This window comes from Ambystoma mexicanum, chromosome 7q (assembly GCF_040938575.1).
Source record: "Ambystoma mexicanum isolate Mex_15411 chromosome 7q, UKY_AmexF1_1, whole genome shotgun sequence".
In the NCBI taxonomy this organism is placed as follows: Eukaryota; Metazoa; Chordata; class Amphibia; order Caudata; family Ambystomatidae; genus Ambystoma; species Ambystoma mexicanum.
This window is the reverse complement of record NC_090941.1, coordinates 82019788-82091876: the sequence shown is the minus strand read 5'-3', so window position 1 is coordinate 82091876 and position 72089 is coordinate 82019788.

The window sequence follows — 72089 nt, the reverse complement described above, 5'->3', positions numbered from 1 at the left end:
GTTGGCCAGGTACTTTGATTTATCTTTCAGATTCACTGATACATTGAGCACCATAGACATGAATTTTGAATAATGTACTTATTTTACAGACTTCTGCTTGACTGTGTTATTCCTTGCTACAATCCCATCGGCTCATTTCACCTGTAGGTATGGTATTGAGTCCTATGTGGAGCTTTCACAGGGAATAATTTCAGAAATTATCAATATGAAGCACCTTTTGCCAAAACTGCTACACACTGTCTGTTCGTATTCAGCATATGTTAGTTGATGTTGCCACAATCTGCTCAATCCTAAATTTTGATACAGAGTGAGTCGCCCACCCTACCCTTCATTATTTGTCTGATATCAGGTATTTTGCTATAGGGCTTATACTTCTTGGGTAAAAAGTATATAGTTGGGGCTCTAGATTGAATGATAATCCAAACGTATTTCCCCTCATCTCTTTGAAAGCAGGAGTGTTAATCAACAAATGGCATAGGAAAGCACTTCAAAGTGATCTGTTTTGTTGTGTCACTGGGCAACTTCTGGTAGCTCCCCAGGAACCCAGATACCTACAAGCGTAAGTGGCCTCTTTGTTTTCAGGAACTGTATTGCACCCTTTATCAACTTCATTTATGATGAATGTTGGATCAATGGATAATTGAAGTAAGGTTCTCGTTCTATTCTATTAACTTTTGCACATAACTGGTTTTAAGTGCCAGGTTAAACTCAACACTTTTTGTATACATCATCTGTAACTGCTTGGAAGAAAGTATGCATGCAGCAGTCTGCTAAAAGACTAGGAACATATTTAGATCAATGCCTAAACTGCATAGGCCATGGCAATGATGTGTCCAGCTTCAAACATGCTGTTTATTGGTTTTGAGATAATCCCACACATTCATAGTAATAGTAACAACTATCAACTAATCTTCCTAAAATTGTGTATGCTATGTGTGGATATATGTCCCCTATCGATTAGATGATGGACATTTTTCTTAACAATGTGTAAGTCTGTAGATATATGTCTGAAGGATTACAAGGCTTGGAAGGGGCAAAGGAGAGTCCCCATTTCAAGACCTCAGTTCTAACATTTCAAGCTTCTGCTTAGATAGATGCAGGACAATCATTTTATGATGCATATTTCTGTAAATCCAGTTGCCCGCTGTTTCTGACTTTGTTTGGATGTTGTAAGCATCATATGCGTCTGCATCGATGCTTTTGTTCACCTCTTCTTCCTCTTGATCTATACCTTTTACCTTGGTATGGCTGCAAGAGGGTGTTGAAATGTGGTATGCTTTTTGGCCTTGTTTTTATTTACTTTCATGAACTTTCTGACATGATCTAGAAAAAACTCCTTTTGTAAGGCAATCCTTAATCATTACTCAATATGGTGTTATTGAAGTTACTGGTGCCTTCACTATTTTCAATTTCAATACTTACATGGGATATGACGTGTGCACTTTTATAAGTTGAGGAATGATTAGCAAGTGCATCATATTTTGGGTTGCAGATGTACATCCGTTTCTCCCAGAGTTTAGGATAATCTTCAACCCAAAAGTGATGAATTTTGCTGATTTCAATTGTTAATTTTAAGCACTATCTTTTAGTTTTAGAGGTATCAGCTTAGAGGAAATCACTTTGTTTCCTCAAAGAAATCTTCTGAAAATAGTTTAATTTATCATAGAATCTGTTTCCCCTTCAAGCCTGAAAATAATGTCTAACAGGTCTAGGTTTTAAGGTACATGGCAGTATAAGGGATTGTATCACAGCTTTATCAAGATCATACATTTGTATGGCATTAACAATCTAAATGGTAAGACCTGAATGAGATTAGCACAGACCTACATTTAACAGTTTTGCATCCTGACTGAACTTACCTTCCATGTCTCCATGGTTGCTAGAAAGAGTATCGATGTTTAGGGTAGTATCTCAGTAACACAGTAATGCGTAGGGTAGAAATAACGCAGGGTATTATCATCCCCAGCATGCCTCAAATTCCTGCTGCCTTCCACTAACATGATCTGCAAGGTCATGACAGGATTGGTGCGCAAGACAGCCCAGATGACCGGATCATTGAGCTGCAAAATACGAAAACCTAGGGAGGACTTGCCAGTATGACTTGGCAAAGTGAGCTTGGCAAAGGGAAAGCCTTTTCAAAGCTTACTTTCCACTCCAAATTGATACCATTACTGCAGCCAAGGTGGTGGCTGTAAGTAATATTATTGCACACATGTACTAATAAACTAAGTGAACACATACTCTTTTTGGTCACTAAACTGTGCTTCAGCTGACCCACTCCTGGGTCATTCCAACCCTCCCTACTATACTTTTACTCCTCTCACCTCATTATGCTTCTATTCATTCCAATGTCCTCTCTCTCCCTCGCTAATGATGCCTCTGGCTAGCCCATGTTCTTTGCAGCAGTCCTTCTGTTCCAACCACTCGTGCCCACCATCCTAATTGTTTGTTCTCCATGCAAGCAGCACCTTAGCCACACATATTTCTCACAGACATCCCACTGTAACCTAATCTCCCTTCCTGGGCTTGCAACAGCTACCCTTACCCACATCTTCACTCCCTATCCCACCTGCTGACCTCACCCTGTGCCACTGGAATGCAAAATCCCTCTGCAACAAAACAACTTTCCTCACTGACCACATCGACTCCCTTCACCTCAGACTCTTGGTGATGGGAGTCACTGAAACCTGGATCTCCTCCATGAACCAGTGCCTCTAACTGCACTACCTGCTGATTTGGCCAACTTCTCTCACTCTTGCTCACTAAAAAAGACTTTGGTGTTGGCCACATAATCAACAAGGGCTCACCATTTGCCCCTCTCTTGGCTTGTTTGCGTCATCAATGCAAAACATTAGGTACATTCATGATCATTGACTTAAATTAGTCGAATGTTCTTAAGGCTAAGCCAGTGATCAGAAGAACCTGCTATATATTGATACATTGAGTGGTATTCAGCACAGAAGTGATGGCTGTGTTTGTATTCATACTGTATTTTACAGATAACTGTTTGGAGTACTGGCAAGAGCAAATGTGTTTTGCTACAACGGTGAGGTTAACAGAATGCGTGCTTGTCTGAGTTACCTCTTACCTATCAAACAAACACCAATGAGTACAGCTAGGGAAATTCATATCACTGCAACATACAGTATTATGGAGAGTTTTGCATGGCTCCGCCCTATCACCAGTGAATTTTAATCTTTACTTGGAGACAGTAGAAGCTCCTATCAAAGACCTTGGTATCTTGCTACAGAAATATTCTGATGACGTGCAGTATTACATAAAAGTAGTTATTTGGAAGATAGTGCATGGCTAAATGCTCCCTTGGAATCATTCTGTCAACAGTGACATGATATAACATGTCAAAAGTGTGTCAACCATGCCAAAAGTTGACTTTGTTCTCCTATGCAACCTAGTCAAATAACTACTTACACAATATGCAAATGTCCTCATAAAAGTAGAGAAACGTGGGATAACATGGGCGTGGGGAGGGAGGCACAGTGCAAATGTACAAACACGCCCCATGAAGTGAAAACAAACCCGTGTTTACAAATTCACTCATGCATCTGTGCAAACCAAAAAGGATATCAATTTCACCCCCACCCGGGACCAGCTACAAAGTGAGACTGTGCCGTGCAATCCCAGGTTTAAAAACCACCAATTGTAGAGAAACCTTGTGACCATGCACATTCCTGCTTTGCTCGCATACCTTCTGCTTTATGGAAGGAGGATGAGAAGGAGAAGGAGGAGGAGGGCCAGAATCTACCATACACTGACAACAATATTCGGCATGCCTGATGAGGACGTTTATGGCACATGGCGCTCCCCCATGCCATCCTTGAATTGGTCAGGGAGTGGGAGAATGGCCTAGTGTCCCCAACCATGTGCTCACAGCCAATACCACCCTTGGTGAAAGTCCTAACTGCCCTTCACTTCCTGGGGACTGGCACATTCCAACAGACCACAGATATTGTCGGGGGTATTTCACAGTCTACGCAATCAAAACTTCCTCAAACAGGCCCTAAGCTGCTTCATAGCACATGTTCACAGCCACATAGACATGTCATGCAACGTGCAGACAAGACAAAGAGTGGCTCAAGTTTTATATGCAGTTTCCCAGTTTCCACAGGAACTTGTGGCAATTGATTGCACACATGTCGCACTACATCCCCCCCCCGAGACACAGAAATCGGAACAGAATAAATTGCCTTTCGCTGAACATGCAGGCCATCTGTGATGAAAAGGGTCACATGATGCAGTCTTGGAGGATAGTTCAGCCGCAACGTGCTCGCCTTGGAAGCAAGACGACACGGAGCAACACAGGTTTGATCCCCGGGTCCGCGCTTAGAAACCTCTGGGTATTAAGCTAGTTATATATAACCTATCATATCATATCATATCATATCATGTGAACCCAAACTACGCTGCATGCACCCACGATAGCTACATATTACGCCATTCCCCCATCCACCAGACACCGGCATCGGGAACGTTCGGCAACAAGTGGCTCATTGGTGAGTATCAGCCAGCACACACACCAAAACACACTGATCGGGGGTCACATCCAATACAAACCACTCTAAAATAACAAACCATAACACAATTTGATTATGCTCATTTACAGGGGACAGTGCTTACCCGCTTACATCTTTCCTGATGACGCCTATCCGAAATCCCACGACACCAGCGGAGGCCCGCTACAATGCCGCCCACATTGCCATCAGAGGCATAGTCAAGTGTACATTTGGAGTACTGAAATCATGGTTCCGCTGCCTGGACCATTCATGTGGGATACTGTTGTATGCACCAGCTTTGTCATATAAAATCATAATGTTATGTTGCATCTTGTATAATATAGCAACATGTCGTGGCATACCTATAGAGGTGCATGAGGGGTTGCAGCCGCAGCCACAGGCAGTAGCCATACCATTAGCAGTCCGAAGGGTGAGGGGCCAGCACATATAAAATCAGCTTGTCCAGACATACTTCACATGAATAACATCCAGAGTGAGAGTCACACCATAGCCACATCCCTTATGGACTTCGAAGATGAAACATGTCAAGTACAGTTGGGCCATAAATAACAACCTCAGAATGGCAGAACAGGATTGACATATGGTGTGTGCCTCATACTCAGAAAATCACATATATCCTCCAAACACATCCTTTACATAGAAAACTGAAAACATGGGCACTGTCCTTAGTATTAATCCTTGCATTCCCCAAGTCACTCACCCAAACATACAAATACAGATAACATGGTCACTTGGCTACACAAATCAACTACTAAGGTAACATGGACAGGACCCATTGAACAATGTCAAACAAAGAGCATGGCATACCATCCCATATTGAGCCGCATCCATAGGTGAAAAAAACGTGCTCAATCATGGAAATCGTACAACTTCCATGTCCGTAGACTGTGATAATCACCCACATATCACCAGATTGACAACTTCATGCACAACCCTACTTGTGCCACATCAGGACACTACTGGAAATCATAGGTCAACAAACATGCAAATGCTTGACTGTGTACTCCCTTACAATGTGTCACTGCTGTTGTGATGTGTATTCCTCACCACCTCCACCTAACACTGTGCCTCCTCATTTGTGTCAGGAGTGTCAGTGTCCAGCAGAGGGAATGGGGAATTGGATAGAAGGAGAGGGATGTGGGTGCATTCACAGGGTGCTGACTGTGCCTAGTGACCTGAAATGACAATGGATACATGTCCAATAGAGTGCAAGGACCCTGTCACAAATACTCCACATATAATGTACATCATGGGTCAACATAATGTTTACCTGAATGTTCGGTCATGTGCCTCTGTAAATCAGCACGTCAGTTATCCTCATTGAACATGTCAGTATGAACATGCCGCCTGGAGTATGTCTATCAAACAAAGAAAAGGAGTCCACCTTAGACAGCAAAAACAAAATATAAAAAATAAATTTATCACTGTGCACATAGTCAGTGGGCGGCATGAGGAAGGGGCGTGGTAAGGTCAGAAGCAACATAAGAATGATGTGCAGGTAAATCCAAAATAGCATCACTTATGTAAAGTCTTGCTAAGACCCACCCTGTGGATCATCCTGGGATGGGGGGCCTGGTCACGCAAAGCCAATGCCTATTCCTTTTGTGTGGCTGCCACACGCGACACCTCAGCATGCAACAGTCCGCCAATAGCAACCAGGTCCTGATGACTCTCTTTGCATGTCTCCTTTATGTCCGCCTGCATGACAACCCTTGTTGCATCCATCTGGATTTTGAGAGTGTCCCTCAGGGAGGACATCTCCAGTCAGGGATGCTCCCTTGAGGCCTTCATTTGCTCATTCAGGAGTACACACAAGTCTGGCATCTCCTGCCTGCGCTGGTCCCTTGAGGCTTTCATCTCCTCATGCAGGCACAGCCTTTTTTGTGTCAGAAGTGGATGAGTGTTTCTTGACTTCCTCAGTGTGGCTTGACACATTCAGATGTCCAGACGTGCAGGCATATGTTTAATTTAGTGGGGCTGTTCCTCTAGCGTGTTGGTGGCCACTCACGGAGCTTGTAGGGAGTGCCTGTTGGGAGTGATTGTGTCCCGCTCCAGTTCCAGCTCCGGTGTGTGCACTTTGTTGATCCTCGTTGAGGTGCCGAGGTGCCAAGTCGCTGGGTGTGCATAACGCACCGCTAGTGCAGCAGGTGCGGCTCATGTGCCTAGTTCAACTGGAGAAACTGGTGACGTGGCTACGGAGTTGGCAGGCTTGCCCAGAGCGATGAATACATACACAAAGAGGGAACCTAATCCGTAGGTAATTTATCTCTTGAACACCAAGAGATGTATATTCTGTAACCTGGCTATCTACAGAACATCTACACAAATTCCTATTGTTTTCTTATTGTTTTTTGGTGGACTTTGCTCAGCTCATTGTGAGTGTGTGTGCGACCAGCATTTTTCTACATTTCACCAGCGTGTCGGAAGTGGATGTCATGAAGATAAATTCACTGTGCAGCTTGACAACATAAGGGAAGTTTTTATTTTCTGGTGCAAGGTCTTTGGCACAACAGACAGGCAGAGTGTGTCCTGTGGGCGTGGGGGTCATAGGGGTAGGTTTATACTGCCTCTGTTAGTTTTCATCATTGGTTGTCCTTGGTAGCCCCATACCCCCTATTACTGGTTACTTCACAAATTCAATGCAAGCTAAGCTGGAAGGATGGGCAAAGCGAGTACTGCTGCATCCAGGAAGGTTTTATTATCCGACAGAAGCAAAAAAGTGCACCAGGCAGACTAGTAATGTTGTAAATCTGAAAGCAAATGTAATGACTCTTTAAAGCAGTCTATAATCAAGGGGGCTTGATGAAGCAAGTCAATTATCAGATTGCGTCAAACCCCTCAGTTATCTTCTGCTATGCCGGGTATGAGCAGCCCTGGGAGATTAACTATTGAAATGTCTCCTATATCTAAGTCCCTGGGCTAGCTGACTGTGTCCAGCATTCAAGCATCTCCACTTTGATCTCTGGCCCCATGTGCTGAAAGAGTCTTGCATTGTGTAGGAAAGTGCAGGGAGTGTTCTTTCAGTGAGATTGTTCCGTCAAATCATTCAAATGTCTCAATATCTTCAGCACCCCCTTTGCAACCCTCTTTGCAACTCAGTTCCTAGTGGTCGGGTAGAGCCACTCTTGATTCCACATTGAGGCTACATTGATCAACATTACGAGAACTGCATGTGCAGGCAATCTAGTGTCTTTGTTAATAATAGTGTACCCTGAGGTAGGCCAGATTATGAAGATTGGCTGATTCCAGCCGAGGGACAGGCACTGGCTATGGACAACAGTTTGCCATTAATTGCAGACAGTATTATAGCACTGAGCGGCTCAGTCTGTTGTGCTCCAGATAATGGTACAGCCGAGATATTTTTTCCACCGATCCCTATTATTTCTAGTGCCATTGTGGATTGTTTCTCGGAAATGACGATGGGGGTCTCTGGCAATCCTGCTGCATCTCCAATCCCTCAGCCTGTGCTATAGGCCCAGCCTCTATTGCAAACTTAGCAGTCTGGCGATAGTATGTGAGGGACAGTATTGGCACACTCGGACCATCAGAATATGTGTACGGATAATTCTGAAGCCCAGTTTATGCCAGCACCACAGGAGACGCATGACGAGCTGATGGACTCTCCAAGCGATAGTGGCCCAGAAAGAATCCTGCGCAATTCTAGTTTTTTGATTGTGTGAATCATCTAGCAAATGCTTGCCACGAGATGAATCCATCTTTATGATCACAGACCGAGCAAAGGTCAAAATTCATGGGGCCTCATTACACGGAAGGCGGTAATCCAGGGTGCTATTAGCACCCTGGACCATGCCGGTATATTACCGGCACCGCCTTGGCGGAAAGGGGATTTACCGCCCCATTCCAAGGTTGGAGGGGCGGTAAATCCCCCTTCCGCCATTGCCCTTCCCCATTCCCATTTCTGCCCCATAGGGCTCTATGGGAATGGGGAAGGCGCTAATTACGGCACCGCAATTTTGCGGTGCCGTAATTAGCTCCGAGGTCCCTTAGCGGGTTGGTACTTAACGCCTGCAAGAAGCAGGCGTTAATTCCTCCAACCCGCAAAGGGACCTCGTAGTACGGCGGTAAGGGTTAACGGTCACCGTTGCCATTAACGGTGACCGTTAACCCTTACCGCCGTCCGTGTAATGAGGCCCATGGTCTATACGGACAAATATCTAGACATAATTGGATCATTGACTAACATGACGGAGGATTTCCAAAAGCGGCCTGTCGCCAAGTCATTGCCCGTGTTTGATTCTAGCGTGTGGGGATATTCCCACAACTAGCTTAAGGAAAAATGAATGAGCTGCCCTCCCATCACTGTGTCTATGTTCTGGTCAAACTACCGCCTCTGAGGGTTCATATTTGGGATCAACCAGCATAAGAGAATGTCCCCCTTGCAACCACCTGTGACTCACAGTTGTCAGCAGTATCTGGGACAGAACTGGACCCGGAGAATACACATGTCAGGACACACTCAGCGATTCCCCCAGCACGTTTTGAAATCTGGCTGCTTACATCTAACCGCTGACCCCTTGATGGGTTGGAGAGAGAATAACTTAATAATTTTTTTCAAGGGTCTAACACAAGGAAACAAGAACTCCTATAGGACAATGCTGATCAAAGCTCTGACTGAAGTTCTTCGAGTAAATGATATTTCTTTTAAACAGTTTCCCCACGTTCACATTCTCTCTGATTGCATGTACTGTAAGGGCTGTAATGTCCATTTATCTTTTGCACACCCTTATCTCCGACCATGTGTATTAAACTGTCGAGAGGTCCTGGCGGACAAAGGTACTGCAATGGCCTGGCAAAACCTGATGCTGGCTCGCCTTTTGCAAGATCAGGCACTCCTGCCTATTCCAGCCTTGCGGAGGGTTTTATTATAGACCTCACTATGGAAGAATTGGAGCTCAACACTGGCTCGCCCACTGTTTTTCAGCTGCCAATATTTGAGTCAGACTAAGGGGTCAGTATACAGTTTTTGACAAACATACCATGCGATTGGGGTCTCTTTAGTAGGGGTCCAACTAGTTCATAGACTTAGCAGCCTTGGCAGTTCCAATAATATTGAGCCCAGAACTAGTATAAGTAGTCTGAACGACAAATTCTGTTGTAAACGATGTCGTAGGGGGGGAGATATGCCTAATTCTCAATTATCTGCAGTTCGACTGCCAAGCTTGAATGTGGCAGGGGTGAATAATATACTAGAAGACTCTGACTGGCCACATTGGCTAAGAAATGTTGATGTATTATGTTTTCAAGAGGCATGGTTCTTTGATGACTCTTTGTTGGTGAAATACTTTCCGGGCTATTGGATAAGAATTGGTCCAGCTACTCGAGAGGGTGCTGTTAGGCTATGCAAGGGCTTTGGTACGATGCGCCGGGGCGTAGGGCCCCATTCATATTCCCACACATTCAGATCAAATTCTGTTGACATCTATTAAACAAGGCAACTAGGTGGACCCCATGCTCCTTATAGGGAATATCTACCTCCACCTGAAGGAGCATTCAAACAATATCACATCTCCTAACGGATGGCTGGCAGATTTTTTACTATGTGAATGTGAGTCAATCATGGCCATGGTAGGCAACTTTAACGCTAAACTGTCAAATCTGGGGATTGCTACTGAGTGGGGGGATCCCCAGGAGGAAAAGAAATCTGGCGCTTGGTGACTCACGTGGCATTCTACTAGACTGTTTTTTAAATTCTACTGCTTTGGTCAAATTAAATGGGAGGTCTGCGGGTGATTATCCCCCTAAGTTTACTTTTAGTTGTGCCGGCAGTAACTCTCTAATCAACTATTGTCTGGTTGACTGTTATTATTTTTTAGAGGGTGGAACATTTTGAGGAATGTCCCTGCCCGGAAAGTGATTACGACCTCTTGGGTGGAATATGGAGTCATCACTCGCTTTTCTAAAGTCCATCATCTCTATAGGTGACAATTTGTCCTCAGACCACCATTCTAGAAAATTGTCAAATGAAAAGATGGTGGAAATTCTGGATAACACACAGCTCGGACGAGAGAATTTTTTGTCACTTGTACCTGCAGAGGGTCCTGTGGCTAATGGAGAAATTGGTGACTTTTATCTCCGAAAGGTGCAGGTATTCTGTCAATCCCATGTTAGCTGATAAATCAGGGAGGCAGTTAGGGTTATGTAACGATGCTCCATGGGTTGACATGGAGTGTCGTAGACCTAAGTTTGCTATGTGGTTAGCATCTAAAACAAAAAAATAGCACAATGGGGATCAGGTACATGGCTAAGTGCAATTATAAAAAACTCCTGAGCTAAAGAGAAAACAGTTTTACGAATCTCAGTGGGATAGACTGGCAGTAACTATACGAGATAGAGATGCAAAGGGTTTTGGGAATCTGGTGTCACGTGGATTCTGGGATGATATAAAGGATACGGTTTGTTCTATATCAGACCATGAATGGAACCAGCACTTTAGGGCCATCATGTTTGAAGATGGTATAATATCTGTTCTGCTGGCAAATGGGGACACAGGCCTTATTTCCCACCGGACGAAGTTGTGCGTGCTCTCACCGGGACCAAGACCAGCAAGGCACCAGATTCGGATGGTATTAGACCAGAAGTATATAACTGGTTACCAGAATGGTGGTCAGCGGTCCTATTAGCACTGTTTAACTCAATCGCTCAGTCAATGACTATTACCCATTCTTGGTCTTTGGGTATAATTAAACCTATCTTTAAAAAGGGCTTGAGGCTGGATCCTCACTGCAACCACCCCATATCATCACTAGACTGCATTTTCAAAAATCCATATTAACTGTCTGCTGGTCAGGTTAGAGACCTGGGCCGAGGAAAATAACATACTTCCTATTTATCAGCTCAGATTTAGAAAGGGATTCTTGACATCTGACCATGTTTTTGTGTTTTCAACCATTTTAGATAATTATGTAAAGATTAGTTGTAGATGCAGGTTTTTTTGATGTAGCTAAAGCATTTGACTCCATTGATCACTCTGTTCTCTGGAATAAACACATGAGATTGGGGGTGCATGTCTCTCTATTGCAATTGATCGTCCATTTGTCCTCTTACACAAGCACCTCTGTGAGAGCTAATCCCAATGGAGGCCCTAAAAGTGTGTTCTCCACTAATAAAGGTGTGCGCTAGGGCTGTCCAATGGCCCTGCTTTTGTTTATTATCTTTTTATCATATTGTATATCTGTCTCATATCTGCCAGGCCTTTTTCCTCCCTCTTTGAATGGGGTAATGTAATATACTCTTCTTTATGCAGAGGAAGCTATTTTATTTTTAAAAAAAATGTATTGGCATTTGTATAAATACAACCATGCATTTCAATATTTCGCTTTCTGTTCATGTCATGCATTTACACCAATGTTTTAATAAAAACAAATAACAACAAACAACTTCCTACACGTGCCATATGTTGTGTTGTAATGTCTGTTGGGGCAAGCACCACAGTGCCTGGGGCTCAACTCTTTCTCCCACTCTTCAGGTCTCACGGTTGGCCATTGTCAGTTGGGTGCAGTCAAGTGACTGTCCGGACACGAAGCGAGTGTCTCTTACTCTGATTGTCTCGCTCAGGGGGGTTTGTCGTCAGATGGGTGGAACATGTCCCACACCAGCGCCTTCCATGCAACCCACTTATCATTGCCGTCAGGCTCTGACCTGTTAACCCCTTTCCATCCACACCTTTGTTTCTGCCTCTGCCCACCTCTCGAATTCCCTGCGCCATTTTCCGTATTGTGGCCCCCCAACAGTTTTCCAGGACATGGTGATGGGTCTCTTGGCCAATAGGCATGCAATATTCATAAACCTAACCACGTGCTTGCATTTGCTGATTCTGGGGTAGGCCTCCGAGCGCAGATGAAGCTATACTAATAGATATGACCCCAAAGGAGATTGCCAGTTGTCTTTAATATGCATCAGATTATTTTAAAGACAAAGATCTAAAATTAAATTTGAAGAAAACTAAGATTGTTGTTTTCAGTTCAAAGAAAGAAAACAATTATAACTGGTGTAAAGACAATGTGAAACTAACTCTGGCTGATTCATATTGCTACTTGCGAGTCATGTTTACAAGCAATTACCTGTGTTCTCCAAATTTAGCATCAGTAGAAAATAGTTTAAGGACAAGGCTGGGAGGGATCAGGAGATTTTATCAAAAATTCAGTGGGTTCTGATTCAACAAATGTATGAAAGCGCTGGAGGCTAAAATGTATTCCACCATATTGCATGGCAGTGAGATCTGGGGAAGTGCGAGCTGCACTTCTTTGGATCGGGTCTTGCACATTTGCCTGAGAATGTTGCTGAGCGTGCCGTCCAGCACCCTGGGAGCTCCCCTTGCGTTGGAGTCCGGGGTTCCAAATATTGGTGTTTTTTTATCTGATGTAAATGGTGAAAACTGAAAATAAGTTTTTTATTTTTTTATTTATGAGATTTTTATACATTTTTACAAGAAACAAAAATGTCTTTCAAATTTCTAGTGGAGTATAAAGCAGCAAAAAAAAAAGAAAATTAGTTGATTGAGGAAGTCTAGTTCTAAATAGTTCTAAATGACTCTCTAATCAGTTGTCGCTTGCTTGCCGCCAATTAAGACCTAGGAGGTCTAGGCACTAATAGGCAAAGATGTTGAATTTGTTATGTCAATCGAGGACAAAATCTGTTCAAGGATTTTGCCTGCAGCTATGGCCCATGATATTTTATCCCCCCCGATTAGACGAGACCACCAAAGTTCCTCTTTGCAGTCCCCAAATGATGAGCCATGTATGAAGATCTGAAACTGCTGGTACCCGGGCACGTCAATAGCAGGTGTCGTATTGTTTCGGTCTCGAGAGGGAACCCCCAAAATTTGCAATTGTTTATTTGCGACAGCCCTCTGATTTTTAAAATTTCATTCGTTGGAAGGACGTTCAGACAAGCCCTTAAAAGGACATTTTGCAGGCTCCAGTTGGGATGCTTTTTTAAGAAAGGCTGGATTTCGTTCAATTTTCTTGCTACTATTGGAAGATGCATTGTGAGTTTGTATTTGAGTGCTTTATCCAAAGTCAAAATACAATCTGCTTAGTCCAGCCTCTTTTTTTGTTTTTGTTGGATTTTGGATCATTCCATGGGTGTACTGCCAATTGTGGCAAGTTTTTCCTTGCAGTCTGTTTCCCACTGGTTGAGCATTTTACAAAGTACTTTTATCATTTGTGTTTTTATCATTGAAAATATTGGGGAGCTGGTTGGATCGATGATTTTTCTGTACAGCAAAATGCTGTTTCGGTCCACTATTGCTTCAAGAGAAGATAGGTTCAATTCTCGTCTGATCAGGAGAAGTGGTGTAGATTCTGGAAGTTTTAATAATGTTTTCCAGAAGAAGCTTTCCAAAACACTCCAAATGGTTTTCGGAAGATATGGCATGGCCTCTGCACCATATGTGATGGATGGTATCACTTCATTTCTATAAAAGTTAATTGTTGGTTGGAGCGAGTAGCGTCCGTATTTTCTATGTACTGCTTTAGCTTGTGATGTTAAATGTCTCATTTTTTTGTGGAGAACGTTTTGCATCACTCTTTCTGTTTTGGTACTGTCCAGTGTTACTCCTAAGTATTTAAACTGAGAAACGTTTTCTTTTGCTCCCTTCGAGATACCATTTCAAGTGCTCTCTTTTCTTAGTATTATTTTCTAAGATTATAATCTTGATTTTTGATTTGTTAATCTCAAAATCGTTAGAAGATGTATATTTTGAGAGCGAATCGAGCTGGTGCTGTAGTCCAATGGGTGTATAATCAAGCTGGATCAAATCATCAGCGTAAAGCAATCGTGGTACCTTTTCCTGGCCAATTGATGGTGGAAAAGATCGAGTTGTGGCATTGGCAAGTTTGTAATCCCCCAGGTAGGTCACAGAAAGTGCTGGAGCGAGTGGGCACCCTTGCTTTACCCCTCTAGCAGTTGGTATTCCTGATGAAAGTAGGCCCTGTTTGTTCAGCCACACTTGGACGCTGGTGTTAGTATAAAGGGCTTTTACTGGACCTAGGATTTTTGGGCAAGCATTTCCAATCTGATAGCTTCTGCCACAGTTTGGCTCGATTTACTATATCAAATGCTTGGGTAAAGTATATGAAAGCCAAACAAACTCAAGGGCCTCCTTCGAATGTCTTTGCTTTCAGGATAATTAGAATCATGATGTTCACACTTGTGCCTGCCATTTTCTTAAATCCTGATTGTAGTGGATCTGCACAGGGAGCTTTGTTTGCCCACTCGTGAAATTTCTTTAGTAGTGTAATCGCATAGAGTTTTCCAACCATGTCTAATAAGGCAATTGGATGGAAATTTCGGGTGTCATCCTTGCAGCCTTTTTTAAAAATCGGGACTATTACTGATGTGGTCCAAGATGTTGGAATTTTTCTGCTTTTGTCACATCTCTTAAATATGAGGCTTATAAGGCCACTCCATTCTTCGGTTGATGTTTTTAGATCCATATTTGTTATTCCGTCGGGCCCCGGTGCTCTCGAATTTTTTAATTTACATATTGTTGCTCGAATTGTCTCATTGTCGTGGAGGTCAACCCAGGGTGAATTAAGCTCTGTGCCCTTTTCTTCAAATAACGATGGTGGTGCTTTGTAGAGGTCAGGGTAGAAATGTACGCAATTTTGTTCAGGAATTCCGTTTGTTAAGGCATCGTCGGAGGTTCTGTCCATTGTTCTAATTAATGTCCAGAAATCACGAGAATTTCGCTTGTTAATGCATTTCAACATATCCTCCGAGACGCGCTGGTATAGTGATGACCGGTAAGATTTTAACCAAGACTTGTATTTCTTTTGCGTATCCAAAGGCTAACTCTCTGCTTGTCTTGTTATTATGACGAGATGCTAGTCTTTTCGCTTTGCTAACTTCATTACGTTTCGTTACAAGAAGCGGGTGAAAGATATGGCTGTGTTGCTTCTTGTCTTGCCCCTTCCTGTTGTTTGCTTGTTAACAGGCTCTATAAGGTTCTAAAAGTGGCCTGTAGTCCACTTGTGCCAGATTTGTTGTTACACCTCTCGTTTCCTTTGCCCCTTTATATGTTTTTGTTAATTCTTTGACATTTCTTGCAAGTCTTTGTTAAATGGGTTGAAGACCATTTGATGTTTAACAGATTGTGGTCACTTTGCGATGTTTTTATGACTTTAGCTGGCATCAAGTTTGGCAGAAAAGACTTCGATAGAAAGATGTAATCAATTGTTGATTTAGAAGTCCCTCTTTCCCATGTTGGAATATCATTTGTTTTATTGATTGTGGTTGCTTTATCAAAGAGTTGTCTTGAGCTCATTAGTTTGGTCCATGCTTTACCTCGTGCTACTGTATGCGTGTCATCACTTGTTGCTTTTCACCATGTATTGTTGAGCTACAATTTATGCTTAGATCGCCACAGATTAGCAAGTGGATCCCTTGGAAGTCCAAATAGGCTGAATCGATTATAGTTGCTATCGTCTCTATTAGTGCCTTGGTGTAGGAGTCTTGCGGGTTCCAGTAGATGTTAATAATCAATATTGGTATCACCGTTGGGTTTGTTGTGGCCTTGTTTAACCATGAAAGCAGAACCACCAAAAGCAGTGAAGTCGCAGATATTACCCTATTTATCTGTAGACCACTTCCTGAGCGTATTGCTGTCAGCATGCCAGAGGAAGGGCAGCCCTTTTCTCCTTTGTGAGCCGGAAAAAAGGCTATCTCAAAGCCATCAAGGGTAAGCGCCCAAGTCGATCTCACCTGGGATTGTTAAGTGCTCTTAAAACCTTGGGTGTTCCAGCAACCTAAGGACGGTGTTGCTGGAATCTGTTGAGGTGTGTGACTAAGTTGCTTGGTGGTTTGCTATTTCTGAAGCCTCTCTGATAAGACCTTAGGGAGCCAGGACCATGAATAAAGTTTTGAAGCTGGTTTGATGGAGCTATTGACGGCTGTCTGAGTGATGGTTCTTTTTACAGCTGGTCGAGGCACCGGTCTGCATATCATTTTGCCGGAGTCAGTGATGGGCTAGAGGTCCTACGGCTGGTTAGAGGCCTTACTTCCAGAGACCCGGGTTATTTATCGAATTTGAGTTCAGTGTGCAGCCCAAATATGTTATTGCCTCTTTCTTTGGGGCGATGTCGCGGGCTGCGGGTCGTGTATGTTCATGTCGGACACGGTGATCTGTATGCTGGATTTATCTATCTATCATGCAGGCATTGCCTTAAGGCAGACAGTTCCCCCTGCAACAGTTGGAATTCCGTACACATCATGGCATTAGATGTGATGATATTGTCTGCCAGACGCTGCATGTCCCTGTGGTTCTCCTGCATGACCTCGCCCTGTTGCACAATTTCCTGTAACACCTCATCCCAGTTAAAGCGGAAAGCAGGCATACATCCCCCACGTGTGCGTGGCTGATGAAATCAGGATGATGCAGTGCGTCCCTGTCTGAGTATGTGCTCTGGCATGGGCTGCGGGCCTACATGCATCCCACCATTACATACTTCTGCTGGCTCCAGGATGGGTGTGGGCAACATTGCAGGTGCTATGTTGTCAGAAGAAGCATGGCCCGTCATTGGCAGGGGCATGGTCTCCTGTCCCCCATCAGTCTCTGCTTCCTCTAAAATCCCAAGGAGAAACATGGGATCGGGACTGATGATTGGTGGTTGTTTCACCATCTGCCTCAATATGGTTGCCACATCTTAATCATCATGCCCATCCGATGATGCCTGTGCAGGCATGCTGAGGATGGTCTGCAACAGCAGCAGGTTGTCACCATGCATAGCAGCCCGACCACTGCCGGTGCCGTGACAACTCCTCTGCCACCTGCTCACCCTCTGCTGGGTCATCACCTACAAAAAGGCAGACAACAAAAGTCAGGGGGTCATCTGGATGTACATGTATGCATCACATGAAATGCATGCAGAACAAATGGACTATCTACATGTGCATCATACTGACAAATTGGCAATATAGTCCTGTTCTACATCCATGCCAACCCTAGCAGGAGCATCATGGCACCCCAGACACCCCGAATCGGACATACATGATGGCAGTGTAAACCTGATGAGTGAGGGAAGAGGTATCCATGTAACCCGGACATGTCACAAAAGTCATCAGGATGTACATGTGGCACACTGACAATGGCCTGCATATTTCAGCGTCACATATTCTGGTGATGCAAGTGCAATGTCCCATTCAAGCAGACAACATCAGTTTGCTCAAAAAGTCCTAAAAGTCATGTCATTGCCAGCAGGATTGGATGCGCATGCTACATTGTGCATGTATGTGATGGCGTCAGTATTCCCACATGTGACCAGCATCATGTAGCTACACTGACAGAGGAAGTAACAAATGGATGTTGCTGCTGCAGAAGCAAAAGGCAGGGCAACATATCACAAGTGTGGTATTTATTGGCAATGCAAAATGTCATAATCAATGGGACATACAAATAGGTAAATGATGCAGGTAGGAGTAGGAAATGGAGTCACAGGGGCATTGTTGCAAATGCAAGGTCTGTGGGCCAAAGTGGCAAGAGACCGGCCATGTTGATTTCAAACCCTGTAAACCGCCCAATCCAAAGGCAAGCCTCCTTGTTTGGATGTGGCCATGTTCAGTCAGTGCCCCGTAAAATCCCCCTGCCACCCCCGTGGGGACAGGCAATGCCAAGGTGACAGACAGCCTCCGTGAAAGGTCACAGTCAATGGTGTATCAAGGGCCAAATGCACACATTAATCACCGGCATGTCTGGCCAAGAACTCACACAATGTCACCTCTGTGCACTTTCATGGACAACTGAGCATGGACACTACAAATGCACCTGCAACACGAGAAGGAATGACTATGCTGTCTGATACCAGCATAAGGGCTGCAGTGGATGTCACCCCATACATTTCACTGGCATTGCACCCCTTCCTGGGTCACTGTCTGACTGGATCAGCAAATGATTCACACATGATTGACCCATTGCTAGTGGAGGAGCCTTGTGAGGGCATCCAACATTGTGAGTACACACTACACAGGCATGACCTTGATACTGTGTGCAGTGAAATGCAATAAGTGGACATATTCACATGTAGCCAAGGCCATTTACAAATACACCTGTACGGTGCAGTGAATGACCATTATGCATCCAACAGCCACACTGTATATCATGTGGACAGAGTTCACATGCATGTACAGCTTGAATGGAAATGCCCTGATGTGAATCCCCCCTGGGCAACATCAATACACTCATCCTTTGCCTTGCACAGTGGTGTCGTGATCACATGTACCAGTCACACATGTCACTCACCTGCTGCATGTCCACATGTGTCATAGCCTCCCACGCCAACAACCTGTTCACTCATGCCAGTTCCGCTGCCACTGGGCCAGTGTCAGGGTGCTGCCAGCCCATTGGTATAGTTCTGATTGGTGCTCATCCACATAGTCTATGAGGATTTGCAACTCCTCCTCAGTGAATTTCTTCTTCCGGCTCTGCCCCTTCTCAGGGACAGGTGGCTGTCCCTGGGTCATGGGAGTTCCAGTGGCCCCTTCACTAACAGCACTGCTGCCTGTCTGTTCCAGTGGTGCATCCCCAGCCTGTGATGCTGCTGCTGTCTTCCTGGCACATTTTGGTGATGGTCCCCTCTTCTTCCTAGGGCTCCCAACCCTGCCAGTGTCCCTCCCATCCATGATAGGGGCGGTACAGATGAATGACAGCAAATCTTGCTGGTTTGCACTTGCCCCGCATATGCTGAAGTACTGCCCATCACGCCGAAACCCAATGTGTTCCACATCCTCCACTCATTAGGATTATGCAGCCTAATTATGCGCCCCCTATTCATAGTAAACCACGCATGCAGAGTTTGCTTGGCACGACACGCGTAACTCATATGATGCAGGCCTTTCTTGATTTACCAGCTGGTGCTGCCAAATTCCTCTGCCTGTTTCCCGCATCCTGTTCCAGATCCAGCTTGGCTTGCCCTCACACTCCTGCTATCCCTCCAATATGCAGCCCTGGGACTATTTGCTAAACACTGCCACTACCTCATCGGGACACCATTACTTAATTGCTGCTCCTCATACAGGTAAGTGATGAAATTACAAAAGGTAGACTATTGGTTCTCTGGCTGCATCTACGAAGGTGAGAGTGGGAAGTCTGCACAGATGGGGCCGGGGGAACTGCTGTGGGACGCACAGAACGTGGCAGGTCGCTGTTCATGTGGCATGGTTACTGGTGCTTTGCGTACTAGTTCACTTTCAATTGTACCATCATGAATATGTAAGCCTCGACTGCAGTTGTGAGATTTGTGTTTGCAAGGTGCTTAAGGTGTTAAGGCTGCAGAACCATGTGCAGCTCGTTGTGTGTTTGTGTGTGTGTGTTTGTGTGTCTGTCCATGCCTGGGTGTGACTTCTGACATTGGCAGTGCCCGATTTTACATGCCAAGCTGAATCAATATTTGGTCAGAGATGAAGCGAAACATCCCGGGAGCATTCATGTGCCTTTGAAAAGTAGACACTCTCTATAGGGATCAAACGGAGTGGTGGTAGAGCATACCAGTGATGGATTTTACACTTCCATCTCTGTTACAGGTACATTGCAGACCCAGTTCCAGCCCACCAGCATCATCTGCACCATGTCTGACACCTCCACCAGCACCTTGCGAGGATGAGGGCTGTAAACTTCTTAGGCGCCTAAGTTGCCATCCTTGGAGAACAGGTGCTGTTGCACTTCAATGCACTCTTCCATTCAGAAAAGCAGTTTGGGGCTGTTGGATGTAGGAGGATCTGGCAGGAGATTGCTGCTGCCATCAGTGTTGAGAGGGTGGCAATCCATATCCTGTAAAACATAAAAAAATCACTGGGATGATATGAGGATCCATAGCCAGAAGAAGGCGAGGGCAGCCATCGAGGCAGGACCCATCGTAGAGGTACACTCTGGCGGGCACAATCAAATTACACCTCTAACTTTCTTGATCCTGCAGAGGGTGAACCCAGCGCTTCACACCTAGGTCCTTGAACTGCAGGCCCAGATTCAGGCTACAGGTGAGTACACACAGTCAGTACGATGGGGCTGTATGGGTATGCCATCTGAAGAGGATGCATTTTTTTGGAGGACGCTGGTTGATGGACACAGCAATGTAGTCTAAGGTAATTTGGAAAGCCATTTTGTTCTGGTGCTATTGGCATTGCTTCTATATGCTGTGTCCATGGTGCCTACACGGTTCCAAACTGTGTAGGTCCTAGTGGTGGGAGGGCCTGAAGAGGATGTGCAAAGGGAGTCCTTGTATTCCGCTATGGCCTCAGGTGTCAAGGTGTTCCCCCCTTCTCACCTGAGTCCGATCCTTGCTGGATTTCTTGGTCGATGCCTTCTTGCGGACAGATCGGTTCTTGAATAAGGCTGCATGAGTCTCTTCCGACTCCAGCATGCGTTCAAAGTTCCGGGATGCAATGATCCAGGAATCCAGGAATTTAAGAAAATGCACTACTCAGCACATGGGTCCAGGAAGTAAGAAAGAAAGGAAAGGGACTAGGAATGGAGTTAGTAGGGACAGAATCAGGGAAACAATACCGCGAGCTATGGAGCACACGTCTGGTCGCTACTTCGCAATAGCAATGAGAAGCATGGAGCCGCGGGCGGTGTGGTCTAATAAAAGAACACGCTACGTCCAACGTGTAGAGAGAGAAAGGTGTTTCACGCTGGACGGCCGTGTTGGGAGCACCAGGGAGTGCAAGCCCCGTTGAGACAAGGACCAGGAAGTCCAAAAGGGGCGCGTTCTGTAGGTCATGACATCAGGGAGTTGCACTATGGTGTTAATGATGTTGGGTCGTCAGTTACAGATCAAGGGATGTTTACCCTTCTGGATAACTACCCAGTTGTCTTGTGAGTGATGGACATATGTGGTCCAATTCAGAGGTGAGGGCGTAGGCCGCCATCTGCGTTGTAGGATGTGTGTTTACCTTTGGGGTAATCGAGGGGTGGGGTGACACTTCTGGTGCCGAGGCCTTGTCTGTTGGTGACTGATGTGATACATGAGAGGGGGTTTTGAGCCCTGGATGGGCATTGATTGAGATGGTTGATGGATAGCTGACTCGCCTGTAGGCAGTGGGAGACTATGGAGGAAAGTAGGGAGTTTGCCAGGTCCAGTGTTCTCCTAGCCATCTTCCATGGTGGAAAGCAAGAGGAGGGTCCTTGGTCAAGTGAAGTGAAGAGTGAGGTGTGTTGCTGCTGATAGTGTAATGATGATGGCTGTGTGTGCCAATATCCTGGTCCTCATGTATGCCCCATGCATGTGCCCACTTGCCCCTGGTAACTATTGTGCCCATGGAGTGGTGTCTGCTCATTCTATGCAAATCCACGCATGCAATTGATGGCAATGTATTCATGTATTACGAGCTTATGTGTATTTGTATACAAGATGATTCATTGAAGTTGTGATGGGATGAGGTTGTGGCATTTGTATGCGAGATGGCGGCATGCTTCTTTGCCATTCTTCAGACCTGCATGTGTGTACACACATATGCTTAACTGCCTCTCCTCTATCCCTTTCCATTCAGTGTCACATGCAGATGAAGAGACCAGCGCTGAGGAAGAGCAATTTACCAGACGAAGGCCAACCAGGAAGCTACGGAAACCATGACCACGACTGCCATAGTACATTGCATCTGAGAGACAGGTGCCTGGTGAGGGGAAATCATTGGCAGTGCTGGTGATGAGGTGCAGGACATTGCCATGCTCATGGAGGGTGAGTCCTCAGGGGCAGAGGGTCAGGGACATTCCTCCATCCCCACAGACAATTTGGTCAGCACTGAGATTCCATCTGGGGTGTCAGGGTTAGGTGCAGTGGAGGGGGACAGTGCCATTGTGGACCTGTCCATGGAGTTTAGTGGGGTACATTGTTGCATGTGCAGGCTGAAGACATGGGCCTGGACCTGGGACAGGAGGTTGTGCTGGACACAGTGGTCGCCTTAGCTCTTCTCCCTGTCCCAGACTCATCGTTTACAGGGCTACACACCTTCAGAGATGCCACAACACAGACAAGCCCCGCAGTGAGTGCAGATGAGGCCATACGTGATGCAGTGTTACCCCTTGTCGGACCGTGGGCAGAAGATGTCTGCCCTTAAGGCCCTTGGCACAATCCATGGCAAGCTCGTGAGCAATCACGGACAGTTGTGACACATCATGTCCCTAATGGCAAGTGCGCAGCTAACACCACTGCCACCCACCTCATCCCGAGCAACTGGGCCCCAGGCACCCACTGGTGTGGCCTCCATGCAGACAGCACCTCAGTCTCCTCTGCCCTAGTCACCCCATCAGCAAGTCTGCTGCTTCCTTCTTGCTCAGTGGGAGTGGAAGTTGCCACGGAGGCCATTCGGGTCGGCCCACAGTCTGGAATAGCATTTACACAGAAACAAGCAGTGCCGGTGGACATGGCACTGGAGGTGAGTAGTGGAACAGTACTCTCCTCCATGAGCCGTTCATCTTGCCGGAGGGAGTCCCAGAGCCAGAGGAGGGCTGCCAGGCAGCTGGAGCTATTGCGACAGCAGAGGCAGGCACAACAGAGACACATGGCATGTAGTGTGCAGCAGGCATTCAATGTAAGGCAGGAGAGGCAGATGGCAAGGCACAGGATACATGTAGCCACAACATGACAACTACAACTCACAAGGCAGCAGCAGGAACAGAGGCTGCGGGCAATGGAGGAGGCAGCTGCCAGGGTCAGGACTGCAGCACTTGCAAGGATGGAGGAGTTGCATGCTGCCATTCTGGGCAACAGCATGAAGGCTGCACAGCAAATAGAACTCGCCACTAGGGAGGCTCTGCAGGCCCTGGAGTGCAGCAGTGACTTTAAATATTTGTTTTATTATAGATTCATTTCATTTTTTGAAGGATGATTCCTGTGATTTTGTTTGTTGCTAATGTTTTCATGGTTCAAGTTCTGTTTGCATTATGATACATTTGTGTCTTTGGTCTAATCAGATTCATGTGATTATTTTGTATTTCCTGTGTAATTCACTTTCACCCACGCTCATGTCTGTGTGCATTCATTTTTTGGTGTGCATGTTTTGATGGTTTCATGCGGCACACTCATGTGATATGCTTGTCGGGATTCATGCGTCCTCACTCAGCATATAATTGTTTGCAGTTGACAAAATCCTGGTTAGCATTTGTCCATACATCTGTTCACTGGGCAGGTATGATTCTGTATTACATGTACACATTTCCACCATGTACCATGTGTGCTGTATGCAGGTGTCAGCTCACAGCCATGCATTTATGGATCGGCATTTGTAAATGTATTCTTTGTGACCATCTCAGTCCATACATGTAGTCAATGCATGTCCATAGGATTGGTACATGTATTTGTGTTGTGTGTGGACTGTCATGTGCATCTCTGGCTGTATGCATGTAAGGGCGCTGGCGTGTTATTATGGTTCATCATTGTGATAGTCAAGGTTGTTCTACATTACATTCCTTGCAAAAATTGTCATGTTGCCATGTATGTTGGCTGTACAGATCTGTGATTACCCATGTAGGATAATGATGACTGTACCTTGCAGTATCCATGGATGTTGCACTGTACACATCTGTGATCCTGAGATGTGGTTGGTGTATATGGCCCCACTACTCATACAGGGTTGTGATTGTGTCATGGATGTAGGTGTGCTTTTATGGGTGACTTGACTATTGAAAAGGCTTTATCTATGTCTTGTGTGTGTCAAATGTGTGTTGGGTGTGGTGATGTTGCCAGTGATGTTGTTTGATCCTCTGTGATTTTGGAAATTCCAGTGATGGTCACTGTCATGATCAGTATATGTAATGTGAATGTCTGTGCTGCCTGATTTGGCCTTTTGTGCAGAGTTGGGTTAATTTCATACACCGTGACTGCAAATGCATGTGTTACACACCAACCATCACTCCGACATCTGTAGGGCAGATGAGTGTGTGCCTAAGGGTGCTTTTAGCTGTACATGTGCGTCAGGTGAATGCATGGCAACAGCAACACGGGTAACTCCAATTAATGTAGTCATTGATTTCTCCATGGCATACATCATGGGATACACATCTGTGTAGGATTAGAATTTGAACAACCAGTGTACAAGTGTGAGTGGGGATGTGATGGCCCACTCAACCCTCACACTTCTAGGGATGGTGACACGGCACATTCATGTGGATGAACTGGTACACTCAGGTGGTATTCCTCCGCCACATTTTGGTGTGATGGGCCATGCAAAGTCAATTTCCTCTGGGGGGGGTGCAATGGTGAACCAGTAGTTATACAGACCATACAGTGTCACTGTTGGTAATGAAGGGAGTGCCCAATCTGGGTTTTGTCAACTATTGTGGTCACTCATTTTGCACAGATCACCCAGAGGTTGTAGTTTGAATGATGTGTGCACAATGGCCCTCCACAAAATACATTAGGGTGTTGTGGCTACACACTGGAGGTGGTGACACTTCTAGTGGAATTGGATGGGGTATTGGGCTGAGTTGTGACATGTGGAGTTGGAGATTTTGGGAACAGGACTGAGTTCTTGTGTGGTGCACATGCAGGAGGCCCTGGCCTGGTGTAGCCCTGTCCAGGGCTCAGGTCCCACCCAGGAGGATAGCTCAGGGCAACGTGCTCGCTTGGTAGCAAAGAAGACACAGAGCACCACAGGTTTGATCCCCGGGTCCGTGCTTAGAAACCTTTGGGTATTAAGCGTGTTATAAATAACCCACCATATCATAACATAACTGACTTCTCTACGCCCATGCATCTCGCTGCTTTGTTGGGACTCACATTTCACTCTGGCCATTTGGTTCGGAATGGTGGGTGCCCAGTGGTCAGGACTAATGACCGGGTGTGTCATGGTCGACCTGACAGTGCCCAGCTTGCTCTTCCCCTTGGATCCCTGGCAGGGGCAAGGTTCTACATAGCCAACAGCTTCCCGTCTCCCTTCAGCATCACTCTGGCCTCAGGTTAATTGGGCGACACCTGCACTGGGAGCCCACAGGCCAGCTGTGGAGTGGTTGGCTTGCTGCCTTCCTGTTGCACACATATAGGTGCAGGGGGGCATCCACCAGCTGCACCACACAACCACTACCAGAGGTGTGCAGTTCTCATCCACCATTGTGCCCCCACAGATTGGGTACTAATGGAGACAGACAAGAGACACATGGGGGTCAACCATATGCCCTGTTTTTTTATTCCAGGGGAATGCATGGGTGCAGGGTTGTGAGAATTTGGGGTGCACCTTGTGTGTGCTAGTCCTTCGAGGGGGATGCGTGGGTGTGGGGTTATGTGTGTTGTGTGGTGATTGGTGGTTGTACGGAGAGTAGGATTGGTGGGTGTAGGTACACTTTGCATGTGGGGAACTCAGATTGGTGGGTGTACAGGGTGTAGGAATGTTGGATGTAGGCTCACTTGCATGTGGCAGGCTTAGATTGGTGGGTGTACATAGAGTAGGAATAGTGGGAGTAGGTGCACTTTGCATGCAGGGGCTCAGAATGGTGGGTGTACAGGGAGTAGAACAAGTGGGTGTAGGGTGCACTTTGCATGTGGGGGGATCAGATTGGTGGGTGTACATGGGGTCTGAATAGTGGGTGTAGGCACATTTTGCATGTGGGGGCTCAGATTGGTGGGTGTAAAGGGAGTATGAATAGTGGGTGTGGGTGCACTTTGCATGTGGTGGCTCAGATTGGTGTGTGTACAGGGAGTAGAATAGTGGGTGTAGGCGCACTTTGCATGTGGGGGGCTCAGATTGGTCGGTGTACATGGTGTAGGAATATTGGGTGTAGGTGCATGCTGCATTTGGGGGTGCAGATTTGTGGACTTTTAATGGTTGGTATGGGTGCAAGTAATGGTGATTAATTAAGAGTAATCACCATGCAATGTGTAACTTTTTCACTGCATCTGGTGTCACGATTCACATTGTGCACACAAAACGGTCAATTTCAGTGGGTCATTGGTTTGCAATGGGGACGTGTTGTGGGTGTGTCTGGTGCAAACCTGTTTTCTTTGCACTATAGGTCCCAGTTTGCAGTTAATTTTGTAAATCACCTCTTAGAGCGATGCATTTGTGGCATGCAGTCCTAGTGCACACGCTGGAACATTTGCGGGCACTTTGCACGTTTTTCTGTAAATCAGGCCCAGGATCTACATTGCCTATTCACTGGGTCACTCCTTACTATTCCTTTGCATGATCTGTGACCTATGACTTTTCTCTGGATAATTGACTCTATGAATGCTTTCTATGGTTGCATCTCATTTTCACTCTTCTTTTGCTCTTCATTTACAGTTTGGGTTTGTTTTTATTTTCAGCCCCTTTTATCATTTTGGTTGGTTACAATTTGTGTTTAGTCAGTATTCACTTCTCATTCTGTGTGTTCCTTGATGTTCATTCTGACCTTTGTAAAGGATTATTTTATTGGAAGTATGTCTTCAGTTATTATTTGATTTACCATTGATAGTAAAGGCTATGCTTGGCATCAAAACAAGTCTCAGTAAGATCACGGCCTCACGAAATCCCTGTTTTAGAATGTACTAATTTTTCATCCACTGGATTGAGTCCTCATTTGTTTTGCAAACCCATGAAGTTCCATTTTAGAATTGTAATAAAATAAAAATATTATTATTCTGTATTATTTAATTTGATGCAGAAATTAAGAAAACCTGAGCCCTGCTTCAAGATTGGAGAAACTTCCTTCACGGGCCTCACTATAACCCTGCCGGTTCGATAATAAAGTGCCGGTTTTAACATATACCGGCACTTTAACGGACTGGCAGAATACAAGTGTGCCGGTAGGGGCAACCATACTTACCTCCATCCAAGAGCTGGAGATAACTCAGGCCCACACCGCCATAAAACAGCTGATATTTTCAGCACGGGTATTGCCAGTGGCGAAAATACAGGCAATCCCCCTATGGATTCCGATGGGACTCCGTGGAATGGGTATTTACCACCCTTTCCACCAACTATAATATCCCGATAAAACTGCGATATCAGGCGCCGGGACCGTAAATGCATTTGCCGGTATCCTGGCTGATTTACAGACAGTATACAAGCGGCCTTATAATGATGCCCAATGGTTGTTGACTGATTAATGCATTTATTATTTGAATGAACGGACCCCCCTATTCAGCTGATGCAGTAGATCAAAATTCTTTTGTTTGTGGGTCTCCTGCTTAATTTCAATTCAATGTTATGCAACATTGTCACCCCTCTGTTGAGTATACATAAAATGCTATGAAAAATGAGAAGCACATCTACAATATCTCCTGCCATCTTTAAACCTAGCTGAGGAGTGACTTCCATTTGGGACACCTCCAGTCACTCCTGGTTTCATTTATGATTTCTTTGGCATAGTGGGATATTTGGATAACGTATTTCAGTTTCCGCTATTGAGTGAAATGCCAGGGGTGTCTGTAGGTTTCATGCATGAATTTTTGATCCTGCGGTGTAGCGAAATAAATGTTTGTTCCCCCCTATGAAATGACCCCTCCCCCACCCGCCCCGGTAGGGAAACCAAAAAACACCATCCCAGTTTTGGGGATACGAGGATGACAGCACGGTATTTTAATAACCAACAATTATTAACTAAATAAACATTTTCACAATGTTGCCATCGTCGATGGGCTTGAACCCCAAATCTTCCAGGTATCAGACATCTGCACTACCTGCTTGCTCCACAGAGACTGACTGGGAAGCTAGCAAATAGTAAGGCATGTAATCCCAAACAGAGCAACAGTGCCTATGTTATTTATGTACTTTTAACAACAGCTAAAATCGCACATTTATTCTGTAGTCACTGTGGGATGGTGGGGAGGAAGGGGTCAGTGCAGGGACGGAGGTCGGAATTAAGAGGTAATCCTTCTTTCGTGCTTTTTGGTCTCCCCAGCATCTGTTCTACACTGCCTAATTTTTAGCTCTATTTTTTAATAAACAGCAACCACATTGTTTTCAAATGTGTGAGGCAGAGGCAGGATTCAGAACTGTGTGTTAGGTTATATAGCTATACAGGCAGTTCGAGCTTAAATCATTGAGCTATGTATTGGACTGCAGGTAACCTTTCAAAAACGTTATGTATTTTGCTAATATAAAAAACAGCCCATCAGTGATCTCTGGCATGGTTTACAAAATATGTGAAATGCAGATTATACTCCTCTAGTTAGCATGAGTCCAGAGCTGAATGATCAAAGCTCTTCTTCCCAGAATTAAATATATAGTAGTTATGGTTAAGTTCCTCAACTCATAGAGAGAACACTTTTTGGGTGGCTTATAACTTTGCCCCCCCCAAACAGATGAATCCTCACCAAACATTTAAAGTATATGGCCTCCTCAGAATGATTTTTCAAAGTTTGGTGCAGTTTCGTCGAGGGGGTGTTAAATTTATAGGGGGTTGGGGGCAAAAAGTGCTGAAATCCTCATAGATGCAAAGGAAACAATTTTGTGATTGTGCCTACAGCCCAAAATGCTGCATGTATTTTCACCAAACTTGTGCCAGGAGCGATGTCTTGGTCCCAGATGCCTGCTTAGGTCAATTTGGTTTAAATCTGTTCATTAGTTTTTTTTAAAAATGGTCAAACTGTAGGTACAAATCAATTAGTGATATCTGGGTCTGGTCCGGCGGACTCATTTCCTGATTCAGAGTCCGTGGACTCCTCTGGACCAATCAGGGAGCAGTGGATGTTCGCAGATATCATACATCCTTGCTGATAGGTCAATTTAAAATGTGAGGTGCGTCAGATTTTTTTAAACGGTCGCCATGTTGGACAGCTGCCGGTATCCACGGATCGTGCTGTGCGGAAAAAGTGTGGAAAACACATTTGAGGTTATTTGGTGGCCAAAAGAGGGTGTGGATAGGGTGGGGGTGGAATAACGTTGATATGGGGCTTTTTTTATAGGTGAAAAAAGGTTTGCATGTGCCACTGAGTCCGCAGACATCAGCGCTGACCGTGGAGAGTGCACTGAGAAAAAATTCTCAAAAACAGATTTTCGGTTATTAGGTAGCCAAAAGAGGGTCTGGCATTTGTCGTGTGTAGTGCAGATGGCTGTGGCTATGTCTATGAAGAAGCAGAGTGTGTGGATGATGGGAGATTATTGGATCCGCGAATTGAAGGTTTACACTGAATTTTGTGGCATTGCTGCGACTATTGGATTGAAGAAGTGGAAGTTTCGTGGTATGCAGATTGTGGATTAAAGTGGACGAATTTATTTCCATTCTGTGAGAGCATGGCTCACTTTAAACATCGAGATATTATTACTGGGCATTGTGGAGGCAGCAGTTTTGGCTATGTGACTGCAGGATCTTTGCAGTTTGCCATGAAGGACATGTTGAAAAGCCTAATGGAACTGTTTCCAACTGCAAAGTTAATTATTTCTGAAAACCCTGAAAGTCAAATGTGGAGACGTCCAAACTTGTTGTGTTCCAAAATGGAAGAAGCTAGCCAGCATGTCAATGACAGTGTATGTTATTTTTTATTTGGTTTAGGAATGGCATCTTTTGACAAAGGAAATATCAAGTTGGATGGTGTAAATATTTTTCTAGGAGGTGTGTTGCATTTGACCGACGTCTGAAATCAGTTTTTGCTTTTTCTTTTGAATATCAAAATGCACTGGAAAAATGTTTGTGAACTCGTGAAATATGTTGTGAAGGATTTTATAAGTAGTTGTAGTAAATAAAAAACAAAAGCAGCAAAAAAATAGAATTAGTTTTTGTGAAAGTTAGAAAAAGAAAATTAAGTTCTGTTAAGGATTTTAAAGATGCGGCACACTCCAGAGCAGGACTCTTTCTACTGGCCAGGGATGCAGCGCACAATAAAAACGCTTTTAAGTTTATTACATTCAACCCGTCTCAAAACCCCCTTTGACGTACACCCCGTGTGGCAATGGACCATGAACCAGGACGGTGTCTAATAATGAAATATTCATTTATTTTAAATTTCGAATAAGAATCAAACACATTCAATGTAGGACAGCAATCAACAGTGTGGTGATAATTACACAGGAAAATGATGGGATACACTTAGTTTAAGCTTCTAACATCAGATACACAACGCACAAGTGAATGAAAGCAAGATCATTTTTTTGGGTAGTACTTTTACATGGCACCACAGTTAGGCATTCCCCCTGCAACACTCTCTCAAACCCCTGTTATCCAAGTTTTGTGTGGCTGGAGAGGAGTAGCAAGGAGTCAGGTATACTAGTTAAAAATCAGAATAAAAATCTGACCTACCACCCCTGAATGGGAGGCCAGAATCGGATTGATCTCCTTTGAAAAAAGAGCAAAATGGCACTCAGAATTACTGAATAGTTATTTTACATGTGCGGTTGAACGGAAAAGACTAGAATGTGTGTGGCTGTACTAAAGAAGCAGGAAAACTTACAAGTTGCAAGGCAAAGTACTAAACAACGGGCATGAAAATCAACTTTGGGAAGGAAAAACAGTGCAGCAAGAATAACTTTTGGCAAAATTGCAATTTCTGAATTTTACGGGTTTAAATAGACGAATAACTTCAGAAATGAGCTAAAAAGACATAATCGGATATCGGTTTTAATTCTAGGGTATAAAGGCACATAACAGGTATGATACTAACGTGAAAGGGTGACTCTTGATGGGGACAGTATGGGATTCTTTGTAGGAAAGTTACATCGGATTTTATTATGAAAGCGGTTACACAGGCACAATCGGTTTTAAGAGGAAAATGACAGGTTCTACTGAGACTATTTTTTTTTGTGGCTAGATTATTACAGAAGGACACTGCCTGTGAGAAGGTTCATTTGCAATGTTAACCCATTGACGCTGTGTGCCTCTTTATATGGGAATTAATTAATTTATTTCAAATAGTACTAAGGACTTATACAACGGACTGAAATGATTTGGAACGAATTGCGCTAACACATGGAGATTAACATGTATTTTCCTAAGGACAAGATACACAGAGGATTCTGATGATTTAAGAATTTACTAGGGTATTTATAGGATGTCTATGGGATTAGACATAAAGCAAGGTAACAAAGCATTGGATGCAGTATTTTGGTTACTGGGGAAGGGTGATACTTACAAAAGCACTTGAATGGGGTAGATTGGGCAGCCAGCCAGGCCTCTGGACAATGGGACAAAGATCTGGTCACTTGGGCAACAGCTGAGCTCTCCTCTAGGGACACAGCGGGGCAACCAGGGTCTGGTCTCAGTGGACAGCAGGTGCATCAGCTGGGCAAGGACAGATCTGGTCACAGGGTTCTCCCAAGGAGTCAGCAGCCTTTCCTCCTCTCTCCTTGAATTATTGGGACTTTTGTAGGGTTTCATTCTGTATGGTGGTTCTACCTGGATAGGAGGAACTGCGTGGATCTGGATCAGTTACCCCTGGCCTGGCACTGGAGTCTGGAATCTTGCAGGGTGAATGTGGAATGTCTGGATCTCTGGATGTTGATTTATGAATGTCCTGATTCCTGAATGTCCTGTCTCTCCCCCAGCTTTCTCCTTTTATAAACTGGATAACAGCAGAGGATTTTTTCTATGTGGGCAAAACTGAGCCAGACCTACCTCTAAGAAGGGATAGGTCAGCCTGTGGATGTCACTGCATCGCTGTAAGCAGATTGGACCCAGGGAAGTGGCATCAGCTTTAGAGTGTGTGTTCTATGGTGTGCATTGTTATACCACAGTACTTTTGTTATGAAAATGTATTTGCCAAAATCAGTTATGACACAAAATACACAATTGTTAGCTCCTGAAACACAGATAGGCAGACCCCATATTTTACAAGGAATATGCCGTTCCAACACCCAAGTTTGTACAATGCTGTTTTATCTTACAGGCAATCTTTCACCATTTCTATGAAAAATATTTCCCCTAAAAATCTACAAACGGATACACAGAAGCTTATCAATGTTGGGCATATTTTCATTTAACTTTCATAACCGTGTTATGTACTCTTTTTCCAGAAAAGTCTTTTTACTGTTGTTCGTGTTCCCCACGTGCTAGGTAGATCCACATCGTCTTATTTTAATGGTGCTAAAATCACATTAAAAACCATCATAATTTTACAGTACTGAGTTTTCATATCACTGATATAAATGTTTTAATGCAAAAGGTTTGGGATACTTATGGGCCAGCATTGTTCTCGAAAGTGGGCAGTCTTTCCAACCCCCCAGCAAATGTCTTCCCATGGTCAGCTTTGCCCAGAGGGTGCCATGGATTCTCCTTTGAAGTTCTTAGTTTGAATGCAGAGGATTTTCACACTTCTGAGGAAAACACATGGGTTGGAGTCCTCCTTTGTTCTTGGGAGCATCCCTGCCATGTAATTATCACACTTGGCAATCCACAGAACTGGGTCCCTGCCCTGACAATGGAAAATCACAGGGAGGTGCGAGATTTGGCCTTTTAGCCAAACTGGTCTAACAGGAATTCCTGAGTCAGCTAGGCTGTTGAAATTCTTTTTGTAAAGAAAATAAATAAAGACTTAAATATACATATATTTTTGCAGCTTTTCTTCCCCCAGTGTACAGTTGTGTTTCTGGGCGTTTTCCTCGCATTTTGCTGTCTGAAAGCATCCAGAGCTCTAGTCAATTTCTGTACACCGGGATATGTTCAAGAAAAGGGTTCTTTGAAACTGACATAAGCAAAGGGAGAGAGAGAGAGCTTCTTATGAAGAGTGTTGCCTGTGTTACATGGTTGCAAAGGTAAACACTTGCCACACGGCCTGAAATGAATTTCTCTGCTCTTTCACAGATTTTACTCAACACCACACTGCCTTTCAGGGAGGACTGGCCCTCATTTGATGGTGCTCATCCTGAATTTTGATTGGGCATGGCTGTGTTTTGCTGGAACCAAACTGTGTAATGTTGAAAGATGAAAATAGCACCAGTGCAAAGTCATTTTAAAGAGAAAATGTTCTCTTTCAGTGGGACATTTTGAGCTGGTAGCATAGCAGCGCTGAGCCAGGCTGCCTTTGAATTCTTTTCTTTGGTGCACATGAAGAAAATAAATGTTGCCATTCTTGGGGTGTTCAATGTTCCGTCTCGCCCCAGATGTGCTAAGCAGAGCCAGCACAGCCATTATTTTTGGTAACTGCTCAAAATGCAGTTTTGATGCAAGGGAATATGTGCTCAGCAGATCCAGTGCAGCCATTATTCTTGTAACTGCTGAAAATGCAGTTTGGTGATGCAGGGGAGTTCTGCTGGGCTGGTAAATGTACCCCACAGTTCAGTAAAACATTTGTTTGTGCAGTTCATAAAACCCTTAAAAACATATTAAAAAAGGTTATTTTATGAGCAGCCATTTCTGAACGAAAAACACGTTAATTGATTTTAATTCCCCCACTCCATGGCTGGAATTTTCTAGATGTCTGCATGCTTTCGTACTGTCCACGGACTATGCAGACTGCAAAAGGTCCTGTTATTTTAATTTTTAGTTCTGTTTTTTAACTGTGAAAAGTGGGTCCTAAAGGAACCTTTTATTTGTCTTTCTGTCTTGTATATTATTTTTAATAATGTTTTTTGTAGAAGAGGCGAGAAGGTAAGGTGGGTGAGGGAAGGGAGGAAAAGGGCACCAACCATAGATATGGAGGGGCAGGTGGACAGGGGAAGATGTTGCGCATGCCTAAAATGTAAGGTAGGTGGCAGTGTTTCTCGTACTCCTTGACCGTGACCTCGAAAGCACTCTGAAACTGCTTGTTATTTTGTAGAAGAGGTGAGGAGGTAAGGTGGAGAGGAAAGGGAGGTAAGGGGCACCAATCACATAAATACAGGCGCATGTGGACAGGGGAAGATGTTGGGCGTGCCTTCAATTTAAGGTAGGTGGCATGTGTTTCTCGTGCTCCTTGTCCGCAGCCTCGAAAGCACTCTGAAACTGCTTTGGTGTGTCACAGTACAAACAGAGTATTGTGACTTTTGAAAGGTATGGGTCAACAGCGTTCTGTATGGCATGTGAGGAAGCTGGTGGGAACCTCAGCCCCACAGCAGTAGCCTGTTTGGTGGTGGGAGCAGTTGAGGCAGATGAGGTAGAGGAAGATAACCTACTTCTCCCTGAGAAAGGAATATACTTTCTTAGAGCACCTATGGTGTTGCATGGAGGTGGTCATAAAAGAGTACTGCCCAGGTTGTACGTGACAGGGTATTACCTTGCACTAAAAGCATTGAACCTTGGCAGCCTTAGCTTCTGGTACACACCCAATGGTTTTAAAGAACCGCCACCCCCATGATTCTCTCTGGGTGCTGGAGGTTGTAACTTCCTCTACCTCATCTTCCTGTTACTTGTCATCCTCCTCTGCACCATCATGCTTGTTTCCCTCTTCAGGTGCTCCAAGTAGTGCTGGTGGTGGTGGCCTCTGGGAGGGTGGGATGCTCATGACAGATGCCATTCTTGAACTTCTGGAGGTGTCCTGGAAGCAGTGCTGAAAAGATGCTCTCTCCTGTTCTGCCAGATTGAGAATGACTAAAAGTAATCAGTGGATCCCTTCAGAGGAACCGTTGCAGATGTCTTGACTGTCCGCAGACTACCAAGTTGAAAATAGACCTTGAAGAAAGTTGACAGATCAACTAAGAATAGGTACAGGAGCTCTGGAAGGGTAAACATTCAACTTGGAATATTCTAGGTTGGCCGAAAATGCAATTCCAAACTGTCATGGACCCGTTTGCACGCTGCATGAGCGCGTGACATGATGACATCCATGGAGCGTCCGTGGTGGCAGCAGATTTCCTCAGACATCTATGGGCGGGAGACGCTGGGCGCATGTGTGGGAATGTTTTTAAACAGGTGCCTTGTCTATGGACTAATTTAAAATGCATCATGCGAGACCAGACATAGACGGACAGGGTGTGACATCTGCCGATAGCCCATTACAGAAACAGACCCTCCAAATGGTTGACATGTTTGCAGACTATTGATTGGGGTTTTAAAAAAGAAAAAATAATTTATTACATAAAAATATACAAACATATTTATAGTAGAACAAATGTATTTATTTATGAAAGGGATGGGGTATCAGAATGGGAAACATAAATGGAGAGTTTGGAATTTTTATAAAGTTACCATCTTTTGTGAATTTAATTGGGGTGAGTGCTGGGGGAAAAAGTGAGACAGGTACAACTAAGAAGGTGAAACTGAACATTTTGTAATAAAATGATTTTTAACCTAATTTAATGGTTCTTTAACATTATTGCTAAGTTTATTCAATTTTGAAGACAAGATCATTATTTCATTATGTAGTATAAGAACAGAAGAAATGATTATTTCAATGAGCTCTCCATAAATTATAATATTTGTCAATATTGAAAGATGTATTGTTTACCATTAGAGATTGTATCTTAACTCATTCCTTCTTTGAGAAAGTTTTCCTCTAGCCACTGAAGTGTGTTTTCCATTTCTGTTAAAACAAGACATGGTGATATGTGTTCATGAGAAATGTTTATATAATGAATGGTAATAATATATTTGGTTAAGTTTCTCAATTTATAGATAGAGTAATTTTTTGGCAGCTTATAACTTTGGCGTTGTTTGACGAATGGTCACCAAAGCTTGCAGTGAGGCGCATGTTGATTGGATGTTTCAAAATATGAGTTGCGTCCTAATTTTTGAAATGGTCACCATATTGGATGGGCGGATCATGGCCTTTGTCTGCGGACAACGCAGTGAGGAAAAGACGTCTGGAAAATATATTTGGGGTTATTTTGTGGATGATGGAGGCCTGGAAAGGGGGGGAGTGGAAAACATGATATAGAGCTCTTTTTATAGGTGAAAAAAGCAGTACAGGTGCTGCCTTATCTGCCATTCATTTTCTGTCCAAGACCGGTATTGGGATTAGTGTCTGGGGTGATCTGGATGAGTCTTGTCATTTGAAGGTGTACTGTACATACTCTATGGTTTAATTCTATTGTGGTGATTGTGGCCACTGGCCACATACAGTAAAGTACTATGTGTATAGTTAATTTAGGTACTACAGGGGGAGCATACCGTATTTGTCATACGGTGGAGTTATATAATTGAAGTGTATATGAAATTTATGATAGTAGGACAATTGAGGATAGTGCTCCTTGATGTCTCCTCCACCTTTCACATGGTCAACCATTCTATCCTCATTAAATGGTTACATGATACCTTTCGCATCATGGACCGGGCACTGGACTGGCTGACCTGTTTTACTCACTACCCACCCTTCCCAGCAGCTACTGGGCTGTTTCTACTGCACCAACACACTCCCTACCTGCAGCATACCTGTAAGGCTTACCTGGACTCCTCAGGAGCGTAATGCCTTCTCAGCCAGTGGATCTGTTACTTGGGCACTTTTAGGATTCTTTTTCTTTGTAAATGACAATAATAACAATAGAACTACTGTAATATCTATTTTCTGGGAAATTACTGTATAGCAGTGTGCCTTTGGTAACCCCTCTCTTCTCATTTGTGTTTATGTTTTGTGGAGCTCTCCATCCTGTATTCTACAGGGGCGGGTTGGTATGAAGAACCTTTAACTTGGAAGGCTGCAGTGTCTTTATAATGTCCTTGCTTTTCTAGAGTTGTCTTGGGTAAGTATTTTGTGAAAATATTATAGTACATTAGATTTTGAATAGTCCCTACGTTGGAGAGATCTCTCTTTCTAATATTTTCCCTTAATCTTGCAGGTTCTAGGATTTCAGAAAGGTCAATGGCTGCGGAAAGGCTGCAACATTACTCGAATGCTGAAACGTTTAACAATCGTAAATTCGTCTATATGGAGTAATTGCAGCCTTCAGAGAAGAGCGCGGTAATAACTAAGCAGTGAAAACTTGTAGAAACTTCAGGTACGTAACTTATTTAAACTTCTTCTTTCTTATTTCTATTAAGTTAATTTGTTAATGAAATACCTTTTGTTTGCTGGTTTTCGGAAAGCTGTAGAAGAAATACCTTCGGAAGATGCAGAGTCTGCTGAGAAAACCTCTGAATGAAGGTACTGCAACCGCGAATGAAGACTGCTGCGAAGGAGATGCTATGGCTGTGAAGGGAACTTCTGACAGAAGATGCTGCGGCTACGGACAAAACAGCTGACTGAAGAAACGCTTCGGAAATACTTCGGTCAGTAAGTCTTTTTAATAACTATGGAATTCTGTTGTTTTTCTGTGAAAACTAAAGTCTCTGGGCCTCATTACGACCCTGGCGGAACGGGTTAAACGGCGCCGTAAAAGGCTGTGGCGCCGTTCAACCCGTTCCGCAACGTTACGAGGTCCCCTCGCGGGACACGTTAAGCACGCCTGGGAAAACCAGGTGTGCATACCGGGTCCCACGAGGGGAAGAGGGAGCAAACAACGGGCCATCTCGTAATGGCCCGTTGTTTACTCCCTCTCCCATTCCCATTCAGCCCTATCAGGGCTCCCTCTCCCATTCCCTATTCAGCCCTATCAGGGCTATCTCCCATTCCCATTCAGCCCTATGGGGGCACGTTTGCAGCCCTCCCAGTGGTTAGATCACCCCCTTCAGGTTTCTCCCCCTTCGGACAAGCTGCAGGCAGCGACAATTGGTGGCATTGCTTCTGCGTGGATATGAGAAAACGTGAGTGCGCTGATTGGTGACTGTTGTACCTCCCAAACCCTTCGACCCAAGGTGTGATTTCTGTGGGCAAGTACTGGCCCATAAGGTTCACCTGGAAAGTATGGAGGATGAGCTCTCTGTCTTGCTACTTCTGGCAGGGGCACTTGTAGATGGGATCTAGTTGCTTCACTGATCCCTGATAAGTATAGTCCAGTCCTGCTGCGACTATGCTCCTCCTGGTTGGTGGTAAGTGTCTCTTAATGTCTCTTGTCTTTTCCTCTTTCTATTTTCTGTCTTGGTATTCTTGCTCTCAATGTTGTTAAATCCTGAATAATGTTTTCTCTTCTGCTTTCTTCCAGATAGGTGGAATTGCGGCCCAACTGCAGCTGTGGAGACGCAGAATGCGGCAGGGATGAAGATGGATGAAACCACAATGTCCGACAACTGGTAAGTGATGGTTTAAGGGAAAGCAAGAGGTTTGATGGTAGCGCGACCTTAAACTTATTATTGAGCCTCATTACACGGAATGTGGTAAACCATGGTGCTGTTAGCACCATGGTTGCCGCCGGTACCATACCGGTACCACCATGGAGAAAAGGGGAATTACCACCTCATTCCAAGGTTGGCGGGGCGGTAATTCCCCCTTTCTCCATGGCCCTTCCCCATTCCCATTTTTGCCCCATAGGGCTCAATGGGAATGGGGAAGGAGCTAATTACGGTACCGCAAATTGCGGTACCGTAATTAGCACCAAGATCCCTTTGCGGGTCCCAACTTTAACGGCTGGTCTACACCAGCCGTTAAGGTCGGGTCCCGCAAAGGGACCTCGTAGTAAGGCGGTAAGGGTTTACCAGTACCGGTGCCCTTACCGGTACCAGTAAATCCTTACCGCCTACTGTGTAATGAGGCCCATTGTCTGTTAAGTGTCTAACCTTGCCCTTTTGTATTATTTGCAGGCGCTGCGGTCGCGGGTGGAGTGCGTTGTGCTGCGGTATCAGGATGAAGATTCCAGCATCCCTGAAGAATGGAAGATGAGCTGCGGTGCCAAATGAAGATGCCTGCGCTCCCAGAGATGTTTGAAGGTGAGCCGTGATGCCCAAATGACGATGCCTGCGCTCCAGAAGATGAAGGTGAGCCGAGGTGCCAAGAAGAAGATGTGCAGAGATGACCACGAAGACGCACACAGGTGAGAGCAGGATCCCTCAGGTGGTAACTATGAAGGCAGATGACTGGACTTCTAAAGGTAAGTGGAATCCCAGGCAGCGATGAGCGTTACGCTGCGTTTAAATGCAGAATAACGCAAAGCGTCTGCCTCAGGGATCAGAGCATCTTATATAGCTGTGATCGTGGGCACGCCCACTAGGCTTGGCTTGCCTGCCACACCCTGCCACTCCTATCCTAGTAAGTCAGCACGTGTCAGGAAACCCAATAGCAGTAGCCCCACCCAAGTGTGCACATGGGGCTGCTTTAAAGAAAAAAGTTCCAATGTTGAATACACAGTGCACCCAAAATGAAGTGCAATGTCCATAATAAAGGTATTTTGTGACCCAAATGAATGTCTTGTTTATTGTTCCTTATGAGCCTGGTGCCAAAGACACCAGGACTCTGTCCATCCAGGCCCCCTGTGTGTGTGACCCTGCAAGGTCTGTGTCTTTGGCCCGATGACCATGACACTGCCCTCTTTGGGCCCTCTACTCTCACCATCCTGTGAGGCCACAAACCTTGGGGACATCTTTAAGTGTTCTTTCTCCCTAAGAAGGCCCACTTTCAGATTCACCTTCTTAGAGGCATTCTACCATTCTTCACCTTTCCCTAGAAGCTCAACATCTCTAGAGCCCTGGTCCTCTGTAGGTTAGATTACTGTAACATCCTCTTCCTCAATCTCCATCTTTGTTGTCTATGCCCCCTTCAGCTAATCCAGAATAGGGCTGCAAGACTTATCCTAGGCCTGAAGCACAGGGATTGTATCGCTGCAGCCCTAAAATGTGTACATTGGCTCCTGATGGCTGCAAGGATGAACATCAAGATCCTTGTTATCATTGATAAGGCTTTCTGAGGCCTGGGACTATGCTATCTCCAACTTCATCTCCCTAAATACTCCATGTCTCTCTCTTCGGCCAGTGCCTCTCTTTGGAACAGCCTTCTTGCTCCTCTTAGACTTGAGCTGGACTTCCTTATGTTCCGGAAACATCTGAAAACTGTGCTTTTCTATTCATGTTTCAATTAATCTCTTCCCTGCTAACTCATACCACTACAACTGAGACTGATGGCCTGGCCCCTCATGAACCTCACAGGTTCCAAGCCCTATACCTAGTCAACACCAATATACCTCTCCCCCCTTCACCACTGCCCTTGTGGGTCCCCCAGTTGGCGGCTGTGTACCCCACCGTTGGTGAGACCGACAGGTGATTATCGGTCTCTACTGAGCCATGCAGCCACTGAACCCCAACTAGATGTGAAATGGTCAGTTACGAAAAACAATGAATAAACTAAACTAAAACTACTGGAAGAGCGCACAGACTGATACTATTTACCCAAACAAGAAACATTAACTGCCCCACCATTGGGACTCCTCTGCCCCAGCAGTTAGCCAGTGTCCTCCCATCTTGGCATCCCTTGCCACTTTCCTTCTGGGCTCCTGCCAGCACTTGGTAATCCCTACTCCCCTTTGTACACAAGCTTTTTGGCTAAGCAAGGGAAATGCAGAGGCAAAAGATTTCTAGAAAATTATTAAGTGGCAGTTGGTGTGTGGAAGTTTAATATATTGATAGGGTTATATGTAGAGTTTTTGGAAGTGATTGGTGGATAGATGCGTGACTGTTTGAAAGCAGGCAATGAGGGAGTGTTAAAAAACATAACAGTAATAAGGGTAGGAAGGCTGTCCTGTGCGATGGTGTGCACGTGCTATACGGGTCTTTTAATGATGCATGGTCTGAAAAAGGGACTATGGATAGTCATGAAAGTACATGGATTATGGTCCTTATTGTATGCAAGAGAAAAGTATTTGGGACAGAACAATGTGCTGTGCGTTTTTCTTTTTCTCTAGTATACAATTGTCCATTATTGCCAGAGATGCCAGGAAGTAAGTTGGGGAGGGGAGTGAGGGAAGGGGCACCAACACCAGAAATGGAGGGGCAAGTGGACAGGAGAAGATGTTGGGCGTGTGCTAAATCTAAGGTAGGGGGCAGTGTTTCTCATGCTTCTTGATTATAGCCTCAAAAGCACGTTGAAACTGCTTCCCCCTGCAAAGTGGTGTATTGTTGTATATACAGAGTACAGCTGTCTTGGAAAGATATGGATCAACAGCCTTTTTTATGGTTTGCAAGGTAGCTGGTGGGACTTTCTGCACCACAGGAGTAGCCTGTGGGGTGGCAGCAGCAGATGAGGTAGAGGAAGACAGCCTACTAGTTTCTGAGCAAGGAACAGCCTTTCACAGAGTATGTGGGTGATGCAAGCAGGTGTGGTGGTGCATGGAGGTGGTACCAAAAGAGTACTGCCCGTGTTGTCTGTGACTATGATTTCACACTCAATGCATTCAACATGGGGAGCGTGAGCCTTTGGTACCCCTCGTACAGTCTTAAAACCATGATTCTCTCTGGGTGCACGAGGTAGGCATTTCCTCTATCTCATCTTTCTGGTGGCCTTGATCCTCTTCTACATCATTGCGCCTTTTCCCTTGTCCAGGCCCTCCAGCTGGTGGTGGTGCTGGTGGCTCTAGGGGAGGAGGGCTGGCTACGGCTGTTGCCATTGTTGAATTTAACAAGCAGGTGTGCTAATATTCCTTCTCCTGGATTGCAGATGGAAAATGAGTAAGAATGGGTCTAGGAGCTGCAGAAGGGTAAACATTTAGCCCGAAACGTCTAAGATTGGCTGAAAATGCAGTTTTGAACTGTTCGCGAAGCACAGGGCCATTTGCAAACATGTCATCACGCCACGCGTGCGCTCGTGGTCACAGGACACTATCCACAAAGACTGCAATGATGTCAGTGAACAAAAAACAGTGCAACAAGTTGCAGAAATTTCATAGAAGTGTTAAAGATGTTGCTCGGAGGTGGGGAATGGCACCGTTTTAAGTTGAAACTTTCTATATTGGCCGCAAATGCTGCTGTATTTTGGATAAGTATGATATTAGGAAGTTTTCAGCATATTAGGGTGCACTGGTAAAAACCCACAAAATTCAGTGAAAAATCTTTGTTAAAGAGACATTATGGTTAAGTAGCACAAAGGTGTTGGAAAGACTGCTTTGCAGGATTGGCTAGGTGAAAGAGGGGGCAGCAAAGATATTGGCAATGTTTTGTGATGTAGTGTAGGCTACGGCTGCCGGTGATTATTTTGAGGTTGTGTGTTTGAGTAGTTTTGTTGCGGCGGGTTTGTGAGGAAATATTAACCTGCTTCTTTAACTTGGCTTGTAGTGGGTCTGGGAGAGGCATAGGCTTCTTACTGTATGGCCATGCCATGCAGGAAGCGCGTACTGCTTTGGTACAAACCCCTTAATATAAAGGCTGAATGTATGGGGGAGCAATGAGGCACGTAGTGAATAGGTAGGCGGGCGAGTTTGCTTACACCATTGCTGCAAGAGAGTGCATGACAACATAGAGAAAAAGAAGCATTGTTTGGCAGTAAACTGTGGAAATATGCAGCAATCGTGCAGCTATTCACATGCACTCGATTGGTGGGTATTTGCACAGGGAAGTATGATATGTTGGTCACTGTTGGCAGACTCTGTATGGGATGGGGAGTGCTTTGGAGATAATGTGAGGGTATTAGCAGTCGGTGTACTATGTTGTGTTGTGCCTCCAAAGGCCCTACTGCCTTGTGTGCATGACAATGGCATCTGGCCGGAACAGTGTAGGCAGTGGTTGGAGTAGGTGTGCGAATGCTGTTTCTGTTCACTCCTTCACTGTACGTATACCTGTAGGCAGGCAAGCACTGTTGGAAATGTTAGCATGTTTGCCTGTATTGCCTTCCAGTGGGTGTGTAGTAGGACTAGGCAATTGGGTGCATATGTACCCAAGAGGCTAGGGCTTGGCCATAGCCTTGCTTTAGGGAGGGCAGGTTGACATTGGCAGATGGAAGGAATTTCTTAGGAGGTACTCAAGCATACTTAGTATGTGGCCAGTTGTGGAGGCGACTATCATTTTTTGGTGAGTGCAGAGAGACTCTATTGGGGGTGGGGAGTGCATTGGAGATAATATGAGGATGTTTACAGTCTGAGTGCCATGTTGTCTTGTGCGTGTAAGACCCATACTGGCTTCTATGTATGGGTACGGCCTTTGGCTTTCAGAGTGTCGGCATTGGTTGGAAGTAAGTGTGAGAATGTTGCTTTGTTTGAGTCTGTTGTATGTATACGTAATTGTAGGCAGTAAAGCACCGTGGGAAATGTTGCCATGCATCACCTTATTAGTTTCTAGTGGGTGTGTAGTAGGACTAGGCTATTGGGGGAATGGGTGGAGGCCATAGGCCTCCACCTATGTACCCAGAGGTCTAGGGATTGGATACAACCTTGATTTAGGGAGGGCAGGTAGACATTGGCAGATGGGAGGAATTTGTACGGAGGTATTCACAGAAAGTTAATTAGTGGGCAGTTGTGGAGGCGACTATCATTTGTTAGTGAGTGCAGGCAGACTCCATTGAGGATGGGGAGTGCATTGGACAGAATATGAGGATATTTGTAGTATTAGTGGTATGTTGTATTGTGCTTGCAAAATCTATACTGTAGTGTGCTTGCAAAACCTATACTGCCTTGTGCACATGGGTAGGGCCATTGCACATAAGAGGGTGGGCACTGGTTGGAAGTAGGTAACAGAAAGTTGACTTGATTGGGCGTATTACTGAATCGATATGTACCTGTGGGCAGAAAGGGTAAGTGCTGACATGGTTGTATGTATGGGTGTATTCGCCTATATGTACCCAAGAGCCTAATGCCTGGCCACACCCTTGCTTTAGAGAGGACAGGTAGACATTGGCATATGGAAGGAATTTGTATGGAGGTACTCATGGTAAGTTAATTGGTGGCCAGTTTTGGAGGCGACTATTATTTTTTGGTGAGTGCAGGCAGACTTGATTGGGAATGGGGAGTGCATTGGAGACAATATGAGTATATTTGCAGTTGGGCTGCCATGTTGTCTTGTGCCTGTAAACCCTATATTGCCTTGTGTGCATGGGCATGGCCCTTGGCTGTAACAGTGTGGGCACTGGTTGGAAGTAGGTGTGACTCTGTTGCCTTGTTTGAGTATGTTGCTGCATCTATACGTACTTGTAGGCAGTAAACTATAAGCTTACCTTGTGCTATACAATACACTTGTAAATATGTAAGTGCCGTAAGATGCGCCCCTTTGCAGAATTAATGTGGAGGACATGGTCCAGGTCGTAAAGGGGAATTTCAGAGATAAAACATAATTTGTGTTCGGAGTGGTGTGGATGTGACCAGCGGTTTGGTTCAGGGAGTGCAGTAAGAAAGTGGGAAATGCAAGGCTTGTTTTAGTATGTAACGTTTGCGACATGGCTCATGTACGGCGATACTAACACATACACAGTTGTGGGATAAGTGCGCAGGTGACAACCTTGAGAGGCTATTGGGGTTGGCGAGTGCATTGCAGATGGTATAGGGATTGCTCTATTTGGTGTACCATGTTGTTTTGGGAGTGGCAATCGCGTACTGCTGCGTATGGATGTCTACGGGCATTTGACGTAACAATGTGGCCATTGTTCGGAAGTAGGTTTAACAATGCCCCCTTCTTTGGGTCAGTTCTTACACTGATATGTAAGTCTACCTTAGAGGGCTGGAAATATGTATGTGAAGTGTGGGTTCTCACTGTCACAGCATGGTTGTGGAGGAAATTTTGCAAGTGCCATACCAGTAGAGGTGATGTGAAGTGACAGCACGTGAATATGGTGACCGTTATTGGACTTGTTGCTATTTACATACTGAGATGACACAATTAATGTACAGTATGGTACACCTCTCATAACATCTAGTACATTGAGAGAGAAGGAAGGTAGTGCGACATGACACCAGTTAATAAGTATTACATATGAACACTATGGAGAATGTGAATTCGAACACACATACATTTACATCAGCAACATGATGAACGCTGTAAAGTGGAGCAATATACAGGATGGCAGGCTATCTGACTGTTACCTTTGTTTGGCGTACTTGTTTAGATGGCGAATGGAAGCCGGTGGAGCTTGAAGTGTGTGCATTTGTACTGTGTGGATTGCTTCCATCAACAATGCCTGTGTGACGAATAGACCATCGCAGCAGTCACTGGCGTTAGTGATTTTACTTTTGGACACTCATTCTCACAGCGTGCACTGCAGGTTTTTCTTTTATGTGTGTGCCAAGCATAGCCCACTCTGTCATGTGAGCACCTAGCTCTGGAAAGGAACAACATAAACAAAAGAAAATGTGTTGGAACCGTTGGAACAAGATAATGTTTTCATGTGTTGCTTTTTTACAAAAGTTGACAGTGGTAGCCAGTGCAGTTGGACCTATGGCGCATTGTGTCAGTGTTTACAAAGCAATTAATACAATAAGAAACGCAATGGGTGTTAACTTGGATTGGTGGAGAATGGAGTAGCTGCTTTGGTAAGAAGCGCGAGAAAGAAATGTGAGTTGCACATATTTGCAAGCACCTGTGTCGGCTACAAAGTATAGTACGCTGAGGGTGCGTAGACATAGTAATTGTGTGAAAAGGCATATAACGGCCAGAACAGGGAATCTAACTGTGTATCAGCACATGAAAGGTGAGGTGTTTCAGTGTACGAGAAGCAAAAGACAGTACAATGACAGTTGCAAGTTACTGGGAATGGTGGAGACATGGCACTGTGACAGCGTTTTTTTACTGCCGTCACAAAGGTCTGTCTAATGTATGGAAAGAAAGTGAGCGATAGAGCAAGTTTGTAAATATGCATACAGAGGAGCATTTAAATAACTTTTAATCGTCAAACACATGTGATGTAAAGGTGTACTTAGATCATTTCGGAAAATTCCATCCTTCAATTGGGAGGCCGTCAAATGGCACTGTACAGCGTATGAGATGGTTGCAGAGTACCTTTGGGGCACATGGACAGAGGAACTGCAGTGCAAGTTATGTTTCCTTTTTTTGCTAGACTTCTACACAATGTATGACCTTGCAGCTACACATGCTTCCCCCTCAAGGCTGCTTTACAGTGAGCGTGCGTTCTGTTTAAGGAGAGGTATGTTACGTTTCGATTTCCGGAGAAGAGGCAGGAAAAAAAGGAAGGCATTAGCTGAGAATGTGTTTCGAGTGTAGCATCTATTTACGAATGTTGGTAGTGTCGTTACGGTGAAGGTAGTGCAACGTACAAGTAGATATGATGGTGCTGTACAGAAAATGTATTTTTACAGTGTGTACGTAAAAGTTAGATGTACACTGTGTTACAAGGCAACAGTGGGTAATGTGACATTGTGTTTGCTGTTTGGGAACACGTGGGTGGGTGGTCCATAGTGCAGGTTGGTGTTGTAATGCATGACCTTTTTTGGGGCAACTGTTTAGGAAAGGAAAGCAGTTGGTGTGAACTTTTGTTTGACATTGTCAGGCAGTTATGGCCTGCAAATGGTGTTTTCTTTACAGAAAAAAAGGGTAACAGAAGTTGAAAAAGTAAGGAGGTACGGTAGTTGTTGCAATGTGGCTGGGGAGCTATGATGTATGCACTGTATTGAAATATGGGTTGGCTACGTTTTTTGAAAATGGTGTACATAACAATGAAAGTGAGCTAATGGCATACATGGTGGCAGTGTAAGGCAAGGAGGCAAATGTTGTAGAAGTTACGAGACTTATGTAAGATATATGGATGCATGCATGAAGTGGTATTGTTCTAATTGTGCAGATTGCAGGGTACGTTATTGTAGTGTTGTTAATTCAGTGTGTGCAATTATGGTAGGGTTATGTGACCAGTGTACAAACGAAACAGGTTATGTATTCAGTGGAAGAAGTAGAAGGCAATGTAAACTGCAGTGGCTAAGGTTTTAGGTAGTTGTGTTATGTGTGGGGTTAGTTGTACATGCATAGATGTTTGCATGTGTAGTTCTGCAGTGCAGCAGCAATAGTGGTCAGGGTGTGTAATATTTAGTGTATGGCTGGAGGCTCTACAATGTAGAGGGTGTAGTGAAGCATGCAGGGTGTCGCCACAAGCTGCATAGTGTTATATAGGTGTGCATTGTCGGTGGTGCTATTGGTATGTGTATAGCAGAAATAAGTGCACTTAATGCACTGTGGATATTGTACAGAAGTATAATAGCAATCGTTGAAGACTTACTGTTTGCATTGAGGAAGCCCTGCACTGTGTTTTGGGTATGGAGTGTAGCATTTTGTCGTACCGGTTGCTGTATTATCTGTGGGAAAAGAGAACACAATGGGCCTCATTACACGGATGGCGCTAAGGGATTACCAGCACCGGTAAGGGCACCGGTGCCAGTAATCCCTTAGCGGCATACTACGAGGTCCATCAGCGGGTCCCGTCCTTAACGTGTGGCCAGACCACACGTTAAGGAAGGTACCCGCTTAGGGACTTCAGGGCAAATAACGGTACCACTAACAGCGGGGGAAGAAAATCCATGCTGGATTTTAAAAAAACTTTTGAAAATTAGTTGCAAATACAGTGCACAATGTGTGATAGTGACGTTTTGAGTGGTTACAGCACTTTTTAAGGCGTACTGGTGAAGTAGGAGGAAAGGTAATGGAGAATGATATGTGCACTATACATGTTGTTTGGATGGGTGGCGTTCGATAGTAGGTGCTGAGTTTTAAATGTTTCACTGCTTCCTTTTTGTATCATTGCTTCTTTATCCATTTGGTTTCTGCTGGTGGTTTGCAAGTATTATGATATTGTTCAGTGGTTATGCTGTATTATGACTGTTGTTACGTGTTTGTTGGCGTATTGTAACTGCGTATACTTTGGAAGTGTTTAATGGTATGTTTGTAGCACAGTAGTTGTTGAAGGTTGAGTTGGGTAGTTGTGATGCTGCAAATAACATCGTCGTATTCAGGTTACAGTTAGATACCAGGTGGCGTATTCTAACTGTTTACAGTGTACGTTTTCTGAAGGGTACGTAGAGAAGCTTGTGCTTTCTTGATGTTATTTGGGCATCTGTCTACATTTGGAACTGGTACTGCCAAATAACGGATGTGTGTGGTGCCACGTCCATATGTGTTGGAGTTGTATGAGTATTATTGGAGAGCTGGTGACTTATTTGCGTAAATCTTGATTTCAGGGGTTACTGAGGATAGTTTTGGACCCTCACACTTAGCACTTGTCATTCCACTTATGCAGTGGAAAATACGGGTACTGTGTGTTTGTGTAGACGTACTGTTTGCGTGACTGTACTGTTTGGGTTTATTGGGGATAAAATTGTGCAACACACAGCGTAGTGCATTTCGTCAATGTTTCCAGTAGAGTACGTTGCTTTAGGTAGATTGTGCGGAAGGAAAAATATTTCTTCTCTGCTTTTTAAGGTACTGCTTGGTGTTGGGGAGTAAGGTGTACATCACTGCGTAAAGTTTGGATTTTAGATTATTAAGTAGGCATTCCAAGATTCGTACATAGTATGTGCTTTGGACTGATTGAGGTTTCATTGCATTCCTACCATGACACCTATTTTGTAATGTATGCAGTACAGTGGACTTCCCTGGTGGAGTCCCTGCTAGTGCAAAATTTGCACGGTAGTTACGTACCTGTTGGCGTACTGTAACTGCTGATACTGTGGAAGTGTTTCATGCTATATTTGTAGCACAATAGTTGTGGAAGGTTGACTTGGGTAGTTGTGATGCTGCAAATAACATTTTCGTATTCAGGTTGCAGTTAGATACCAGGTGGCGTATTCTAACTGTTTGGAGTGTCCCGTTTCTAAAGGGTATGTAGAGAATAATATTTTTTGTTCACTTATTAAGTTAGTGCTCGGGCATGGGGAGTAAATTATAGTAAGTTTGTACATCACTGAGTAAAGTTTGGGTTACAGATTATTAAGTAGGCTTTCCAAGATTTGTAGGTGGTATGTGCTTTGGACTGTTTCATTGCATTACTACAATGACCACTGTTTTATAATCCATGCAGTATAGTGGACTCCATTGGCGGTGTCCCTGCTACTGCAGAATTTGCACAGTAGTTACGTACCTGTTGGTGTACTGTAACTGCTGATACTTTGGAAGTGTTTCATGCTATGTTTGAAGCACAGTAGTTGTTGAAGGTTGACTTGGGTAGTTGTGATGCTTCAAATAACATTGTCGTATTCAGGTTGCAGATAGATACCATGTGGCATATTCTTACTGTTTGCAGTGTCCTGTTTGTAAAGGGTACGTAGAAAAGTTTGTGCATTCCTTTGGTTATTTGGACATCTGTGTACATTTTGAAGTACTGGGGAGTAAGGTATACTAGGTTTGTTCATTAATGAGTACATTTTGGCCTCAAGAATATTAGATAGGCATTTGCAAGATTTTCAGGTAGCCTTTGCTTTGAACTGATGGAAGCATCATTGCATTCCCACCACGACAATTGCTTTCTAATGTATGCAGTATAGTGGCCTGCATTGGTGTAGTCCCCTGTGTCGTAGATTATGACTACAGTTGTGAAAGTTTTCCTGCCAAATGATATCTGTCCATGTGTGAAGACAGTAAGTTTGCAGTTGTCTTTAGTACTGTCGGCATTGTACCCTAAGAGCATTAATATCACAAATTGACTATGTGAGTGTATATGTAGCGTGGAACGATTATCATAATTGCACGACTTACACAACTTGCTATGGTTTGCATTTTGCAGAAAAGGAATGGAGTTACAGTTTGGTATTGGTATATACACAAAGCATTTGTTAGGGACTTGCTCTTCAATGTCATGGTTGCAAAGAGTGCATGTATGTCTCCACATGTAGGAAATTTGAAAGATTTCTATTATAGGTATGTTTTCTCTTTCCAGTTTTTGTAGTAAGTACATTAGACATTCTTGGGGATCTTCTTGTTGGTTTAAAGTGAATTTCACCATTCCAGCACTGTCGTTGAATACTTGCCTTATTCATGGAACACTGTAAATGGTGTCAGGATTGCTTACTGCATTTCTGTGAAGGATGAGCATTTGCAAACAAAATTGGTCTGCGCCATTTGAATAAATGTGTTCAACAACTGCTGGTATTTGGAATAGAAAATCTGCGCATCTGGAGCACATTAAACAGCTCTACAGGAACACAACAATCAGGATTAGGCTATCTGAAGATGGAGTGTTGTCTGCCCCTATTGATACCGCAAATGTTCTAAAACAGGGCTGCCACTCACAGCCACTCTATTTAACTTGTACACCGCACATATCCCTAAAGATCACTGATTCCAAATATCAAACCCACCTAAACATAATGCTACTCTGATTCCACATCTCATGTATGCAGATGACATTGTCATCCTTGACAAAACTCTGATGGGACTACAAAGAAGCCTCAAGAACTTGGAAAACTACATGCAGCAAAACGACTTAGAAATTAACACGACCAAATCCAAAATCATGACCCTGTCAAGTGTTCGGAAAACTAAAGCAAAGGCAGCCAACTTTTACATGAATGGCAAAAAACGTGATCAACAAATATCTATTAAATATTCAGGAATGCTGCTGAACCAGTCAGAAGTAGACAAAGATTGGGTCATGCAATTAAAAACAAAACTTTCCTCACTTGGCCGTCAAGTTGCAGTGATACATAAAATATTCGGGAATTTTTCCATGAAACCCACAATAACATTTTACCACCAGAAATTGAGTGCAATCATCACCTATGGGAGTGAAACCATGATTAATCTAGATCAAACTACATGGGACTCCCTAGAAGGTCTTTTTTGGCAGAAGATTTTAGGACTGCCCAAATCATTCCCGCCGCTGAGAATCCAACACGAGCTAGCCACACAGTCATTGAAATCCTTAGTAATATGGAAGCAACTCGATTTTTTCAGAAAAATATCAAATGATGATGATATTTCAGCCTTCGACATATTTTGTGAAAAACAAAATTTGGCCGCCAACACAACGTTAAAAGCATGGAAAATGGCAGTTAAAAACCATATGATAGGAAACGAGGTATCCCTGGAGATGCTACTTAACAGTCCACAACTCCCTAAGAAGGGACTACAACAGAACAATTGGATTCATACTATATCTGTAAAAACTAGCTATCGAATGAACCTCAACTGCGATTTGGACATTAGAGCAATTAACCAACTTCCAGTCTATCTGATCCAATTTCCTGACCGGAACATCAGAGACCAATTCTTGAGACTCCGACTCAATCAACTACCAACTCGTGAACTACTTGCATCAACCAGACAGATTCCAAAATCCCAAGCCTTCTGTCAATTTTGTGAACATCAACATATAACTGAGACACTCTTTCATGTTATAATGGAATGTCCCTCATTGATCGAGAAAAGAACACTATTTAGAGAAATGATTTCAAATCCTGGCCCCACCTGCGATCCTAAAGAAAGATGGGCCATAGTCCTGACAGGAAGAAATAAAAACCTAACCACCACAATTATCCAGTTCTGGAATAACATAACTGCAACACCATATCATGAGGAGAAGGGCATGAAACGCCCGATTCTTGGATGAAAGGAACTTGCAGTATGCACCAACAAAACAATTAAGACTTACGGCTACTGACCGCATGGTTCATTACCTTTTTTCCTGTCTCTGATTCTATTTGTAGTACTACTTCGTTTTTATTACTTTGGATCTTTGGCTCTTTTTCAAATTAGATGTGCAAAAGCATAAATGAAAAGTTTTGTAAATGAAACTATTTCATTTTAAATAAAAAAAAATAGAACATTTATTGTTACATTTGCATAGCAATTAACACCTGTTGTATTGGAAAATTTGAATGGGACTGGTCCTTCTGTGTCTGAGCCCTTTGATGGAAGGGTACGTGGTTTCTTAGCAGAGGCTTTGTTTGTGTGGGTGGAGTTGGGTTTGGTTTGTCTATTTTACTCCTTTTGTATGTTTGGATTCTCACAGGTTCAATACCTAGCCTTTACATCATTGAACATATTAAATGCTATGCTAAGTATGAAATGTAGGCCCTGTGAAACAGCAAGCCATTGTGGCCCTGTGGCTAAATGCAGGGCCTTGAGCGTGTGCAGACCAATGTTCAAGGCTGTATGTTTTTTTATTTTTATTTAACTTATTTAATTTAATTAAAAGAAAAGCAACGCAAATGGGAGGTGGCGAGGTTTGTTGCAGTGCAGTCCTGTGATCTTATTTGGCCTGAGGGTGTTTAGAGGTGGCTGCAATGTCAGCCACATCCAAACATCCCTTGTTCCAAAATAACAGTGCCTGAATGGCTTTCGTGTTGAAAAGCGTGCACCGAAATGGGTGCTGCAGCGGAATGGCAATGCCAAATCAGCGTGAGGCAAAATGAGGGCACTGAAAATGGGTGTACCTTTTGGAGCATGCTGCTTAACCAAAGTGTGTGGTACATGGCAAATAATGTTGTATCCCTGCGCATTGCCTAAAAACGTTGTGGGCCCAATTAATGGAATTTTTTGCATGGTTCAAAGTGACTTTGCACTGCTGAAAAGAGACTTTGCACTGCCGACACAAACCCTGATTCCTGAAACTGTACAAAGTGTAATTTTGCAGTCCAAAGTCCATACAGGGTCATTTTGTACTGCAAAAATGCCTATGCACTGACTTTGCATGGACTTTGTGTTAGGAAAGATTTCCATTTATGGGTAATTTTCCCTCCAGTTGTGAACCTCTCAATGTTTTGCTTTTGTCTGACCATCCTAGCTTCACTTTTTCTTTTCCAGTGGAGCCCAGCCTTCTGTTGTGCTCAGCTGGGCTTTTGCTCATTTTCTTTATGGGGAAACTGACATGCCATTCAGACTGTCAGTATTGGGAGACTTTGTTTCCCTTAGACTTTCACTTTGTTGCCATTTGTTGGTACCATCTCTTTTTCATTTTCAAGGACCTAGATAAACTCGAAGGATTTTTGGTGAATCTACAAGTGTGCCCAGGACAGAGCTGGTGGATGCAGTTACTTCTAAATCACTTTTTACACTTTTCTATGGTCCAAACCGCGTTTACCGCATTTGGCCCAGGACAGTGGCCAGTGCCAAAAATGGCATGCCATGAGGTCCTTTGTTCTGTCCTTTAGCTGTTTTGTCCCTTTGCCTTCCCCAGATCAAGCAGACCCACGGAATTCCTTAGTTGGTCTTTCAGACCCTTACGCAAACTGAAGCTTTCGCAGGCTTCTGCATGCCTCATGTGTGTGCCCCCAGGATGTGGGCTGGAGCTGTCTAGTTCCAATACATATCCTGGGTGCCAGGATGTCTGATGTGCTGGGATGACTGGGACCACTGTGGTCCATGATTAGTCCCCGTCTGGAATGTTCGAATGTGAGCAGATCTCCTATTGGTTTCTCTTAATTTTGGCGTGAAGGAGATTCTGGATAAGTGAAGGTACTCTAGACCTATTCCAGGTCGATCTTCCGAGCTCACATTGAACTTAGTAAAGGAGCCAGGTAGCCTGAACCGAAGCTGTTGGGTGTGGAACCCTGACCCGCTGTTGTCCCGTCAGAGCCCCTGTTTCTCATCGATCACAGAAGGCCTGCAATGGTGCATGGACCGGTTGGAGTATTTGGACTAACTAGGCTTGGCATCTCCTTCTTAACCTGCAAACAAGCCTTTTTGTAAGTGTTCCTGGACCACCCTGTGAACTGACCTGCTCGTATGGGACCTTTGCCCTGGAACCTTCACCGTCTCAAGTTTCAACTTGAGCCTTTGGGAACTATAGGCTCCTCTTAAAAGGCACTCTCTGGCCAATTTTCATACACCTAGCATTCCTAGGTTTGGAATTAGGAGAGTCTGCCTGAACCTGAGCATATGCGGCTCCCCTGTCGCCAAGCTATGGTGATAAACTTTGTGGGTACCTTGCTGCTGTGACCCCCTGTGTTCTAAGATGAGCTACACTGGAACTGGCCCGATCCCTTGACAAGAAGCGAAGAAATCGCCACTGTCCCGCCAGAGACTGAGGTCCTGGAACACAGCCCCTGAAAGCCGGAGAGACATGCAACTGCGGGATTCGAACCATTGAGCGAACTGGACTTGACTGGCAAAGTTTGGTCTAGAGTGCATCACTGGTAAGCAAGTACTTGCAACCCTTAACAATGGCCCCTGGTGAATTCATAGACTTTTACGCACGGGTGTCCCCCAAGGGCCACTCTCCTTTGTCAAGGTAGCCTGTGCTACCATCCCATTCCCGATTCCTGCAAATCACTCTGCCCTCTAGTGAAGACCCTCCTTGGATAGTGGAACTCAATTCCTCATCACCTCACCCACCTTCCTGAGTCACTACAGCACCTTGAGGAGACCCGTTTTGAACTTAACCACACAATCGAGTGTCCCGGCACTGAATGTACTTTTGAGCACAAGGCTCCACACTTTGTAGGGACTGGAGTGCCTATCAGTTAGGGTTTGAATTGTTGAAGGACTACCTGAAGTATATTTGCACTGTATGATTCCTTTCTTTTGCAGATTGTGGATCCCTACTTGTTGAATATTACTTTAGACTAATAGTTACTGTATATATGTTTTCTAGTATAGTGTTGTGTTAGTTCTGTTAATATTGATGAGTTTCATCTTGTGCTTGAGTTAAAAGACCTTTAATAAATGTATGTGTATTTTTGATATATACACCTGACTGAGAGTATATGTGTGGTGTAATTTACTGTGTGTGCTCATTGTGGGCATTTAATCACCCTCATCCTTCCTGAGACCTAGTCTTGACCGCTGCCAATGCTACCTTGATTGGTCTGACTTGTCCAGAAGGTTACCCTGTTCCAAGAAACTAGGCTGGTCTTCTGAACCTCTGCCCACCAGGTCAGAGTTCAGAAATCCATTCTAACAAATTGGCGTACAGCGTTGGGATAGGATTGAAGATACCCAGTGTTGCGGTACAGGTACCCAGATTACACTTACCCAGGACACATAGTGACCTTAGTAGTAACTTAACTGTGAAGGCAAATGACATATCTTAAAAGATGGAAGCAATAACTAACATAAACTTGAATGCTTCCAAATCAGAAACACTGAGAATGTTGTGTACCGAGAGAGGCTTATACACTCAAGGTACCAAAAGTGAAATGATCTAAAGTATCATGGATTGGCAAGAGGTGCAACTCAATGCCATTACTTCAGATGACAGTGTTGAATGTTGTGGGTCTGCTCCCACTGACAGCTCTAGCAGAGCTGTCACAGCCCACATCTATGGTGTCCATGAAGACAGTGATCATGAAGAGTCCCACGTTTTGTCTGTTGGCTCTGATTCCGAAGCCATGCTTGAATTCAAGAAGCAAGAGCTGCTGTTTAAGCAGAAGGAGTTTGAGTTCAACATGGCAAATCTAAGAGTTGAGTAAGCAGAAAAACAGAAGGACAGGGATCACCAGTTGGAGCTGGCCAAGATTCAGGCTACAACTGGCTCCTCCAAGGGATCTGGAAATGGGTTTGGGTCCTCCTCTCATCCATGGTTTCCTAAAGTGTATGATGAAAAGAATGACATCACAGACTAATTGACTGCATTTGAGTATGCATGTGAAGTACAAGAGGTGGTGGATGCTGACAAGATTGCATGGTTACTTAGTCGACTACCCCATTCTAGCTGCAGGGCCATTATGGAAATGTCAAAAGCTGATAGAGTAGAATTTGCAAAATTAAAGCAAACTCTCATATTAAAGTTTGGGAAGACTCCTGCTCAATACTTAAAGAGATTTAGAGAGTACAAAACGAAAGAAGGTAACACTTGGTTGTCCTATGCTACTGATTCCTTGAAAAACTTAAATGGCTGGGTTGAAAGCTGTAAGGTCACCACGTTTACGGGTATGATACATTTAGGGCCTCATTACGAATCAGGCGTTAAGGGGTTAATGGCGCCGTAAACGGCGCCGACCCTTAAAGCCTGATTCCGAGGTCCCTTTGCGCCATGGTGAGTTTAACGCCTGCTTTTTGCAGGCATTAAAATCCATGGCGCTAAGGGACCATGGTGCTAATTACGCCACCGTAATTTACGGTGGCGTAATTAGCGCCTTCCCCACTCCCATTATGCCCTATGGGGCAAAACTGGGAATGGGGAAGGGTAAAATGGGAAATGGGGATTTACCGCCCCACTCACCTTGGAATGGGGCGGTAAATCCGCCATCCACCATGGTGTAAACATAGTTTACACCATGGTGGTAAGGGTACGACCCAGGAGGTAACTTACTGCCTGGGTCGTAATGAGGCCCCTAGTCATGCTTGAACATATTTTTGTATCTTGTTCCCCTGTGCTTGAGAAGCACTTGGCTGATTCAAAGTAGATAGATCCTAAGAAGCTGGCCAGTGCAGCAGATTTTTGGGTGTCCTACAGAGTGTCCCATAAGGACAAGACTACTCCTGGTAAGCAGGAGGAGGGGAGAAAGAACAATAATAAGGAGGGTGGGGGATCTGATAAAACTTCCTCCCAAAAGAGCCACAAGAAGAAAGACAAGCGTAAGTCCCAGGAGAATGTTCCAGTGGATCTTGTGTGGCCTGTGGAGCAAATGACCATGTGAAGGGGGGCCCCAGATATAAGGTCAAAACCTTGGGGGTCCACTCTGTGAGTCTGGCCTTCCCCTCCTATGAGGAGGAAGAGATCACGGGGCATTCTTCTCCTCAGCCTCCTTCCCCAGTGGAATATAATCTGAGGTAGTCCTAGTTTACCTGGGTTCCTGGGAGCCTAAAGTCTCAGAGGCTTATGTTAGCATTCCAGACAACACCAAGCACTACTTTAAAGACAGTGTGCTAATCAATGGAGTAGATGCTCCTGCACTTAGTGATAGTAGGCCAGAAGAACTGAGAGGATTCCACATTGGTAAACCCAGAGGAGCTTGCCAGAGTTCCCCTGATGCCCACCAAGTTAGCTGATGGTCCCCCTCTCAAGTTCCAAGTAATGTCCGTAAATATTACTACCAATGGTACAATGGTCAGGATTCCAGTGATCATACAGAGTACAGAGGCAAGTCCCAGGTAAGGTTATGCTGGGGAATGATCTCAGAAATGTTGGTCTTGTGGGTAACACAGCAAAAAGACCCTGCACAAGGTCACAAACAAGGGCTGTCTTAGCCAAGACCAAGGCCAAGCCCAAGCCAAAGGGGAAGCCCAAGGGTAAAGGAGTCAAGAAATACAAGAGACGTAAAAAAAAACATTCCCCCAAACTCACTTACCACTGAGGTGGAGGTAGTTGCCCAAACACCTGAACCTAATGAGGAAGAGGTGTTGCCTGAAATTCTCAATCCACACGACCATCCTAAACTCCGAAGTTGATTTGTTGAAGGTGGTCCTGATAGGGCTGAGTTTAGCAAGGCCAACGTTTGTTCCCACCTTTGGAAGGCCTTGGCAGACAGGCCTACTCCCAGCTTCAGGGTGAACCTCCTGGGAAGCATTGGATCTATTGGGAAGGTGGGCTCCTGTACAGTGGGCCCACATAGTCTACAGAAGGAGACCATAGGAGGTTGGTGGTTCCCCTTCATGTAAGACCCTTCCTCTGGCAGTTGGCCCATGAAGTCCCCCTTGCTGGTCACCTTGGCATCAAGAGAACCAAGCAAAGGTTAGCCATGCACTTCTACTGGCCTAAGATGGGGATCCAGGTAGAAAGTCACTGCAGGAGTTGTGTCACATGCCAGTTATCTGGGAAAAGTGGCATAACAATCAAGGCTCCATTGGTACCACTTCCAGTTGAGGGGCTACTATTCGAGAGGGTAGAAATTGACATTGTTGGTCCCCTTGGCCCTCAGACATCCTCAGGCAATAGGTTTATCCTGGTGCTGGTCACCAGGTATCCCGAGGCCATCCCATTAAAGACAGTAACAGCCAAGTCAATTGCTAAAGCTTCACTTGGCATATTCACCAGGGTTGGCTTCCCTAAAGGCATTGGGCCTCATTCCGAGTATGGCGGTAAGGGATAGCGGCCACCGGTAACGAGACCGGTGGCGGTATTCCCTTACCGCCATACTCCGAGTTCCCTCTGCGCCCTCGCCCTTAACGCCTGCTTTGAGCAGGTGTTAAAGTCGAGGGCGCAAAGGGGCCTGCAAGCCAATAACGGTGACCGTAATGAACGGTCACCGTTATTTGCATCTTCCCCATTCCCATTGAGCCCTATGGGGGCTCATTTGGGAATGGGGAAGATCCTTGGTGAATGGGGAATCACCGCCCGCCAACCTTGGAATGGGGCGGTGATTCCGCCATCCACCAAGGCGCTGCCGGTCCGGGTACGGCGTCAACCAAGGCGTTAATAGCGCCATTGGTTAGCGCCATACTCGGAATGAGGCCCATTGTGTCTGATAGAGGCAGCACATGTATGTCCAAGTACATGCAAGCCATGTGGAAGGATTGAGGGGTTACTTATACGTTTTCCTCAGCATACCACCCACACACAAATGGCTTATTTGAGAGGTTCAATAGAACCCTCAACAAAATGATTGGGCCTTTGGACGAGCCCCAGAGGAGAAAATGGGATCTCCTTCTTCCATGCTTTCTTTTTGCCTACAGAGAGGTACCTCAAGAGGGGGTTGGCTTCAGCCCCTTTTAACCTCTTTTTGGTCACTCTGTTGGGGATGTTGGGGGGCCCTTGGCCATAGTCAAGGAGGGGTGGGAGATGCCTACTCCTCCTATCACTACCAATAAAGTGGACTATGTTCTAACATTGAGGAGGAGAATGGTCCTCCTGATGGCTCAGGCCAGTGATACGTTGAAGGCTGAGCAAGCCCTGGTGAAACACTGGTATGACCAGAAAGCTTCCATTGTCAACTTTACACCAGGCCAGCAAGTCCTGATCATGAACCCTATAAGGTCTAGAACTTTACAGGATGAATGGTCAGGCCCTTACTCAATAGTGTAGCTACAGGGTGAGGTAAACTAATGAGTGGACCTTGGAAGGGCTGGACAGGCTCAAAAGTGTTACATGTAATAGGCTGAAGGATTTCATCCCTAGGGTTGAAATTGCTGCACTGCGCTTGATATCAGATGTAGAGGAGGAGGAGTCAGAATCTCTTCCTGACCTGTTCAAAGGCAGTCCTTTAGATAGCTCCTTTGAGGATGGCAAATTGGCCCCTCACCTGACTTTTGTTCAGCCAGATGAGGTGAGAAGTTTGCTGAGGCAGTTCTCCCCCTTGTTTACCCTAGCTATTATTAATTATTATTATTATTATTGTTATTATTATCTCCTGGTTTGACACATTGGTGCAAACATGACATTGACACAGGATAGAGTGTACCTACTAAAAGTAGGGGGTACAGGATGTCAGATAAGGTGAGATCTTACTTCAAGACAGAGGTCAACAAGATGTTAGATCTTGGGGTGATTAAACCCTCCAGTAGTCCTTGGTCCAGTGGTTCTGGTACCAAAGGCAGGAACCTCTGAGTTGAGGGTCTGTGTGGACTACAGGGTTCTGAATGCTGTCACCAAGACAGATGCACACCCTTTGCCAAGAACTGATGAGCTGGTGGATACTTTGGGTGCTTCCAAGTACCTCAGCACATTTGACCTCACTGCAGGGTAATGGCAAATAGCCCTAGCAGAACATGCCAATGAGAAGACAGCATTCTCAACTCCAGAAAGCCTTTACCAGCTCATGGTAGTGCCATTTGGGTGGAAGAATGCACCTGCCACTGTTCAGATGCTTGTGAATCGTGTCCTTAATGGGTTGGTGAATTCTGTCTTGCATATTCGGAAGATATGGCAATTTTCAGTGCCACCTGCGAGGATCATGTGAAGCGCCTCAGAATTGTGTTATAGGCACTTCAGAAGGCCCACTTGACCATAAAGGCCAGCAAGTGCCAGATTGGTCAAAGTTCAGTACTCTACCCTGGGCATGAAGTAGGTGGAGGGAGAATTCAGCATCTACCCAGTAAAGTAAAAGCAGCACAAGACTGGCCTACCCCCACTACTCAAACCCAGGTGAGAGCCTGTTTAGGTCTCACTAGGTATTACAGAAACCTCATGGCAGACTATGGTACCATAGCTCCCCCTCTGACTGCTATCACAACTCCAAAGACACCCAAAAAGGTCTCTCGGTCTGAGGAATGTGGGCATGCCTTCAGTGGCTTAAAAGGCTCCTTGTACCAGGCCCCTGTCCTCAGACCCCTGCCTATATAATACCTTTTGTTGTGTAGACAGATGCCTCTGACACTGGGATAGTTGCTGCCCTATCATAGGTAGACGAGAAAGGCAAGGAACACCCTATTGGATTTATAAGTCACCAGTTTAAGGACAGAGAGTTCAGGTGGTCCACAGTAGAGAAAGAATGTTTCTCTGTTGTGTGGGCCCTAAGGAAGCGGACGCCCTACCTCTATGGGACCCACTTCACTGTGCAAAATGACCATAAGCCCGTAAAGTGGCTCATGAGCATGAAGGGAGAGAATCCAAAGTTGCTCTGGTGGTCTATAAGCCTGCAAGGGACTGCACCATTGAGCATAGGCCAGCTGTCCAACATAGCAATGCTGATGGGTTGTTCTGAATGCTTAACCAATCTGAACAAGAATCTCATCTGGAGTGGATTAGTTCCCCTTGTCCTTGGTCTGAAAGCGGTGAGTGTTAAGAAAATTGTCCATTTATGGGTAATTTTCCCTACTGTTGTGAACCCCCTAACTGTTTGCTTTTGTCTGACCAGCCTAGCCTGACTTTTGCCAGTGGAGCCCAGCCTTCTGTTGTGCTCCGCAGGGCTTTTGCTCATTTTGTTATGGGGAAACTGACATGCCCTTCAGACGGTCAGTACTGGGGGACTTTGTTTTCCCTTAGTCTTTCACTTTGTTGCCCTTTGTTGGTAACATTTTATCAGTGCACAATGAACCTTACGCAGTGCGCTGGGGTCTCTTTTTCATTTTTAAGACCCTAGAAACCCTCAAAGGATTTTTGGTGAATTTACAAGTGTGCCCAGGACATAGCTGGTGGCAGCAGTTACTATTAAAGCATTGTTTACACTTTTCTATGTTCCAAACTGCGTTTACAGCGTGTGGCCCAGAACAGTGGCCAGTGCCGAAAATGACCATGCCACAAGGTCCTTTGCTCTGTACTTTGGCCATTTTGTCTCTTTGCCTTCCCCGGGTTGAGCAGACCCGGGAAATTGCTTATTTGGTCATGCAGACACCTGCGCAAACTTGAAGCTTTTGCAGGCTTCTGCATGCCTTGTGTGTGTGCTAGACAGCTCCAGCCCCCAGGATGTGGGCTGGAGCTGTCTAGTTCCAATACACATCCTGGGTGCCAGGATGTCTGGCGTGCTGGGATGACTGGGACCACCGTGGTCCATGATTGGTCCACGTCTGGAATGATTGAATGTGAGCAGATCTCCTATTGGTTTCTCTTCGGTTTGGCACGAAGGAGATTCTGGATAAGAGAAGGCACTCTAGACCTATTCCAGTTCGATCCTTGGTTTCTCTTCGGTTTGGCGCGAAGGAGATTCTGGATAAGAGAAGGCACTCTAGACCTATTCCAGTTCGATCCTTAAGTTCACATCGAACTCAGTAAAGGAACCAAATATCCGGAACTGAAGAAGCAGATCTGTGGAACTGCTGGTGACCCGCTGTTAGGTTTGGCACCCTGACCCCGCTGTTGTCCCTTTGGAGCCCCTGTTTCTCATCGATCACAGAAGGCCTGCAAGGGCGCTCTGACCTATTGGAGTAGTGGGACTAACTACTCTCTGAACCTCCTGCTTATACTGCAAACAAGCCTTTTCGGAAGTGTCCCTGGCCCGCCAAGTGAACTGTCCAGCTCATACAGGAACTTTGCCCTGGAACCACCGCTGTCTCGAGTTTCGACTTGAGCATTTGGGAACTGTAAACTCCTTGTAGAAGGCACTCTCCCACTGAGATTTATACACCTAGCATTTCTAGGTCTAGAATTAGGAGAGTCCGCCTGAACCCGAGCATACATGGTTCCTGTGTTGCACAGCTGTAGTGATGAACTTTGTGGCTCTGTTGCGCTGTGCCCCCTTGTGCCCTAATACGTGCTGCAGTGGAACTGGCCTGATCCCTTCACCACCTCAGCCACCTTCCTCAGTCACTACAGCCCCTTGAAGAGACCTGTTTTGGACTTAAGCGCACGATCGAGTGACCTGGCGCTGAATGTACTTTTGAGCACTAGGCTCCACACTTTGTAGGGACTGGAGTGCCTCAGTTAGGGTATGAATTGTTGAAGGCCTGCATAATGTATATTTGCACTGTTTGATTCCTTTCTGTTGCAGGTTGTGTATCCCTACTTGTTGAATATTACTTTAGACTAACAGATACTGTATATATGTTTTCTTGTATAGTGTTGTGTTAGTTCTGTTAATATTGCTGAGTTTCATCTTGTGCTTGAGTTAAAAGGCCTTTAATAAATGTATATGTATTTTTGATATATACACCTGACTGAGAGTAATTTGTGTTGTCGTTTACTGTGTGTGCTCATTGTGGTCTTTTGATCACCCTCACCCCTCCTGAGACCTAGTGTTGACCGCCATCAATGCTACCTTGATTGGTCTAGCTTGTCCAGAAGGTTACCCTGTTCCAAGAAACTAGGCTGGTCTTCTAAACTTCTGTACAGCAGTGGGATAGGATCGAAGCTAGCCAGTGTTGCGCACTGGTAAAGGTACCCAGATTACACTTACCCAGGACACATAGGGCCTCATTACGAGTATGGAGGCAGCCATGGTGCTATTAGCCCCATGGCTGCCTCCATACCGGGCTCCAATACCGGGCCCCTGCAATGAGGAATTACCGGGTCATTCTGACATTGGGGGACCCAGTAATTCCTCCTTTCAGGAACCCATCCCCATTTGAGCCCCCATAGGGCTCAATGGAAATGGGGAGGGGGTAATAACGGGCACATTACGAATGGCCCGTTATTAGCTCCCTCTTCCCCTCGCGGGTCCCGGAAAGGACGTCTGGTTTTATCAGATGTCTGTTTCGGGTCCCGCAAAGGGAACCTCGTAATAGGCGCTCCCGTAATGAAGGGTGCCAGTCCCGTACCGGCACCCTTCATTACGGGGCGCCAGGGTTGTAATGAGGCCCATAGTGACCTTAGTAGTAACTTAACTTTGAAGGCTAACAATCGTCTTAACACTGTGCACTGCAAAAATACATTATGCACAGTTCCATGAATCAGGGTTTGTGTCGGCAGTACAAAGGGCCTCATTACGACCCTGGCGCTAAGTGACAAACGATGGCGGTAAATGCTTACCGCCATCGTTTTCCGCCAGGTCCGATCATGACTCCTGACCGTAAACTACGATGCCAATAGCGGCATCGTAGTTAACGCTGCCGCTAACTGCGCTAAGGGTGCGCGCACGCGACCGCCCACACCGTACTTAGCGCCATGGCGGAAAGGCACGCAAATGCCGACCCAAGCGGACATGCACCTAACGCCATCACCGAGGCCGCAAAGTACCTTACCGCCATGGTGCAAATAACGCCATCGCGAACCAACCGTAAAGGGCCAATTCAAGTGAATGCAGCTGCCACAGGTGCACAGAAACAGCACAGGTGAAGGCAATACAGACTCAGGGGAGTACAAAAAGAGCACACCCCACCCCTACCCACACCCAGTCACACTCCACAATGATGCCAATACGACTAGCAATGTTGGGGCTGGAGGACCTGATAGCAATGCATGTGCTACTACAACAGCAACAACAACAACAACAACAGGCAGCACAGAGGAGACGCAGGAGGAGAAGGAGGGCAAGGCAGGCCCAGCAAGCCCCACCAGCACAGCCAGTGCCACCACGCAGGCAGCCCCCAATCCCACGCATCAGAGCCAATCCAAACAACCTCACAGCTGAGCAGATCCACACCCTGTACCGTTTGGACCGGGACACCATCACCGCCATCGTAGACATGATACACGACGACATCGTCAGCATGATAGAAAGTCCAACCGCCATCCCCCCCCTACTGAAGGTAGTGGCTGTACTCCACTTCCTGGCCACAGGCACCTACCAGCACACAGTGGGGCACCTGCATGGCATTTCACAACCATTATTCTCACGAACACTCATCCAAGTGCTCGATGCCCTCCTCAAGCACACAGACGACCACATCTCATTACCACGGACTGCCCAGGAGATTGCAAACACCAAAGTGGGTTTCCATGCACTAGCCAGCATACCCGGTTGCATTGGTGCCATCGACTGCACCCATGTGGAATTGGTGGTTCCACGTGCCATGGAGGTACCGTACCGCAACCGGAAACAGTTCCACTCTATCAACGTGCAAATGGTCTGTGACTCCAACAAGATCATCACACATTGTTGTGCCCGATTCCCCGGATCAACCCATGATTCCATGATCCTGAGGAACTCCACAATACCACGCTACATGGAGCGACATGCAGGCCCAAGATCCTGGCTACTCGGTGAGTGCTATGTCATGGAAGTGGGCATGGGAATGACGTACCAGTGCATACTCCACCTGGCAGAAAGGGGGGGGGGGGATGATGCATACTCCACCTGGCAGAAAGGGGGGGGGGTGATGCATACTCCACCTGGCAGAAAGGGGGGGGGATGATGCATACTCCACTGGCCTGTGAGTAACACAGAGAACGGATACAGAGGAAGGGCACTCACAATGCACAAAACCCCTCTGCATACATAGGGTGATGGCATGCAAAACAGGCCATGGCAGCAATGAGCATATACTGGTTGCATAGTGTGAATCAATTAGTGCATGTAGAAGTGAGCCAAGGTAACAGTTCCATGCCAGCCATGGTGGAACATCATGTTCCTGATCAGACAACATGACTGACACATACATTCTCGCCTACATACAGGTGATGCAGCCTACCCCCTGAAGAGGTGGCTCCTCACGCCAGTCCGGAACCCGCAGAACCAGCACGAGGAGGACTTCAACCGTGCACATACACGTACTCGTGTGGTCATAGAGCAGACATTCGGCCTCCTGAAGGCACGGTTCCGAAGCCTCAGCAGGTCTGGTGGGGCACTCCTGTATGGCCATGAGAAGGTGGCAAAGATCGTCATGGCATGTGTCATGCTGCACAATATGTGCGTCAGACGGAATGTGCCCCTGCCCCCTGACGCAGAACTGCAACCACCTGACGATGAGGATGAGGATGAGGAGGGTGCAGATGGGGCGCCACCACATGGAGGAGGCGATGTACAGGAGGGGCGTGCCATGCGCCAAAGTATCATCAACCACTGCTTCTAGCACACACGGCTGGTGTTCATCGCATGGAGACTGCACTTGGGGCACTGTGTGTCTCTGGGGCATGCACACTGTGGACTGTACACCAATAAAGCACACATACGCAATGAAAATGTCCACACATTTCCTTTTTTTGAAAGAAAAAAGTGTATTGGAACCATGAACTGTCGTGTCACACCCCCTCCCCCCTCCCCCCTGCACACCCCAACACACCCCCTCCCACCTCCCACCTCCCCCCTGCACACCCCAACACACCCCCTCCCACCTCCCACCTCCCCCCTGCACACCCCAACACACCCCCTCCCACCTCCCCCCTCCCCCCTGCACACCCCAACACACCCCAAGTAGCTGTCAACAGATGCCTGTGACAGTGTCCACAGGCCGTCACAAGCCCCCTCTCCCGGCACCCGGGGCACCCCTGGCTGTGGAGCGCAGGTTGCGTCCGGAACGGCGCACGGGGCTGCTCTGCGCAGAACTGGCAGTGGAGGATGTCCCTGGCTGCTCCTGTGCATGCACGTCCTGTCGTGTGTGGGTGAGGCCAATGACCGCACGACGCAAGGCCGCAAGTTCTGCACAGATGTCCCTGGACATGGCCTGCATGGCATCCCTGAGGGTGGCTGTGCTCTGCGCCACTTCCGCCCTTAGTGTCTCCGTGGCCTGTTCAATGCTACACCTAGCCCCCACACATTCCGCTGCATGCTCATCCAGCATTGCGGACAGTTGATGCTGCCGTTGAGTGATGTCCTCGAGGGACGGCTGGCCGTGCTGGCCCATGGCCAGTGCAGGTGGAGTGATGGAGGGGCTGGTCCCCTCCTGTGGAGTGTGGACAGGGCATGGGGTGGAAGGCCACTCCTCTGCCTCAGTGTGCCCCTGTGTGTCGCCCTCATGGGGGCTGGCGTCTGAGAAACAGGGGGAATGTAGTTGGTCAGTGGGGCTTCTGACCTCCTGCTCCATGTCCGAGTCAGAACATGCAGCTGTTGCAGCTGTCTCCCCGATGTTGCTGCTGGCCGCTGACCCCCTGCCTTCTGTGGCAGGCAATGTCGGTGGAGGTGGAGCAGCAGCTGCTGGCCTGCTGCCAACAGGGGTGCTTGCCGGTGGGACCTCCGGTATGCCTGCAGTGGGACCTGCTTGTCGTGGGGTCTGCCTCACTGCAGCTGAGGTTGAGGGTGCAGGGAGGTTGTTGGTGGACTTCGCCCTCTTCGGCGCAGGGGTCTCCTGGTCCTCTGGGTGTGATTCTGTGCCTGTGGTGGAGCAAAGGTGGGAGGGCGTTATTGATGGGTATACGGACTTTTGAATGACAATGGTTGACATTATTTTGGCCAGTGGATGAGGCAGATTTCAGGCAGTGCCATGCAGGTTGTCTCCTTTTGGTGTGGCATGTGGATGCAGGTATGCGGGTGCCAGCAGTGTATGCAGGGTGGTGCTCGCATGTGGCTATGGGCAGTATTGATTTGTGTTGCATTTACACTCTAGGGCAACCTTGTGCTACACATGATTGGACTGCTGTGTCTTGTATGAGGCACCTACCTTCATCGCCTGATGTCGGGGCTCCCCTTTCCATCCCTCCAACGCCTTCGATGGATTCCATGCCGATGGTGGCAGCACAGATCTCCTCCCACGGTTGGAGTTTCAGGGGGGATTCTGACCCTCCACCGGTTCCCTGGGCAAGGTTGCGGTTTGCCGAGATGACGGCTCTGACCCGTATGCGCAGGTCATCCCAGCGTTTCCGGCACTGCTGTGGGGTGCGGGGTACGGTCCCCACCGCGCTGACGCGCTCAGCCACCAGGGCCCAGATGGCCTTCTTCTTCCCGATTGCTGTCCGGCTCATTTCAGGGGAGAAAACAACACCTGCGTTGTCCTGCAGGGTCTCCGCTAGCATGCAGAGTTCCTCCCGGCTGAATCGCTCCTGGCGCAGGCGGTCACAGGCCTTTTTCACGCATTTCGGCATTTTCGGGAACTTGGGTGGGTGGGTGTTTTGTCGGGACAGGTGTCAGGGTTGGGTCTGGTGTTGTTTGGTAGGATGGCGATGGATTGTGTTTTTAAAGATGGCCGACAGGCTGCTTCCCGTTCCGGCGCGATGACGCTATTTCCGGTTTGGCCTTTTTTTTTTACGGCCACCGTAAATTACGGTGGCCGTAAATTACGGTGGCCGTAAATTACGCTGGCCGTAAATTACGGTGGCCGCTACTTACGCTGGCAGATGGGCACCTTGCTCGCTTAGCGATGGCGGTAGGGGCCTTTTCCGCCATGGCGTTATTTGCATTACCGCCATGGCGTAATGCTCGTGCGCGATGGGTCGTGATGTGGCGCTCTTTACGCCATCGTCCCACGGCGTAAACGCTCATTACGCCATGGCGTTAATGACGGGCGCTTACCGCCAGGGTCGTAATGAGGCCCAAAGTCACTTTTCAGCAGTGTAAAGTCACTTTGAACCAAAATAAATTCCATGAATCGTGCCCTTTGAGTTCTCAAAGCCTGCAATTGGAAGCCCATGGCTAGTGGTCTCGTAGCATTTTAAAATGAACCGTGGACATGGCCAAAGGCTCTGTCCACTGACCGTGGCCGAAGAGCATGCTAGTGTTTGTTTGTTTTATTATTTGTAATGCGCGGTCATACCCTCGGGTACCAGTGCGCAGCATTTACACGAGATTGCGAAGCTTAGTTACAACAGCAGAGTACAGAAATTATACATATACATAGTAAAAGTAATAACTGGTGAAATATACATATATACAGATGGGCAATAAGTACACACTATGTAGCAGCAGTGAGCGGTGCAATATATACAGCTGGCAGTTTGGAGGTGATTCAAAGACCTACGTTTTCAGCCATAAAACGACCTTAGAACGGAAATACTGAAAGGGCAATCCATTCTGAGAGTAGACGGAAGGGAGTTCTACAATATGGCTGCTTTCACTGGGAAGCTACTACCCCCTATAGTAGAACGTTTGAAGTTGGGGATCGAAAGGCAGTATTTGTAGGCCGATCTTATGGGTCTCAGAGAGGTCTGTCTGTGAAATCTGTCGATCAAATAGATCGGGGCAGTGTTGTTGAGGGATTTGTGCATGAGAGAAGCAGTTTTTAAGAGAATTTTGTCATTGATAGAGAGCCAGTGATTCTGCTGGGAATGTACAGTAATATGCTCTCTTTTGGAGATGCCTAGTGCTGCTCTAAGAGCGTTATTTTAGAGAGTTTGCAGTTTGCTGGTGGTGGCTTTTGAGGACCCAAGATAGAGAGCGTTACAAAAATCCAGGCGGAACAGTATGAGGGCTCTAGCAAGGGTCAAGCAACTAGTGTCGGATAGAAAGGTTTTGGCTGCACAAATCAATTTGCACGTATAGGCTGTGGAGGAGGCTAGAGAGTTCACCTGTCCGTGAAGGAAAGGGTAGAGTCCAAATAAAGGCTAGTGTTTTAAACTCTTGTCCTACATTAATGCTATGGCCATCGATCGTAAAAGAACAGTAGGCAGGGCCTAATTTCTTTAGACTGGTCGTGGTGCCTAAAATGATGAGTTCTGTTTTATCATCATTCAGGCATAGTCCATGTGTGGCCATCCATGCGTGGATGATGATGTACACCCTATTCACCAAGGCCAAACCTTCCCGTAATCTCCCGAAAGCGGAAGGAGGATCTGGGTATCATCTGCGTATTTTGTGTAGGTGATACCAAGATGATCCAGATCATCAAAAAGGGGCTTGGTAAATATATTGTACAGTGTGGGAGAGACACAGGAGCCCTGTGGCACATCACAGGTGATGGTATGGGGTCAGCTGTGGGTGAAAAGACCCTGATGCTTCTGTCATTGAGGAATGATCTGATCCAGGTGATGGCCTCAGCTGAGAAGTGAGCTGACGTGTGTAGATGCATGCATAGGACAGAGTGATCGACCAAGTCGAATGCTGCAGAGAGGTCTAGGAGGAGGAGTAAGGCAGCTTGGCCGTTGTCTCTTAGTAGTGGGAGTACCCATGATTTTTTTAAATTGGTGGGGATGGAACTAGTGGAGAAGGAGGCGTTGATTAATTTAGTGATGAACGGGGAGAGGTCACGGGCAGCATCTTGAATGAGCTGTGCAGGGCACAGATCGCCCTGACAGTTGGAAGGTTTCAGGGACAGAATAATTTTCTCTACTTCTAAAGTGGCGACTTTGGAGAAGTTGAAGCGGGTGGTATCCTTCACGGTAGGCTTCTTAGGCAGTTTGGAGGGGAGAGGGTCATTCAGGGAAGCTTTCTTGCTAGAGATTTTGTTTTGTAGGGTGGCAATCTTGTTAGCTAAGGCATTTTGGACTTCTGAGCACCACTTTTTATCTTTGGAGCAGGTATCTAGTGGTGCTATAGGGGTTTCTACTTCGTTAAGAATAGAAAATAATTCCTTCATGTTTGATTTTGCCTGGGAAATGCGGGAGTCGTAGGAAGTTCGTTTTGCAAGGTAGATTTCTTTTTTGTAAAGGGCAGTTAGTTTGGTAAGTTTAAGTGTATTCACTGCTGAGGGGAGTTTTTTCCAAGTGGCTTCATAGTTTCTTTTTTGCTGTCTTAAATTTTTGGGAAAAGGTGTGTACCATTTGTTCAGATGAGTTTTGGGCTTACTTGGTCTGAGTTTGAGTGGGGCGATTAGATCCAGCAAAGTTGACATGATTTAAAAAAAAAAGAAAAGAAAAGTTTGGGGCTAGTAGTCTTCTCCAAACATAGAAACAGGGAGCCAGGGTGTTACAGGCACAAAAAGTAGCTTTAATTAATATAATGTCCAGGACAGAGATAGCAACACGAAAAACAACAACGCGTTTCGCGGCAACAAACCGCTTGTTCACTTTGAGGGTAAGAAACACAGAAAAAGGACTTATAAACTAACATCATCCCTATGGTTTCAATATAGAGAGTCGCGTTTACAAACACAGTCTTATAGTTAAAAGGCTGCCATGTTTGAATGGTGTAATTTGCACAGTTCGTTACATTTAAAATACAAACATTCATATTTGTTATCGAGCATGGCAAAAACAGACATTGTAACATTTGCAACATAACTGTAACGCTCACCTGATTCTCGCAGAGGCGCCGGTCTTGACTGGGCGACTACCGTATCTTCAAAGATGATGTGTAGCACCCGGTTGGCTCTTTGGGCTGGACCTCTGTGCACTGTATGCCTGACGTATAGAGTAAGATGTCTGCAGATAGAAAATATGGGGTTAATGAACTGGGGTTATTGGGGTGTCCCTATCTCTTTCCTCTTCTCCTCTCCTGTAGACCCCCAAAGGTTAACGCTCTCACCTTAGGTAAGTGAATGCCGAGCTCTCCATCTGCCTCGGGGCAGGGTGCTGTAACCAGTTTCTTCACTGGATAGGTAGCGCAGGCCTCTTGACTTCAGAGGACTGCTGTCCGTCGTTTACTGCACGAACGGTAAGTTTCGAGTCATTCAAATGTCTTTAAAGTCTTTAGTAATGATGTCTCTTGTTTTGCAGGGTTCCGGCGATGGCGGATGACGGGCTGAAGTGAGTTGAAGATGGAGCCCGTGTGATGAATAGAAGCGCCTGGAAGCACGTAAGTAAGCGCTTGTTGCCTGCTTCACTATGCGCTCTAACTGTCTTTTTATTTTGCAGGTACGAGTTCGGAGCGGCTGCAGGGTGCCGGAATACCCACTGGATTAGATGTGGAAAGGAGTAATGGCACGTGAGTATTAAAGTTCCCCAATGTCTTTAAACGCACCTTGTTTTGTCTTTCAGATGCGGGATGCAGCGCCGAAGGCCTCCGGAGCGTGCGAAGAGTAGGTAAGCCTTTGCCTTTCAGATGCCGGAATGCTAACCTGTTCTTTCTTGTCTTTATAGGTGTTGCTGAAGACTGGATTCAGGATGGTAAGCCTTTGCCTTTCAGATGCCGGAATGCTAACCTGTTCTTTCTTGTCTTTATAGGAGTTGCTGAAGACTGGATTCAGGATGGTAAGCCTTTTTCCTTAGGCCCAGGACCGGATGCAGAAGACACGATGAGCGTTCTGCTGCAGAGGTTGCAGAATAACGCAAAGCAAGATTCATCCACCGGGTGTGGTTTAAATAGCCTCCTGTAGTGCTTAGGTGTCTCCTTCCACAGCCACGCCTAAGTAAGAAAAGAGTTCCTGGTAAGAAAAGAGTTCCTGCCTTCCAGAAGAGTTCCAGTGTTCTGAATCTAGGGAGTGGCTCCAGCCCCACCCAACAGGAAAAGTAGTTCCAAACAGAAGAGGATCAGAGGCTCAACTGGCAGGCAAGTAAGCAGCATGGTCTGCTGAAGGTAAGTCCACCCAAGCATTATGAGCCTGGTGCCACTGGCGCCAGGACTGGGTCCAAAAGGTCCCAATTGGGACTGGTTGGCACTCGGAACCTGGGTTATGGATCTGCTTCCAAGGGAGTTGGGAAAACCCTGACCTTTTGGAAGCAGAGATCATGACAGTACCCCCCCTCAAGGCCCCTCCCAAACCGGGCTTCTCCGGGGGTTTTGGCTTGTCAGGAAATGTTCGGTGAAATCTTTTGATTAGGCGAGGAGCGTGGACATATTCAGCAGGTTCCCAGGATCTCTCTTGGGGGCCGTAGCCTTTCCAGTCAATTAGGTAGAATAGTTTAGATTTGGAGATCTTGGAGTCCAGAATGCTTTTGACTTCAAACTCGAGTTCTCCATCCACTAGGATAGGTTTTGGAGATTTGGTTAGTCGGGTTTGAGGTTGCACGGGTTTTAATAGAGAGACGTGGAAGACCGGATGTATCTTCATGTGCGGGGGCAAGTCCAACTTGACCGCTACTGGGTTTACTATGGTAGTGATGGAATAGGGACCAAGGTATCTTGGGTTGAATGTGCGTGGCCCTTTTAGAGATAGATATTTGGTGGATAACCAGACTTGATCCCCTACTTCATAGTGAGGGGCTTCCTTCCGATGTTGATCTGCTCCTTTCTTGTATTGTTCTTTAGCCCTTTGAA